Source organism: Euprymna scolopes, chromosome 44 (assembly GCF_053919585.1).
Source record: "Euprymna scolopes isolate OS-2025 chromosome 44, ASM5391958v1, whole genome shotgun sequence".
In the NCBI taxonomy this organism is placed as follows: domain Eukaryota; kingdom Metazoa; phylum Mollusca; class Cephalopoda; order Sepiida; family Sepiolidae; genus Euprymna; species Euprymna scolopes.
Window position 1 is genome coordinate 41602890 of NC_136525.1, and position 72089 is coordinate 41674978.

The window sequence follows — 72089 nt, forward strand, 5'->3', positions numbered from 1 at the left end:
AAGAAATTCGGTTGGGAAATTAGTTAAAAACAAATATTTCATTTTAGTTAATCACTTATGACTTATTTGTGGGAAAGGTTGGTTGGTTGTTTTACTGCATTTTCAGGTTATATAATGCTGAATCCAAAGATTTTGAAGAAAGATTTTTTAATAGAATATATTTGTTGTTTTCAAGTCGGTTTCTATTTAACCCATAGTTGGGACCCTAACAGGTACTACCACTCCGGGTCAGAATGAACCTGGGAGCAATGGCAATTAAAGGGTGGCTTCACACTCTCCAAAGCCTGCAAGCTGGGGCCTCACCACTGGATATAGTTTAAGGTCATATCCAGGACCATGCGAGAAAGGAGTTGGGCTTAGATTAATTTGATAACAGAAGTTAAATTCACAAATCTCAATACCAACACATAAACCTTCGTATCAATACATGATCAGGAATTAAGGCCAGAATTCTTACTGATTTGCTGGCTAGAGATGCTACAGTCAATATTGTTTCTTAAAATTAATTAATGCCTTTTTCTGTTGAGTGGAGGTTGTGGATTAGCACCTATCCTCAAGGCCACCCATGGAAAATATGGACAGACTGCATTGATAATAATATTAAGAGCACCAGCAAGCATCAAATCTGAACAAGCAATGGTGACGAATATCAGAACTAGTCGATATGGCGGTACTTCCAAACCTTGAACACAGGGCAAAAAAGGGAAATAAAATTGGTTAGTTAATCATTTATGACTTATTTGTGCAAAGTCAATATCGTTTCTTAACAAAATTGATTAATCTTTTTTCTTTGGAGTGGAAGTTTTGGATTAGCACCTATAATATTTCTATATGTTTCTGGCTCCTATTCTCGAGGCCGCCCACGGAAAAGATGGATTGACTGCATCGATAAGGATTTGAAGAGCATAGATCTCAAACCTGAACAAGCAATGGATCAAGAATGATGGTAAATGACCGTTGGATTTGGTCGACATGGCAGAACTTCCAACCCTTGGACACGAGAAAAAGGGGAAATAAAACTGGTTAGTGAATCATGTTTGATTTATTTGAACAAAGAAAAAATAAAATTTAAATTAATTTACTTTGCCGTAAATGTATGTTATCTAAAATAATCCAATTATGTAGGGAATATTTTTTTTCACTACATCAATGAGACATGACCTGTTAGAGCTGAGGACATAACCTTATTAGCCCGTAGTGACCTTGCCATGATCAACTGGATCTGTGTTTCAAAATTCTCTGACAGAGACCCTATATATTCATTGGGGTCTGAATTGGATTTAGCCAGTATTGAGGAGGTTCTTCTGTGGAACAGGGTGTGCTGGTCCAGTCACCTTCAATGTATGGATTATAGTGCATAGCCTGGGAAAATTAAGAGCATCATCATCCCTGGCTTGAAGCTGCCAACAGAAAAGATAGCCTGACTGCATAAATAAGGATTTGAAGAGCAGCAGCATCAAATCTAAACAAGTAACGAATCAGAATTATGACAAATGAACATCAGACCTGGTCGACATGGTGGACCTTCCAATCCTCAGAAACAGGAAAGAATGGCAAGTAAAACTAACGAGTATGTTTAAAGGGAAATAATTCCTTTGAATTTTAAAATTACCTCCCTTGATATTTTGAAGCAGGATTTATCAGGGTTTGGCGAGATACGGAGCCAGAATTATCTGCCCTTGCCAGATCATATGCGCACAACTTAAGGGGAAGATGGGAGAATTTTATTGACTTTAGTCTATCCACAGGCAATTAATTAAATCCATCATCATCATAGCTGAATTATTCGGTTGTAAATTTATTAAATAAATGATTTTAAATTGTTGATCTCCATCCAATCGTTTCAGCTATTTGTGTGTTGATAATCAAGCACTATCATTGTGACAATTTAATCATGAGGTGATTACTATCAAGGCTAACAAGCAAATGACTATGATTGATACACTTTCTTTCTAATGGGTAAGTACTTCATTCATGGACACGAATCATTTTTTTTTTTTAAATCATAAACACTGGGTTTGTATTACTATACACATAGATTCGAAAAAGTTGTCAAAAAACAAATACATAACAAATAAATGTTACCAAAGGCAAAGGTTTTCTACCTAACTGAATAATTTTTTTTTTTAGTGTTTTCATTTGATGTAACATGTTTATTCAGCTCGAAAAACAGTGTTTACCAATGTATTGGAAAATTTAAAATGGCACCAAACTCTCTGCTGAACACAGTAAGTTTGGGAAAATGAGTTTAAAATAAAAAACTAGACAAAATACTGTTAGAAACTCGCTCAATATATGTTACTGTGACATAGGCTGACATATATTCAGTGGGTTTTTAACAGTATTTTGTATATTTTTTTATTTTTAACTGATTTTTCCAAACTTACCATGTTCAACAGAGTCTGCGCTATTTTAAATTTTCCAGTACATCAGTAAACACTATGTTTTTCGAGCTGAATAAACATGTTACATCAAATAAAAACACTAAAAACTTATCCAATTAGGTAGAAAAGTAACTTATCTTGCCTTTGGTAACATTTGTTACATATTTGTTTTTTGACAACGTGGTCGAATCTAAACACTAATTTGCTAAAGCCACTAAATTTAGTACCGAGTTGGGGGAAACAATTCTGCATAGGTATTAAAAATGTTTTCTTTTTGTTTACTATTATTATACATGAAATCATTTTGAGTTAAAATTTAATATATTTTACGCATCTAAACTTGAGAAATACATGCTTTAATAAACATGTAAACATTGCTTGAATATTAACCAACATGGCAGTCTTGTAGACGCTTCATATCGAACCTAACGGCTTTGATCTTCTCCCGCCAAAACGGAAAACGAACTGAATAACAAACGAAGGAATTTCTAATTTCATTTTCTGTTTCGGCTGACATCGTTCTGTCTTTTTGTTCGGGAAGATCAAGGCCATTGGGTTCGATGCAAAGCGTCTACAAGACGGCCATGTTGGTTAGGAACTTAGGTTTAACTACTTTACAAAAAAGAATGAAATGGACTTCATTTGACTTTAAGAAATAACTAAATAGTAAAGCAAATAAGTTTGGGAAATCGTAAGACATTATTAACTTGATTATTACTCCATTTATTAACTTGATTATTAATTTGATTATTACCTCCATTTATTAACTTGATTATTACCTCCATTTATTAACTTGATTATTACCTCCATTTATTAACTTGATTATTAATTACCTCCATTTATTAACTTGATTATTACCTCCATTTATTAACTTGATTATTACCTCCATTTATTAACTTGATTATTAATTACCTCCATTTATTAACTCGATTATTACCTCCATTTATTAACTTGATTATTACCTCCATTTATTAACTTGATTATTACCTCCATTTATTAACTTGATTATTACCTCCATTTATTAACTTGATTATTAATTACCTCCATTTATTAACTTGATTATTACCTCCATTTATTAACTTGATTATTACCTCCATTTATTAACTTGATTATTACCTCCATTTATTAACTTGATTATTACTCCATTTATTAACTTGATTATTAATTACCTCCATTTATTAACTTGATTATTACCTCCATTTATTAACTTGATTATTACCTCCATTTATTAACTTGATTATTAATTACCTCCATTTATTAACTTGATTATTACCTCCATTTATTAACTTGATTATTACCTCCATTTATTAACTTGATTATTACCTCCATTTATTAACTTGATTATTACCTCCATTTATTAACTTGATTATTACTCCATTTATTAACTTGATTATTACTCCATTTATTAACTTGATTATTACCTCCATTTATTAACTTGATTATTAATTTGATTATTACCTCCATTTATTAACTTGATTATTACCTCCATTTATTAACTTGATTATTAATTTGATTATTACCTCCATTTATTAACTTGATTATTACCTCCATTTATTAACTTGATTATTACCTCCATTTATTAACTTGATTATTACTCCATTTATTAACTTGATTATTACCTCCATTTATTAACTTGATTATTACCTCCATTTATTAACTTGATTATTACCTCCATTTATTAACTTGATTATTACCTCCATTTATTAACTTGATTATTAATTACCTCCATTTATTAACTTGATTATTACCTCCATTTATTAACTTGATTATTACTCCATTTATTAACTTGATTATTAATTACCTCCATTTATTAACTTGATTATTACCTCCATTTATTAACTTGATTATTACCTCCATTTATTAACTTGATTATTACCTCCATTTATTAACTTGATTATTACCTCCATTTATTAACTTGATTATTACCTCCATTTATTAACTTGATTATTACCTCCATTTATTAACTTGATTATTACTCCATTTATTAACTTGATTATTACTCCATTTATTAACTTGATTATTACCTCCATTTATTAACTTGATTATTACTCCATTTATTAACTTGATTATTACTCCATTTATTAACTTGATTATTACTCCATTTATTAACTTGATTATTACTCCATTTATTAACTTGATTATTACCTCCATTTATTAACTTGATTATTACTCCATTTATTAACTTGATTATTACCTCCATTTATTAACTTGATTATTACCTCCATTTATTAACTTGATTATTACCTCCATTTATTAACTTGATTATTACTCCATTTATTAACTTGATTATTACTCCATTTATTAACTTGATTATTAATTTGATTATTACCTCCATTTATTAACTTGATTATTACCTTCATTTATTAACTTGATTATTACTCCATTTATTAACTTGATTATTACCTCCATTTATTAACTCGATTATTACCTCCATTTATTAACTCGATTATTACCTTCATTTATTAACTCGATTATTACCTCCATTTATTAACTTGATTATTACCTCCATTTATTAACTTGATTATTACCTCCATTTATTAACTTGATTATTACCTCCATTTATTAACTTGATTATTACCTCCATTTATTAACTTGATTATTAATTTGATTATTACCTCCATTTATTAACTTGATTATTATCTCCATTTATTAACTTGATTATTACCTCCATTTATTAACTTGATTATTACCTCCATTTATTAACTTGATTATTACTCCATTTATTAACTTGATTATTAATTACCTCCATTTATTAACTTGATTATTACCTCCATTTATTAACTTGATTATTACCTCCATTTATTAACTTGATTATTACTCCATTTATTAACTTGATTATTAATTACCTCCATTTATTAACTTGATTATTACTCCATTTATTAACTTGATTATTACTTCCATTTATTAACTTGATTATTACCTCCATTTATTAACTTGATTATTACCTCCATTTATTAACTTGATTATTACCTCCATTTATTAACTTGATTATTACCTCCATTTATTAACTTGATTATTACCTCCATTTATTAACTTGATTAGTACCTCCATTTATTAACTTGATTAGTACCTCCATTTATTAACTTGATTATTACCTCCATTTATTAACTTGATTATTAATTACCTCCATTTATTAACTTGATTATTACTCCATTTATTAACTTGATTATTACTCCATTTATTAACTTGATTATTAATTTGATTATTACCTCCATTTATTAACTTTATTATTTCCTCCATTTATTAACTTGATTATTAATTACCTCCATTTATTAACTTGATTATTACTCCATTTATTAACTTGATTATTACTCCATTTATTAACTCGATTATTACTCCATTTATTAACTTGATTATTAATTTGATTATTACCTCCATTTATTAACTTGATTATTACCTCCATTTATTAACTTGATTATTACCTCCATTTATTAACTTGATTATTACTCCATTTATTAACTTGATTATTAATTTGATTATTACCTCCATTTATTAACTTGATTATTATCTCCATTTATTAACTTGATTATTACCTCCATTTATTAACTTGATTATTACCTTCAATTATTAACTTGATTATTACCTCCATTTATTAACTTGATTATTACCTTCAATTATTAACTTGATTATTACCTTCAATTATTAACTTGATTATTACCTCCATTTATTAACTTGATTACCTCCATTTATTAACTTGATTATTACCTCTATTCATTAACTTGATTATTACCTCCATTTATTAACTTGATTATAACCTCCATTTATTAACTCGATTATTACCTCCATTTATTAACTCGATTATTACCTCCATTTATTAACTCGATTATTACCTCCATTTATTAACTCGATTATTACCTCCATTTATTAACTCGATTATTACCTCCATTTATTAACTCGATTATTACCTCCATTTATTAACTCGATTATTACCTCCATTTATTAACTTGATTATTACCTCCATTTATTAACTCGATTATTACCTCCATTTATTAACTCGATTATTACCTCCATTTATTAACTTGATAGCTCTAAAATCTATTTATCAAATTTTTTAAAAAACTATCAGAAGCAGTGCTTTGCTTACTGTGTGGATGTTCATACTTAATTCAGAGAGTGACAAAAACGTGGTATTTCTTCTCCACATTTATCTGGCGAGGTACTTGAAGACGTTTATGTAAATATATAGAAAGTTAAAAGAAAAAAGATAAATTGAAATAAGCTAACATTTTATCCTTTGTTAAAGATAAAGTTTTCTACACGTAGAAAATACATTCTTATGCACGGCTCTTCAGCCGTTATTGTTTAATCAACAATGTCAAGGCGTTTTGCTTCAAATTGAAGCAATTAAAAGACAGCCATGTTGGTTAATTTTTAGCTGATGTCTACATATTTAAATCGTGTGCATGTTTCGTGTTTAGATGCTTACAATAAAATAAATTGTAACTCGAAATGACTCATGTAATCGTATTTAACAACAAAAAGTTCTGATTTCTTTAAATGATTTTTTGAATTACTTGAATTGATCGGACTTCAGTGTTATTTGTTAGCAGACTAACACGCAACAATAATCCGACCAAAACAAACAATACACAAAAAAAAAAAAAAAAGTTTAATGTCTGCACAGAATATTTTCTCGTTATGCTCATTAGTGACATAACCCACTATTTATGACAAATTAAATTGCTTTAAAAGTCTAGATATTAAATATGAATTAGTTACAAATCAGTTGGTAAAGTAAAATCAAATTGATTTTTGAATAATTTCCTATTAAAATAATTTGCAGAAATTACTTACAAACCCACATTCTGAAGACTTCAAAATTACTTTAAAATTTCAAATTGCCACAATAGATAAGTCAGCCATTTTTTTTTAAGTGATTAAAAATAGGTTATAATGGCTACCTGGTATTTAAAATAGTAACATTAAAAAAGATAAAAGCAAGTTTAAACCTTTTAAACTGCCAAATAGAAAGAAATTTCTGGCTTGAATTAAAATTTTAAAAAGGAGAATTTCTTTTATGCTTATAAAATCCACTTCTATAAAAAAAAAAGAAAAATTCATTATCTAAAATGAATGATTTTCAATATTTAATTACTTCATTAAAATTAACTAAATTTGTAAAAATTAATTAAAATGGAAAAATTTTGTAAAATTACTCTATTAAAATTACCAAAATTTGTAAAGATTACCAAGTTAAAATTAACAATGTATACATAAAATGTTAAATTAAAATTGTAATATTACCAAGTTAAAATTAACAAAAATTAATCAATAAATTATTATCATCTAAACTAATTACAATCAAAATAAGAACTTTTCTTAGTCATGTTTTTATTTATTAATTTTTTTAATTACATTTTAATTTCACTTTTTAGTTTTGTTTGTTTTGTTCTTTTTGATAAATTAAAATGAAAAGGTGTAAAAATTACCAAATTAAAATTAACAAAATTTCTAAACATTAATTAAAATTAACAAAAATAATAAACTAATCAACATAGAAATCAAAACTTAAATATCTACTTTTCCCCAGTCATATTTTTTTTTTATTCATTTTTTTTGTTTTATATTACACGTAAATTTTACTTTCTAGTTCTTTCTTTTTCCTTTTTAAGTTTTGGTCGTTGGTTAATCTAGAGTTCAAGCCGTTCGCAAGATGATATGCACACCGGAATCTGTAGACACGATATCACTCAACTCTCCGACCTCCAGCGCGAATGAAGCATCCTCGAACGGTTTCTGCATCTGACTGCGTCCAAACACGCCAAGGTCACCTCCCCTTTTGGCCGAACTGCAGTCGCTGTACTTTGAGGCCAAATCAGAGAAATCTGCATCACCACTCTTTATTTTTTCCCTGTAACCTGAAAAAAAAAAAAAAAAAAAAAAAAATTGGAGATTTGATTTTTTTTTTTTTAAGCATTGTTTAATCTGTTAAAAAATTTTAGCTATTGTCCAAATTTTATAAAAATTAAGACCATCTATTTTTTTTTTTTTTTAACTAAAAAAGCAAAAACATTGAGGAGCTATGAAGACGGGAGTGGTACCAATAAAACAATTTATGCTCCAGAATTTATTTTTCAACATAATCACCAGCATTCTCGGTGCAGTTTTATTAGCCTCTTTGTCACTCACATCTCTGTCGTCACTTTGAAATCAACAAACCCATTTAACTGCGCTGACAGCAACTGCAATGGATTCGTAAACGTTCAACAGGAGCTGGTAAATGTTGATCGGTTCAAATTTTTTTTTTACATGGATGAATTCTAGGACTCTTTTTTTTTCTGATGCACGTGCATGGCAGGAGTTACTTTCTCAGAGTCTTATACCATCAATATCAATATCTTTCTTTTTTTTATATACATCATAAAGTCATTGTTCATCAAGGCCGACAGCCACTTAAGGATAAGGGTTCATGGGTATTGTAATGGAAGTGTGATCATTTTTTAATTTTTTTTTGGAGGGGGGGGGCCAGAGTTGCCCGGATGTGTGGAGGTGTGTGTTCGAGCAAAGATAAACAAAAAAGTGGTAGTAGGTAGGCAGGCTCAAACCTGCACTACGAAGGGCGAAAAGAATATGAAAAAAAAAAAAAAAAAAGTTATTTTTTTGCCATTGCGTCCATTACCAAACTGGAAGTGACGAATGTTTAAATCAGGGCTAGTCAATCGAAAAGAGGGGATGACTTTCGAAAATATTGGAAAAACGACCCCTCCCTGAAGAAAAGTGCCCAGTTGAGGGTGAAGGAATTAATGTTTTTAGCCAATTTTTCAATATTTGTAGTCCGAAGGATTGAGCTTCAAAACGATACTGATCTCATAAAAATCCGTCACCCCTGTCGAAAGTTTTAGACAGACATACAAACATACATACATACATTTAAACAGACAGGTGAGATTTATATTATAGAGGACAGCTCTTCAAGAACCTATTCACACTGGACTTTAAAGTGGCCATGTCACAGTCAGCAAGGGAAGTAGCTCTGTGGTACTGTGTTCCACAGACGAATAGTTCTAGGAAAGAAACTCTGATCATGAAATTTTTGCTTAGATTTAGGCATAGGTAGAGAGTAAGAGAAATTGCTAATAGTTTTATAGTTTTGTTTGCTGTGGCACCGAAGTCAGAAGTTTCTTTTTTTGTTTTTAAAATCACTACAATATAGTGTGCAACAGAAAATTGACTGATAATAACTTTGAAATTTAAAATATATTTAAGCATACGTTACGACTAGTCTACGCAAGGACATGAAGCTAGAAAGAGCTCATAATATACAGTAAATCGGACAAATACAGGGTTGAACGATATAATTGTCGCCCTAAAAGAAAACACTACAGCTGTATTTTAAAACTTCTATTGAAAAAAAAATCAATTCAGGTAACTTAATAATGTAATAGAGCTGACATTTATTGAATGTAGCCGCCTTCAGCTTCAATAACCGCTTTGATACGAGTCCGAAATTCACAGCATACCCCTTTTCCACAAACGGCGGCGGCGGAAGCTCGGCAGATGGCTGCAATCAGGCTGGCTTTGGTGTTGTGGGAGGTCATGTTGGTGATGTTCTCAACATATGACTAAATGAAGTAGCCCAGCGCGTTCAGGTCGGAAGAGAAGGGGGACCAGTGAGAGATGGGTACAATGTCGTAGCACTCCTTCTGAAGCCATGCCTGGGTCTCTTTGGAAATATGAGCCAGCGCAGAGTCCTGCTGCCACACCCAAGATCTGTCAGCAGCCACCAGATTGCACCAGGGGATCACCACACTCTTCATCACATCCAGGTACACTTTGGTGTTGACTTTCATGCCGACTTCGAACATGTATTTTAGCATCGACATCGACCAACGTAATAGATGCATTGAGACTAAAGCTGCTTTTAGGACTGCCAGCAACACTACTAAAAGAGTAATAAAAAATGCATGAGAACTATATGCTCAGTTCGTTAAATCCAAAGTAGCTGAGCAGCAACTTGGTTCCCACCAGTTTTGGCAAATAGCAAACAGGATCCTGAACAGAAGCGTGCGTTCTATCCCAACCATCATCAATGGACCCGAGGTCATCTCATCAGCATCAGACAAGGCCAAACTATTTGCCAAGAACTTTGCAGCTAATTCTACTATGCGACGAAGGCCATCAACTCCCCGTATTTCCTCCTATAACAGACAACACGCTATGCAACATACAAATATCTGTACGTGAGGTCGCCAAGCTAATCAAGAACCTTGATTCCAGTAAAGCAACTGGCCCCCGACGGCATTCCAATTATAGTGTTGAAAAAGCTTCAACCAGAACTTGCCCCCATACTTACAAAACTGTTTAAGCGTTGCCTTAAGGAAAAGTGCTTTCCAACACCCTGGAAAAACCTCATCAGTATGCCCTGTATTTAAGAACTCAGGTGATAAGTCATCTCCCTCTCAATACAGACCAATAAGTCTCCTGTGTGTCATGAGTAAGCTGCTGGAATCCATATTAAATAGAGAAGTAGTCAACCACCTCAGCAGAAATAACCTTCTTAGTAGCATGCAATATGGTTTCCGTTCTGCTAGATCTACAGCAGATGTGCTAACGGTTATATCCCATAGGATTAGCCACCTGATTGCACCAGGAGATCACTACACTCTTCAGCACATCCAGGTATACTTTGGTGTTGACTTTCAAGCTGAATTCAAACGTGTATTTTAGCATATTTTACGACCAGGCATCGTCAGGTAACCTGCTAATATATATATTTAGAAAAAAAATCAGTTTGCTTTACAATCAATAATCATCAAAAATAAAATTCAAAGCAACTTCATATTTAACTCATCAAGCTACAACCACTATCAACAAGTTCTCCTACTCTCTATCAGTGCCTAAATCTAAACACAAATTCCATGAACAAAGTTTCTTTCCTAGAGCTGCTCATCTGTTTAAACAATCTATACCTCATTTGGTTCGCTTTTTATTCCTCTATAATTTTACCTGTTCATATTTGACTTTTAATTGAAGTATCCTAGTGTTCACGTCTTAACTTTAAATCGAGAAGACGAAAAGAAACTCCACAGCAACAAAACAGCTTAAAATACTCAGCTTTTATGCAACAAAGGATCTCTAATCATAATTGTTGTTGTTCCAGGTTATACAATGTAACATTTAGTCCATATGCCTCGACTTTCTCTTAGTATAATATATGTTACGGATTTGCTCGTAGAGTCCAGGGGTAATCTGCAAATCATACATTATAAAAAATAAAAGAGTCAAAAAAAAAAAAGGTTAAATGGAAAAAAGTTTTATTGAAAAAAAAAAAAAAGAACAAAAGAAAGTAAACAAAAACCGAAAAGTTCACAAGGTAAAAGGGAGACAACTATTTCTCAGATTAATTCCCTTAGATTAATATTTCGTATTTCGAACGTGCATAGACATTTTGTAAACATTGTTTTTAAAAAATAAAAAATAATACTTCTATTATGTTTTAAACGACTGTAATAGTTTATTTTGGAAGTATATTTCATAAAGAAAATTGACAACCCACTTTAAAAACAGAAATTACGAGTTTTATATATTTTATTCGCAGTTTTTTGTTGATTCTTCTGGCGGCCATGTTGTAAGCCCTAACGGTATTTTTGGAGATTACCCAATTCAAAGAAATCAATTTATATTTACCAGATATAGGTTTCCGAAGGCTGGTCTTTCTATATTTATAAGTTGTCAGCTTTTCTTGAGACTTTAACGACTTTTAAGTCGGAGTCTTGAATGGTCACCTCTTCATTCGTGTCCCAGATGTCACGTACTGATTTAAGCTAACGACCAGTGTTCTATTTATACCTTTGCTAAAAGATCTTTCTAGAATCTCAAAAAAAAAAAAAAAAAGAATAAATGTTCGTTCTATATTTTTGAAAATCTCCAGAGATGCCAAAAAATGTTTTACATTCAAATTGAAGTAAAACCGTTTTTATATAATTTTATATAATCTTTTATTGCTATTTTTTTATTTTAAGTAGTTTTATTATATTTTATATTTCATATTATTATACAATATTTTAAGTATTTTTATTTTATTATAGTTATTATATTAATAATTATTTTTTTTATATACATTTTATATTATTATATAATATTTTAAGTATTTTTTTCTGTTATAATTATTACATTAATAATTATATTTTTATTATATTTAATTGATAATTAATATTATCATTTGTGTTTCGAAAATAAAATTTATTCAGATCATAAGAGGAAATATGTCCTCCTATCACACATAGTGATCATCAGGATCTCATTAATCTCCACCTTTCTGATTTATCCAATTGAGAAATCGACCGCAGATTGAAATGTGAGAAAAAAACAGTGTGAATGACTGTGCAAAAGTACCAAAATACTGGCAGCGTTCAAGTATCCTTAGGATGTAAAAATGGCATTGGTAACAATGCCATTCACGGTTCCTCCTACAAGACAACATGCTTTGGTGTCAAGATCAGACTAAAAGACAATCAAAACTTTACTTGCAGAAGGTGTTTGGAATCGCTGCCCATTCCAAAATATAGAGCAAGTAGAGTTACAGAATCTTGAGGTAGTCAAGATTTGGTGATGTGTTTGGTGAGAGAAGTGGTTGTTGGGATGCTATAATTGCTAGAATCCGTTTAAGTATTTAAGCATAGAGATTGGAACGAAGAGGGAGGAAAAAAAAAAAAAAAAATTGACGCATGACGAATAGGAAGTTATTTATGCTTAACAAGCATGCAACAGCTCTTCCTCTTACTCCTTAGATTGGGAGCCAGCCATGTCTGGTGCCGCTTGCTGACCGCCAGCTGTGTCTGGTGCCGCTTGCTGACCGCCAGCCGTGTCTGGTGCCGCTTGCTGACCGCCAGCCGTGTCTGGTGCCGCTTGCTGACCGCCAGCCGTGTCTGGTGACGCTTGCTGACCGCCAGCCGTGTCTGGTGACGCTTGCTGACCGCCAGCCGTGTCTGGTGACGCTTGCTGACCGCCAGCCGTGTCTGGTGACGCTTGCTGACCGCCAGCCGTGTCTGGTGACGCTTGCTGACCGCTAGCCGACTTGACAATCAGAAAGAAAGAACATACTGGTGCTGAATGCGCGAATTAAGAAATTAAGTGTATGTAACATTTATGCCTCCCAAGCATTACTAAAAACCAAGCTCCCTTCCCTATAGAAAAGAAAATTTAAAAAAAAAAAATTTTTTTGTATGTAATTTCACTTTTGGGTTACTACCTGCTCTATGTAGGACATGGCATTGAGCACTTATATATTATGGCTCTCAGACAACACCAACAAAATGACAGAAGATTTTTATCCCGGGAGGCACTGTGTTCAAACATACCTGCTGTATCTAGGATCCAGACAATAACTAAACCAAGTTAACTAATTTTGGGATTACAGCCTGCTCTATCAAGATTACTGAGCACTTATTAATGGGGCTATGACAACAGCATATTCTTTTCATCGTTTTGACTCTCGAGTATATATCCGACGCAGTTAATCAACCGAGAACCACATCACTCTAGCTAAAAGCATATGATATCAACGGATACACACTCGAAAGTCAAAAGAAAGAAAAGAAGATGCTGTTGTTCTAGCCCTACTTATAAAATTGAAAAGGCCTCCAGAGCAATTTTTTTCCTTAATTTTAGAGATTATTCATCTGAGATAATACTCATAGAAAATACTTTGTGGGTTTTTGTTTTGTCAGTTTCGACTTCTAGCAAGACTCACACAAACATATATTGATGTTTTACGTATAGATTTAACAGTCATAGATACTGGAATTTCTCCTCTTTTGAACAGCCCTAGCAATGTTGTTTGTCGGACTCTTGAGCAATATAAGTTCAACCAGAACTTAAAGGACTATATCCGACCACATTGGAAATTGCAGAACAAGTCAGGCACCCACTCTCCTGCTTATCTTCTAAAATTTTTTCTAGCTTGTTACACACTTTATTAATCCAAAGACTAAATGCAATCTATATATAAGCGAAAATGTGTGTATGTATGTATGTTCGCTTTTTGTGTATGTCTGCAAAAAGCTTTTTTCCGGCAGGTTCTCAAGGCTGTCGCTCATTCTTAAAACTTTTTATATCACGTTGAAATTATAATATCTACGACTTAACAGGGATCGTGTGTGTATTTAATTTGCCCAACTTTTACCAGCTCGCCGCGTCTTTAAAAAACGAATGATGGAGCGGGGAAAACAGTAAAAACGCAAAACTAGGTCAAATATCACGCCACTTCCTCGCACCTGTATATTTCAGTTTATAAACCTTAACTGAACACCCTTATCAATTCCTCTCCTTCGTGGCCAAGATGGTTAGGTGGCTGGCTTTTTTTCCCCCTTCGCGTCAAGGCTTCAGGGTTCAATCCTACCTTCCGACCAAAACATTTTTTTTTCTTTTACACCTCCAAACACCCGGCCAATGTTTTTTTTTTTTTTTAACACACACACACACACACCTTCAAACACTCGGGCAACGCCGGGTAACCCCCCCCCCCGCTAGTTGCTAATGAAGGAGCCTTTGGGTTGCCTTAAACTACAGTTGTTAACATGTATTGTTAATGCTAACACTTACCTTTAAGAATATCAATGGCTTCGTCCTTGGTCCGAGTGATAGTCTCTTCTCTCCAGGATGAGGGTCGACGAGACTCCTTATGCTTGACCAGCAAATGAGAACACTGGACAGTGTCCTGTTCCCCGGAAGCTGGTTCGGTCGGGCGGTCCCACTGGCTCTCCTTTGTATATTGATTCAAATAGTACTCTTTCCCTGAAACAAAGAATTAAAAACAGATTTTTCTTTTAATAAAAATCGCTCCAGACAAGGCATAAAGCCATTTTATGCACGAAGATTCAAAAAGAATAAAAATACTACTTCAATGTTAAGAACTAGCCAACAATAAGTGCTAGATTTATAGTCCTTTGTCAAAAATACTGCTTATGGAATGTGAGGACTAAAGGACAAAATAAGAGAAGTGAGAGTTACAAGGCTGCTGAACGTAAACCCAAGATCCACAGAATTTTTTTCTTTTGTTTTAGAAAAGCTAAGAAATGTGTTTACGAAAAGCGTAAATTGTGAAGTAAGAAAGGAAATAAATGTTTGTTGTTATGTCTTCGAAGAGAGAGAGAGAGTTGGGATGAATATATACAGCGAGAGAATACAGTAGATCACAGAGGTGTAAATAAAGTATGTATAAATGAATGACCTAAATAAAAAAGAAAAAAAAAAAGTGAAGCATGCATGGTCCCCAATAAGTGCACAATGAACAAGGCATAAAACAAAAATGACTTAAGTTCAGCATTTGCACCTCCCTCCCCCCATTTAGCCTCAAAAGTCCCCGGGGGACGTCAAATTCTGATGAAAAGGAACAAATGGTGCAGTTTTATGCCTTAGCATATGTAAATCCGAATTCAGCACCATGCAAAAAAAAAAAAAAAAAAAAAAAATGACTAAATCCATCATTTGTCACCCCCCCCCTCTCTCCCATTTAACACCAAAAGTCCCCAAGGCCTTAACATATTTAAATTTGAGTTCAGCACCATGCAAAACTACTAAATAGACATATACAGAAAATTTTGGACAAATATGGTAAAATAGTCCCAAAAATGGAGTGTTTTTATTAGCCCTAAAAGAGCCCCTGGGCCACATCCAAGGGTTATCGCAAAGTATAGACAAACAAAATTATATAGAAATCATGTTTGAATGGTACATTAGCGTTTGTTTAGTATACTAATACCATTATTCCGGAATATAGGAATGGCCAGAGATCATCCTCACCTTATTCACTGTTATCATCCAATATTGACAAATTTTTATTTTAATAATATGTTCAATTTGCAATTTTAAATTTAAAATGACTTTGTTTAAAACTAGTAGATGTATCTGGCATTGCCCGGTATTAAATGCAAGGTTATATTCCTTTAAAAAAATAATAAAATCAATAATAAATAAATAAATATAAACAAGCTGAGCATGCGGCATCCCCCTCCATAGCTGAAAAGTTTACTTTCACCATGACTAATGTTTGTGCAAAATTAAAAAAAAACAAAAACAAATCCAAGGTGCTGTTATTGAGAAAAGTGCAAACAAATGAACGATTTGGGGTCGGGGGTGGGGGGAATTTTACTCCTATATTGGCCTCCAGGAGGACAACCAGAGTTATCCCGGAATATCCGTTTTGGCAAAAATTTACTTTTACCATGACTCATGTTTGTGCAAAATTTAAAAAAAAAAAAAAGAAAAGAAAACTCAAGACGTGGTTATTGCAAACAATGTAACAGAAGTGAATTATTAGGTATATAATCCCTTTTGTCAGGGGACAAAAAAATAAAAATAAAGTAAAGAAAACGAAAAGAAACTGAGACATGTACATGCAATTATTGTGTTTTTTTTTCATCTCTTCAAACGGAACATGAATATCCATCAGAACAACCACGTTGAACAAACCACTTCTGCAGATTCTGGTGCTTTTTTGTTTTTTTTTACATAGGCATCACCACTTATCAAGGCCAAGAGGCCACTCAAGGATAAGGGTTAAAGAGTGTACAGTAGACAGTGGACAATATAGTAATCATTAGTAATGAAAATTTGGTAAATTTGATAACTCATATAGAGCGGCTCATCAAGAACTTATTTACGTTAGACTTGAACACAACCATATTGTAGTCAGCCGGAAAGCTGGTTTTGTTTTTAAGGCATATCAAAAGTTTTGGATCATTTAATTTTTAATCTGGTGATTTTTAATAAAAGTTTTTAGGAATCAAGTTCTTCAAATCTTCAAATAACCTGTAGGGAAACGTACGACTTACCTAACTAGCACGTGTGCATAATTCAACGGGTCAGTCGTGGAATGAAATGAATGAAGAAGAAAGAAACAAAAATGGCTGCCTTATCTCTTTATATGCCTGCAATGTGACCACCCGATATGCAAATGAGATGCTCCCGGTTGGAGATAAAAGAGGGTTGATTTTTTAGAGGGACGTTCATTTTGAAGTTGGATTTCGAAGAAATAAGTTGAATTAGCAGAAGTTCGTGTGGAGTTGAGAGAAGGTGCATTACGTATACAGAAGTTTGGAAGTTGGAAGTTTGGACAACAGTATCAACCTTATCCAGGAAATTATTGGTGTGACGGACGGAAGAAATAACACTCAAGTTATTGAATTATATAACTAATTAACACTCAGCTACAACTTTCCACCATATTTAGAACAAAATCGGTAATCGCATCGGAATCAGGAATTTACAACAGAATCGGTAATCGTATCGGAATCAGGAATTTACAACAGAATCGGTAATCGCATCGGAATCAGGAATTTACAACAGAATCGGTAATCGCATCGGAATCAGGAATTTACAACAGAATCGGTAATCGCATCGGAATCAGGAATTTACAACAGAATCGGTAATCGCATCGGAATCAGGAACAATTTTGAAATCCTCACAATACTACATTATGTCAGATATTTACTGATTAACCTGCCAAGCTCAGTGAGGCCTATGCCTCTTATCGATAAAAATAAAACAAGAATCAGTTTAAACCACAAATTAAATACGTCTGTCTATGCACAAACACACGTCAAAGTAAATTCCTTGCATCTGAGATCATTTAAACTATTTTAACTTGCAAAATCAGTCACACCAAATTTTTTTTTCTTTCATTATTCAACATTTTAAGAAAATGCCTGTCTTAAATAGTAGCTTTGTCAGTCGCACATGTTTAGATTTTTAATGGCGGCCAGCCCCATCTCTCTAAAACATGAAATAGGATTTTTTTTTTGCACCTGTCTATTGTACAAATGTATGAAATAGCATTTTCGTCGTTCTGTATCATCATCATCATATACAGCTTAACATCTGTTATAGTGGGGAGGGGGAGCCGAGATATGGTCGATTCAAGTTTTTGTAAAAGTTTAATTTTTGATGCCAGGTTGAAAGCTTAAGGTCTATGTAACAATTTTAGTTCGAGTGGACAACGATTACATGGAGTCTTCATACTTTCTGTCATTTTACAAAATGGCTGCCAACCAAATCTAATAACATTAAAAATCTTGGAAGCTATTAAACCTAGAAACATGAATTTGGTGTCTGTATGTAGGTTTTCATAGTCAAGGAATCCAATAAAACTATTTCTGATTTCAATTTTAGTTTAAGTGGGCAACGATCACATGGAGTCTTCATACTTTCCGCCATTTTACAAAATGGCTGCCAACCAAATCTAACATTAAAAATCTTGGAAACTATTAGACCTAGAAACATGAATTTGGTGTCTATATGTAGGTTTTCATAGTCAAGGAATCCAATAAAACTATTTCTGATAACAGAGTATTTATTTGCTTCAAAATGGTAAATTAAATGACAAAAATTATAGTACAGTGTATCAGAATCATACATGTTAACAATTGAACACACATGAATGCAATTTCTGTAAAATAACATGAATATAAGCTGAACATTCTATTTCCATTGTTCTTAGTGATATTTTATTAATCAGGTAAGTGCAAAAAAATCAGTATTTATTCGCACTACAATCATAGCCGTTTCTGTGTGCCACAATAAGATATTCCATTCAAATTTTGAAAACAGAGAATGGACTTGCCAAAATAAGCAGAATCAAGAATAACTTTTCTGCCCTCTCCACAACCCAGTTCATGTACATGGGACGGAAGCATACAATTATACATGCCTGTACACACGACCTTGATTATTTAACGGTACTCTTCCTTGGTCAACAGATTTAATCATCTTATCATCATCCTACCGTGTGAATCCGAAGATTCTATTGCCGGCATTGGTTTCCTCGATTATTGAATTAAAAAACGTGGCACTCCATTTATGAGTGTACCTGGCTCTTAGGATTGCACGGGCAGTGATATGCCTACTGGAGCAGTAGAGTGATCCAACCATTTTTCAAGCCATCTTGGCAACAGATTTGACGTATGTGTTCTAATTCAGATCAGGAGTGAAGGTCAGTCCCAGCCAGAAGCTTTTCAAGACATGGAGCTTTCTCAAGATGAGAGCCATTCATTTGAATTGGGGTGTGATGGGGGTGAGGGGGGGGGGTCAGAGCGATTATGATGAAAGAAGTGAAGCTTGGTTTTCGATTCATTAAAATTAACCAGCCACCTTTTTCCCCCCATTGCAGGTTATTTATAATTAAAAGTGAATTATACAGAGAATTGGGCGAAATTTCATTTTAATCAGAATTTTTTCTAGAAGGACATCACATACTTACGAGAGGGACCATGTGAAAGTTTTTATTTTTGCTACTTGGAAGTCACCACTTACCAAGGCCAAAAGGCCACTCGAGGATAAGAGTTAACGAATGTAAAGTGGTAGTGTAGTAATCATTAATGGTGTAAATTGGGTAGAATTTGATTATTTATGGGAACGACTCAACAAGAATTTGTTTACATTGGATCTGAAGGTTACTATGCTGTATTTAACAGGGAATCAGGACAGTGGAACTGTGTTCCACAGGCAGGCAGTTCTGGGAAAGAAGCTTTGTTTGTGTAATCTGTGGTTAGATTTAGGAACAGATAGAGAGTTCATAGTGGTTTTTGCTAATCGCGTGTTTTTTGTGAAAGTTTGGCAATGGGGACCATAGTCAGTCGAGCACTTGCCATGAAAATAACGATGGAGCAGAGACAGACTCGCAGCATCTCTTCTGTGGGATAGAGGTTGCAGGGAACAGAAAAGAGCGTCACCTACTAGGTTTCAAAACCAATTTTAATCTATCAAGGCTGGATAGGATGCGCCAAGCACCTCCTGCCCAGATGTGGCAATAGTACTCCATTTTAGGACATATTTGGCTCTTATACAGATAGAGGATTGTATCGGTAATTGCCAACATAATATAAAGGGTAAAAATCTGTTTGTATGTATGTATGTATGTATGTTTGTATGTCTTGCAAAAACTTTTGACAGAGGCGACGAATTTCACAAGATCAGTATCATTTTGAAGCTGAACCCTTCAGACGACAAATATCGAAAAATTAGCCAAAAACATTAATTCCTTCACCCTCAACTGGGCACTTTTCTACAAGGAGGGTCGTTTTTTTTTTGCCAAATATTTTCGAGAGTCATCACCTCTTTTTGATTGTCTAGCTTTAATTTAAACCTACGTGACTACTGGTTTGGCGATGGGCACAACAGCTAACGCGTCACTTTTTTTTGTTCACTTTTTCCTCATTCGTGGTACGGGTTTGAGCCTGCATGCTTACAACTTTTTTTTTTTTTGTGCTCGCAACCCCCCCCCCCTTTTTTTTGCTCAACACACACCTCCAAACACCCGAGCAATGCAAAGTACCCAGGCTAGTCCTAAATGAAAATGATTTTTGTGGAATGAACTGGATTTGAGCTTGGGACAAGTAGGTTGTCATTCATGTTGTTAATCACAAAACCACCGTCATATCGCAATCTTCCTCTGAAGTCATCAGATCTAAGCTGGTGTTAAAAACACATTTTACATTTATTAACCTAATCATCCATTCATTCAATGTGGCCATACCATCAAAGTCTCCTGTTCTGCACACATCTACCTATATTATCCAGATTTAACCTTCCTCCGAAGTCGTCAGAACTAAGATGGTCCTTAGAACTTACATTACAAATTAATCGTATCCTTCTCTCCATGCAACACATGTCCTCAACTCTCATTGGATTATGAATGCACAAAAATAGAAAAGTCATCATCATCATATTCAGCTCAACATCTATTATACATGCTGGTATTATAATATAATCGCATTGACACACGGTTCTTGTTAGATCATCGAAGTTAAGCAACATTGAACTTGGTCAGTACCAAATGGGTGACCAATGCGAAAATTCCAGGCGCTGTATGTAGGAGGACATACACACCACCCTGCAAGAGTTGCAAAAACCCCCTTAACAGGGATATACATACAACTGGGGGACCGCTTGTGAATTTCATACTCCCATGGAACTTCCTCCTTTGGAGGAAGCCGGTTAAACTCTCCTATGGAAAGTGTTGTCTTTTCAATTTTTCATTTCATACATGCTGGTATGCATTGGATGGTTTTAAGAAATTAACATGTCTCGCTCGGCTCTTTCTACTCTATCGTAATTTCGTTGTAAGGCATTCACAGCAAGAACTCGTTTTCTACTAAAAAAAAAAAAACGTTCGTTCAAAAATCAAAATCATGTCATAGATTTTGATCAAAACTGGAATAAGGATTCAAGATGTAAGGTCTAGTCATATTATATCTTGATTTTAATCTCCATAAAGTAAGGTTTAGTCGTATTATATCTTGATTTTAAACTCCATAAAGGCACATAAAAAGTATTTGAGACTGTTCTATATGAGGAATTTACCTGACAATACTCCTAATTAATCCTTATTTTCAAGTAGAAAACTGCTTCTGTGGTACCAGTATTCAAGAATTCTGGCGAAAGAACTGACCCATCAAATTATCGCCCCATTAGCCTCCTCCCACTTTTCGCCAAAATATTCGACCATAATTAACCATACTCTAATTCGGCACCTTACACATGCTAAACTTCTGACTGACAACCAATATGGATTTAGACAAGCCCGTTCCACAGCTGACATCCTCACTGTAATCTCTGAACGTATATACCATTCATTGGACAAAGCGGGGGAGAGCAGAGCGGTAGCTCTAGATATATCTAAGGCTTTTGACAGGGTATGGCATGAGGGTCTCCTCAGGAAAATTAAATCATATGGTATCACTGGTAGAATACTTAACATAATTAAATCCTTCTTAGATAAGAGAAAAATCCAGGTTGTCCTCGACGGTCGTACATCTAAACAGTGTAATATAAATGCGGGCATGCCTCAGGGGTCTGTCCTTGGACCTCTATTGTTCCTAATATTTATTAATGACCTCCCCGACAAAACTGCCTCTGAGATAGGTATATATGCTGATGACACCACACTCTATAACAGACATGACAGGAAAACAAATGAACACATATCTAAAGAAATGGCAAAAACAGAGGATGACCTCCAATCTGTAGTGGAATGGGGACATAAATGGATGGTCACATTCAATGCTGCCAAGACCAAACTGGTTTCCTTCAATAATTACAAGAAACCTTCTCTTCCAATAATAGCAATGGCCAGTGACTCCCTGTCTGGGAGTAGATCTTTCAAACTGCTTGGCCTAATGTTCACAGGAAACATGAGTTGAAACAATTATATTGAAAACATTGCCAGGGCCGCTGCGAAAAAGGTAGGCTCTCTCTACCGTGCTAGAAAACTACTGACACCTGAAAGTATCCTGTACCTCTATAAGGCCACCATTCGCCCATGTATGGAGTATTGTTGTCACATTTGGGCTGGTGCATCTGCTGCTAGTCTCTCGCTCCTAGACAAGGTTCAAAAGAGAGTCGCCAATCTGATAGGCCCTGAACTGGCATCTAAGCTTCTGCCTCTGTCCAATCGACGAAACGTTGCATCCCTCTGCCTGTTCTACAAATATTTTAATGGTGAGTTCTCTGGCGAACTGCAGACACTTGTGCCCCCACGACGTGGACACCCTCGACAAACCCGACAGGCAGCTAAATCCCACCCCCACACAGTAGAGATCCCTAGATGTAAAAGATCTTTCTACTCCTGTAGTTTCTTCCCCAGAACCGCTAGACTCTGGAATTTCATTCCAGGTCCCTGCTTCCCTAACTGTACTGGCATGCAGAAGTTCAGGTGTAACGTGAACCGACACCTTGCTGCCCAAATCCCAACATAGTGCCCCAGTAGTTGCTGCCCCTGATAGTAGCCCCTTACACCAAAGTGGCAATGTGCCTTGTTTGGGGTGAAAATGTAATAAATAAATAAAAAAAAAAAGGTACCTTATTACAGTAGATAGTTACGCTTCGATTGCAATATGGTCATTTTAGGAGGAGAATAAAAGTAAATTTAAAAATGTGGTAACAGTACTTCATTTTAGGGTGTACCTGGCTCTTAGGATTGCACCAGCAGGGAGATATCTACTGGAACAGTATCGTGATCCAACCATTTTTCCAGCAATCTTAGCAACAGATTTGATGTAGGTGTTCTAATTCAGATCTGAAGCCAGAAGCTTGTCAAGACATCCAGTTTCCTCAAGATGAGAGATATTCATTTGAATTGGGGTGTAATGGAGGGTGAGGTGGGGGGGGACAAATTACCCCCTCCCATTTAGCCCTCAGGGGGCGCAAAATCGTAGTGAAAATTAAAAAAACGGCGCAGTTTTAGGCCTTAACATATTTCAATTTGAGTTCTTCAGCACCATGCAAAACTGCTAAATAGACATATACAGAAAATTTTGAACAAATAGGGTAAAATAGTCCCAAAAACGGAGTGTTTTTATTAGTCCTAAAGAGCCCCTGAGGCACACCTAAGCATTATCGCGAATTATAGACAAACAAAATTATAGAAATCAGTTAGTTACAACTTTTCAGAAAGTTTTATAAAAATCCAAGGTATTAAAAAAAAAAAAAAAAAATTGATAAGCACAAAAATGTCAATTTTAGCCATTTTAACCCGAAAGGGACACCTAAGGGGGCAACCGAAGTTTTCCCGGAAAATCCGTTTAGTTTCTTTTTTAATCATCATGTTTAATGTTTGTGCAAAATTTCCAAAAATTCCAAGGGTAGTTATTGAGAAAAGTGCGGACGAACGGACAAGGGTGAATTTCCAGGTCACCCTTCCTTTCGTCCGGTGGATGGGTGGGTGGGGGGGGGGGAGACAAAAAAAATCAATCTATCGACTATCTTCTATCTTAACGAGCACCCTATTTTCGACAGGACAATTAAGTATGTAATATCGTTTCTACTTAAAAACAATTTTTTTTTTAAATCGATGGTACTTATGCACTTTTGTTACCGCGCTATTTTTAAATAATTTTTTTCAAGTTAAACTCAAGTTTCACGATATCCTTTTTTTTTGTTGTTGTTGTTGTTAAATTGTTACGTGGAAGCATAGAATAGTTACAAAACACCCTCCATGGTAAGAATGGCTTTCAAAATAATAACGTTATTATTTCGGCACGGTAGCAAAAGTGCATAAGCACCAAATCGATGTCGACTTTATCCTAACAAACACAAAAAATGAATAAAAATATTTTATCAATTTATGTGATTTTTGGAATATGACATTTTCGTTCCGTAACGCGTACGTACACCATACAGGTTTTTCTGTATTTTTTTGTTTCTTTTTTTCATTAGGTCAAATACTGAACTCCGCCCCCCCCCCCCGCCTTTTTTTTTTTTTATTGTTCATAACGAACAACGCGAACACGTGCGCGCGAATTTTTAAACGGACATTTTGTTTTTATTTTTTGGTGCGCGAATTTTAGGACTTTTTCGGCGCATTTTTATAATATTTCAGTTATTTTTACGATTATTGTTTCCACTTCATTTCCGGCTATCACTACCCATGTTAATTTTTTTTTTTTTTACTAAATGATAACTTAAACATTATTAACCTTCCTTTATTCAGTACTTACTACACCTAACAAATTAAACATGGAAACAGTATTTGTAAAAATAACAAATATTTCTTATTTATGCTTAATAAAACTTCGTTATATCGAAGTTTTCAGCTTTAAAGTGGCTGCCGTTGAAGCGATATTATTTTTACTTTTCTAAATGTTTTCTTTCTACCATAACAATTATCCCCTTTAAAATGACGATACGTCAAAAATATGCGCATACAAAAATGCCAACCCCTTATAAAGTAACGAATTACATCCCTTAATATCTGGAAAGGTACATCGGAAAATTTAAATGCGATATTCGTTTTCAGCATCCCGAAAACCCTCAAATGTCATTATTTTAAAAGGCGATTGTTAAGGCGGAAATCAAGCAAAAGTTCACCAATTGATTCGTTATATATTGGGGGTGAGAACTTTTTCTTACCGAAACAACCCCAACTACTAGAAATTATTACAAAACAAGAATTGTTTCCATGCCAGCCATCTCAAAGCAGCAAAGTTCAAGATAATTTGTAATTACATTAAAAGTTGGTTAACAAATTAGCATAATAAAAAATTTGAAATCCTTTTTTTACGCATTTCTATCAAATTTTGTACTTGTGCAATTCATACACGTGAATCCTATTTTATACTTTCACCTAACAGTATCAACAAAATACACCGTAAAAAAAAATTAAATTTGAAAATTCCATCTAAAAAATATTGGCACGGTCCGTAAACTGCAGAAGAAGCACCTAATATTTATTTAAAAAAAAAAAAAAAAAAAAAAAGAAGACATATTTACCGTTATTATGTTTAAGCCGTCAATCTCAATATTTACTCTACGCAATGCAGAACGATAAATCGCTTTCTTTGAGAGAACATCTTGACCCAAAGTCAAAATCGGTACTTACTTACGCAGAGAAGGTACCGTGCTGAAATAATAACGTTGGTTACTTAGAAAGCCATTCTTAATATGGGGAGGGGAGATATTTTCAAACGCCATATTCTGTACTTTCACCTAACTTTTTTTTTGTGCTAATGCACTTACTGGTCCGCGCTATTTTTTAAATCGTATTTCCAAGTTTAATTAAAGTTTTATGATATGTTTTTTTTTTAATTCAATTGTAAGGTTGAAGTATAGAATAGGTACAAATCACCTTCCCCTCCCCATGTTAAGAATGGCTTTTTTAAAATAATAACGTTATTATTACAGCACAAATCAATAAGTGCACTCCACTGCACTAGTACCCAATTTTTAATAAATAAACAAAAGATACCGTAAAAATTGAAAATACTAATATATATATATATATATATATATATATATATTATATATATATAATTTAGCACGGTACCTTCTTCGCATAAGCACTTCAAAATCAATATGTAAACAAGAATTTATTGCGAATCTGAAAATCACTCAAACCAAAGGAAAAATTGTGGCATGGCTCAAAGATTAAGTAAAAAAAAAAAAAAAAAAAAAATTTTTTTCTTCGTTTACAAAACACTAATTTGAAAAATTCTGATTCGCTCTAATAAACAATTAAAAAAAAAAAACATTAAACAAAGGCTTTTTATTTTCTTCTGCCATCTCCGGATGGTGGGGGTTCATGATTAACCGCAAAATCTTAATCAAATTAATAAAACTTAACTACCTAATGTACCTTAATTAAGTGGGGTGATTAAGGACTTACCAGAACTACGGCTGACCCTTTTTTCCCATCCTTCGGGTAGTTCGTCTCCCATGATGTATAGATTCTGTTATGATTTTAAAACGGACAAGACTTTCTCGGTTGAAATATTTTGTCTTTTTCACACATGCGTAGGAGAATATACTGCTTTTCCGGTGAATAACGGATTATTCCCCTATGATACAAAGATCGAGATGCCTATGCAAAGGGAGATAACTACTGAGTGAACTTGTAAGCTACACAGAATATTCCGTGTTTCATCCACGCTAGGATTCATCAGGCTTATAATATATGCAATATATATCTTATAACTTACTACCTAGCTCTACCTACGTATTGAGCACTGTTGAAGTAAATACTTCAAGTTTACGAATAAATTTATACTTTCGTATATTAATTTATGTGATTAAATGAAGTAGTCACATATATATATATATATATATATATATAGGTAAATGTGTAGTTTAGCGGCGTAAATTATTTGCCAGTCCAAAAATTATAAAAACTATTTCTGTTTATATAAAACACATCAGATTTAAAGGCTGAGATAAAAAAAATCATTCTTATTTTTTTCTAAATGTAAATCTAAATCGAAATCGAAATTTTGGACTAAATGTACGACATTCGAGGCCGTCATATTGCTTTTAAAATTTTGCCAGTCTAAGGTTTGACAGCTTGGCCTTCTTAATAATAATATTTTTTTGTAATAAAAGAGTGGGGGGAAAAAAAACAGCCAAATTTGGCCTTAAAAAAAGGCTAATCTGTCAAACCTTAGAAAGGTCGAATTTTAAAAGCAATATGTCGGCCTCGAATGTCGTACATTTTGTCTAATAAAAAAATGTTGGAAAATGAAAAAAATGAAAAAAATTTTCTGGTTTTATTTCAATCTTTTGTCTAATAATGTGTTTTATATCAAAATAAATAGTTTTTATAAATTTTTATCTGTTGAATAATTTATGGGACAGTACTTATAGAATATTATTGCCAATAATATTTTGTAAGACTTATAATCATAGGTTTCCATACCAGTTGATTGTTAGATAATTTTATTCTGGAGTATATATATATATATGTGTGTGTGTGTGTGTGTGTGTGCGTGTGTGTGTGCGCGCGCATGTGTGTATTTATACATACATACATATATATACATACATATATATAGATATAGATATAGATATATATATAGATATATATATATATATATATACATACATACATACATACATATATGATGATTGCTACTTCTTGACAGAACTTTGCGATCTCCTCAGTTAAGTGTTGTGCGTCTGTGTGCACGTAGGTGACTTTTTAATCCAGCTTTTTAGTCCTACATAAAAGTATGCATATGTGACATAAGAACTTTCTTTTTTGTAAAAGTGATCGCATGATAATATTGTGAATCCTCGAATGCTGTGTCAGGCCACGTTTAGATTTGCAGATTCGACCACAAACATGACAACTTAGCATTGCCAGATGTGCCGTAAAACCCTCCTCATAAGACTGTTGTTCTTATCTGATTGTGTGATTTCTAATGATTTACAAAATCAGCTTTTGGCAAAAAGTATCTGTCACATGTAGTGCACTTCAGTTCCTGTCGTAATTTCTCTGACATTATATTTTCATCCTTTTTCTTAAAACACGTTTTAAGGCAGCAAGATCTACATGCCGCTCTTCAAAATTCTTACAGCTTCCTCTGATGATCTTTCTCCACTGTGATCAATATTTTGCTTGGGCTTCTCAGTTATGTACATCCATTTCAAGTGTTTTCAAGATTTTTTTCAGAGAATCCTTAAACCTTTTTCTTGATTTATGTTGTGGTCTTTTACCCCTATCTATCTCGCCATAAAACAGTTGTTTAGGAAGTCTTTTGTCCTCCATCCTGACCAAGTGTCCAATCCAGAGCATCTGATTTTGTATGATTTTCATTTCAATACTATTACTATTTGATTGTTCAAGAACTACAGTGTCAGGCGTCGGAGTCCTCCAGTTAATACTTAGTATTCTCCGAATACAATTTTAGTGAAACCTTTTCAATAACTTGAGATGCCTTCTATATGTTGTCCAAGTCTCTGACCGATATAGCAGTGTAGTGATAACGCATGCTTCGTAAACACTTAGATTTGTTTTTGATGTGATTCCCCAATCTGACCGCACACGTTTCTCCAGTTTGCCAAAAGCAGAACTGGCTTTGGCTATTCTGTGATTTATCTCAACATCAAGCATACGGTTCTTACTCGGCGTACTACCCAGATAAACAAAATTATCCATGACATTTAACTTTTTACCATTAATCAAAATGTTTGGTTCAACATATGGCATTCCTATAGTAGGGGAATACATAACATGTTTTTTTTAAGCTGATGGTAAGTCCATAAGCTTTACAAACCTCTGATAACTTGTCCATAATCATCTGTGTGTCTGCTTCTGAATGTGACACAAGGTCTGCATCATCTGCATATAAAAGTTCAAGAAGAAGGTTCTGAAAAGTTTTTGACTTTGCGTTGAGATATCTAAGGTTAAAAATTTACCTGATGTACGAAACCGAAACTTCATCCCAATATCGCAATTGTTAAAAGCATGCACCAGCATCACAGCAAAATATATGAAAAATAATGTAGAAGCAAGTATTCTCTATATAAGAGCCAAGTTCATCTAAGGATGGAGTACTGTTGCCACATATGGGCAGGAGCTGCTAGAAAGAACTTGTCCTACCTTGATAGAGTTCAAAATAGACTTTGTAGCTTCGTAGGAGATGTCCTTTTCTCTTCCCTGCAACCTCTATTTCACAGAAGAGATGTAGCGAGTTTGTCTTTGCTTTATCGTTATTTTCATGGCAAGTGCTCGATTGAGCTTCAATCTATAGTCCCCTCTTGCTAAACTTTCACAAGAAACACTCATCTAGTTGAAAACACTATCAATAATTCCCCCCACTCTTTATCTGTGCCTAAACCTAAATGTAGATTCCATGAACAAAGCTTCTTTCTTAGAACTGCACGCCTGTGGAATTGTCTTCTGCCCTCCTGCTTTCCAGCTGATTACAATATGCTTGTCTACAAGTCCAATGTAAACAAGTTCTTGATAAGCCGTTCTGCGTAAGTTAACAAATTTACCGAAATTCCATAACTAACGATTACTATATTGTCCAGTTGACTACTGTACACTCTTAACCCTTATCCTCAAGTGGTCTTTGAGCCTTGATAAGTGGTGATTCCTATGTAAAAAAAAAACAAAAACAACATATGGCATTCCTATAGTAGGGGAATACATAACATATTTTCTTGAAGCTGATGATGAATCCATAAGCTTTACAAACCTCTGATAACTTGTCCATAATCATCTGTGTTTCTGCTTCTGAATGTGACACAAGGTCTGCATCATCTGCATATAAAAGTTCAAGAACAAGGTTCTGAAAAGTTTTTGATTTTGCGTTGAGACTTCTAAGGTTAAAAAATTTACCTGATGTACGAAACCGAAACTTCATCCCAATATCGCAATTGTTAACAGCATACACCAGCATCACAGTGAAATGTATGGAAAATAATGAAGGAGCAAGTATATCACCTTGTTTCACACCGTTTTCAACTGAAATTGGATCAGACAGAGATCCGTTAAAGTTTTTCATATTATTGTGTAACCACTGAAGCAAGTCCTCAAGACTAGTAGGACAGCTTAGTTTCCTAAGAATCTTCCAGAATGCATTGCAATTAATGGTATCAAAAGCTTTTGACAGATCGACAAAAACTTGATACAAAGGCATTTGCCGCTCCAAACATTCTTCCTTTAGCTGTCATGCAGAGAATATCATGCCCAGATCTAAAACCACGATGAAAATTTTCACAAAAGATTCTCTGGGATGATAGAAGGACAAATCTATTTCAGCAATCGATTTAACAAAATTTTTGCTAAAACTTTTCCCACCGCTTCAAAAAAGCTAATACCTCTAGAATTTTGATCCCTTTCCTTTATAAATTGTGATCAATATTGCATCAAGCCAACCTTCAGGGATAGCATTATCATGCCAAACAGCAAAGATCAGTGTACGGGCTGTGTTGAGAACGCTATCACCTCCAAATAGCAATAATTCAACAGGTATCAACCTTGCTAGAAAGCTATTTACGCCTGAAAGTATCCTGTACCTCTATAAGGCCACCATTCGCCCATGTATGGAGTATTGTTGTCATATTTGGGCTGGTGCATCTGCTACTAGTCTCTCACTCCTAGACAGGGTTCAAAAGAGAGTCACCAACCTGATAGGTCCTGAACCCATCGACGAAATGTTACATCCCTCTTCCTGTTCCACAAGTACTTTAATGGTGAATGCTCCGACGAACTTCAAGCCCTTGTACCCCCTCGACATAAATTCTCGCAACAAACCTGACAAGCAGCAAAGTCCCACCCCTACACAGTAGAAATCCCTAGATGTAAGAAAGCCTTCTATTCTATTCTAATAGTTCTTCCCCAGAACTGCTAGACTTTGGAATTCCCTTCCAGCTTCCTGCTTCCCCAACTGTACTGACATGCAGAAGTTCAAGTGTAATGTAAACAGACATCTTTCTGCTCAACTCCTTACAGTAGAGATCCCTAGATACTGGAAATATGTTCTTCCCTCGGATTACTAGACTGGAATTCTCTTCCGGGTCCCTTTTTCCCTTACTGTACTGACATGCAGAAGTTCACGTGTAATGTGAACAGACATTTTGCTGCTCGATTCCCTACACAGTACCCCTGCAACTTATGTCCCTGATAGTAGCCCCCTACATCAAAGTGTCATTATGTCTTGTTTGGGGTGAAAATGTAATAAAAAAAAGGTATCCCATCAAGTCCGCGTGCTTTTCCCTTATTAATCTCTGTTAATGTAGTTTTGGTCTCATTAATGCTGGGATCAATCATCATCTCATTAACGACTTCCTTTTGAGGGAGACCATCAATGGCTATATCATTTACTTCAGACAGATTATCAAAAAGATCTCGAAAATTTTGGTGCTTGTCTATAAATGGGCCGAAAAAAAATTTTTACAAGAAAAATCTGAAAAAAAATCTTTATAGTGTACGTACTTGTCACTGCATGAAGATGTCATATTCCAAAAATCACGTAAATCGACCAAGTAGTTTGTTTTTATTTAAGAAAATCAAATATTAGCACAGGTTCTAGTGAAGATTTGCTACACGCCATCTTGTTTGAGAACTTACAACACTAACGACACCTGGCGTAAATATGGGATCCACAAGGGCAGACAATCAACTTTTTTCTTTTTTTTTTTCTTAAATGTCGAAAACACTCGTAAAATTTGATTTTCTTTTAAAAAAAAATATACTTGATTGATTTATCTTTTATATTTTCATCTAAGTTTTTCATGTTCGCTTGTTAAAGTCTGTTTTCAAACAACAACAAAAAAACTGTTTTCGACATTCTCTTTATTAAAAGAAGTCAATTTATTTATTAAATAAGTTAATTTTTTATTTTGTATTTGTTTTATAAAAAAAAGTGTTTTCGACATTTAAGAACAAAAAAAAGTAATAAAAAATGTCGATTGTCTGCCGACCACCGTCAACCGCCGCCCTCTCTGTTCCACGTCGTCGCTAAGTTTCTCGTTGCTACATGCGAACAATTGATTTTAGTAGTCACAGCATTTTGGAAAAGAAATAAAGACATTTATTTTTCTACAAGTTGTTTCGCGTCTGTTTTTGACCAGAGAGTGCTGGGAACACATCAAGTGGTGATTCCCTTGTAAAAAAAAAAAAATGCCTCCTGCCTTGAAAAGGGCTCCAAGAGCACTGAAAACATTGATGGAGCATAACAAAAAAGGGCTGAAGGAGACCTATACCTCAACGAAAGGAAGAGATGTAAAGTAATTCTACAAAACTTTATTGTTTTTTTTTAATTTTCTTCTTTTGAAGATTGTAACGCTGGGTATGGGGTAGCCAAACCAGCTGCCAACATTGCCCTGTTTTTTATTGAAACCAACCGAGAGCTCTTTTTAGTATCCTCACTGTTCCCTTAAGTGCACAGATAAACGGCCTTTTATATATAAGTAGATATATATAATTATAAATATTAATATTTTTATACGTACAGACACTAGTCTTTCATGATTTCACAATAATCAGTGCAGAAAATAATAATTTCTACTGATCGAAATATTCGAAACCGATGACAAAATCACCTTTGACTTTTTTTTTTAATTTTCTTCCTTTGAAGATTATAATGCTGGATATGGAGTAGCTAAACCAGCTGCCAACATTCCTCTGCTTTTTATTGAAACCAACCGAGAGTTCTTTTTAGTATCCTCATTGTTCCCTTAAGTGCAATTGCCACGTGTCTGTTTTCTCTCCTTCTCCCTCTGATAAGCTACTCTCTTTGTTTATATCAGTCTCGAATTCCCCGATGCACGTGCGATGTCAACAGCTTTAACCTGAGACCCCCATCAGCGTGTACATCCGGCCTCCGCTACCATTGACAATCCAACACATCCAGATGTTTCCGCACAATGCACTGTGTGACACACTTAGCAAGGACCAGAGGCCACTCGAGGATAAAGGTTAGAGACTTTACAGTCGTCAAAGGGGCTATATCATAGCAATCGTTAGCAGAGTAAATTTGATAAATTGGATTACTTAATGGGGAACGGCTCATCAAGAACTTGTTTACATTGGACTTGAAGACGGCCATATTGTAGGCAGCTGGAAAGCAGGTAAACGGAAGAGAGCTCCACAAGTGTGCAGTTCTAAGAAAGAAGCTTTGCTTATGGAATCTATGTTTAGATTTAGGCACAGATAAAGAGTGGGGGAAATTATTGATAGTGTTTTCAGCCAAACGAGCATTTCTCGTGAATGTTGAAATTTAAAAAAAACAGGTTTGCCACAAATTAAATCATTTAATCTTATATACGATGGAGTCAATCCAGTGAGAAAAGCATCCTACGTTACATGATAGAGAAACACTTATTCCCATGCTGAGCATAAACCCCGGCGTTGGCGGAATATATCTGTCCTATTAATGATAGGGATACCACCCAGTGGGTGAGTTTATGAACATTTGTATCGACTTGTATTTGTTCTGTTATGTAATGTTACTTTCTTCATTTCCATTTGCCGACATGGTATTTTCCTTTTATTCTGCGCCCCCCTGACGCTGAATGACATACCTGTTTTTCCTTTACAGAGAAAAATAAGTAGGGAAATTAGATCATGAACACTGGTGATCCCCGACTTACAATACCAGAAAAGAATTTAAATCCTTGCACCAACCAGCGCCGAGCATAGAAATTAAGCACATATTAAAAATTGTAATAATGGCTTGTTGTAGTTTTGTTGTTGTGTGTAGCAGCAGCAGCAGCAGCAACAACAACAGCAGCAGCAGCAACAACAACAGCAGCAGCAGCAGCAGCATATACTCGCAGCTTAAGATTTTTAATATGTTTTATTTTATAATATCATTGCTGATTGGTTGTAGCGGCCAACTTCCTTTCTGGCTTGTCCAATCAAAGACCATCACTTGGGTGAGTTGATCACGTGACGTAGTTAATGAAAAGTTAAACACACGGCAATTCTCTCTCTTTCTTCCCGGCTCTTGTTTGCCTACACAGTTTGCTGTTGGGGCAAAACTTCACCTGGGCCTTTAGCCCTGAGTCAACGAGAATACAAACAAACTAACATGGCTACCTCTACAAACAAACTTCCATGCGATACACACATGAACCTCTCCTGCTCTCGTAGGACTCTCTAATCTTTTGCCCCTGTCCATCATAAACTAGTTATGACCAAAGTTTCATTTCATTCGGACAAAACACTAAGAAACGGGGCCTAATTAGAGTTTGGACCCTTTTTTGGAGGGGTCTGTATTTGTTCTGTTATCTCCACAAACAAACTTCAATGCGATACACACATGAACTGAACTCTCCTGCTCTCATAGGACTCTCTAATCTTTTGTCCCTGTCTGCTGCTACTAACTTTTCTTTTCTTTTCTTTTTTTTTTTTTTACATAGTAGTCACCACTTATCAAGGCCCGGAAGCAACTCGGGGATAAGGGTTATTGCATGTACAGTAATCAATGGGATAATATTGTAGTAATCGTTAGTACTGTGCATCCATTAACTCTCTCTTTCAACTGTCTAATCTTTAATCATATCTGTCTTATTAATGAGTGGGTGAGTTTATGAACATTTTTATCGTCTTGTATTTGTTCTGTTATGTGATGTTACTGTTTTCATTTACGTTTGTCGATATGGCAATAAAACATGTATAATGTATTTGGGCGTATTTTCCTTTTCATTGTATGCAGTTTCAGTCTCAAAGGAGACCAAAAAAAAAAAAAAAGACAGAAAAAGAGGAAAAAAAGACAGAAAAAGAGAAAAAAGACAGAAAGAATACAGGAAAAGCGAGTTGAAGTTACAAAAAGAATAGAAAATTCTAGTATCAATTGAAATGAATGGCTCTCGTCTTGGGGAGGCCTCATGTTTTGACGAGCTTCTGGGCTTTGATCTTTACTCCTGATCTGAAATGGAACACGTACATCAAATCTGTTGCCAAGGCCGCTGGAAAAATCATGGGAACCGTCTATCGATCAAGTAGATATCTCATTGCTGATGTAATTCTCTATCTATATAAGAGCCAGGTACATCCAAGGATGGAGTACTGTTGCCACATCTGGGCATGAGCTGCTAGAAAGGACTTGTCCTGCCTTGATAGAGTTCAAAATAGACTTCAAAGCCTTGTAGGAGATGTCCTCTTCTCTTCCCTGCAACCTTTATCTCACAGAAGAGATGTTGCGAGTTTGTCTCTGCTTTATCGTTATTTTCATGGCAAGTGCTCGATTGAGCTTCAATCTATGGTTCCCCCTCGCCAAACTTTCACAAGAAACACCTGTTTAGGTCAAAACACTATCAAAAATTCCCCCACTCTTTATCTGTGCCTAAACCTAAACATAGAGGCCATGAACAAAGCTTCTTTCTTAGAAGTGCATGCCTGTGGAACTGTCTTCCGTTTTCCTGCTTTCCAGCGAACTACAAACTGATTGTCTTCAAGTCCAATGTAAACAAGTTCATGATGAGCCGTTTGATTTAATTTAACAAATTTACAGAATTTCCATTACTAACAATTACTATATTGTCCAATTGACTACTGTATACTCTTAACCATTATCCTCGAGTGGTATCTAGGCCTTGATAAGTGGCGATGCCCATGTAAAAAAAAAATAAAAAATAAAAAAATAACTTTGGCTCGCTTTTTCTTTGTAACAACAGTATTTATTTCCTCATTGTTACGGCCGTGACGTCACCCATGTGATCTTGAACGTTCTTTTGTTCTGTGCTCCACGTTTCCTCCGTGATCATTCTCTTTCTCCTCTTCGTAGTCTTTTTTCTTTACCAGTGACGTTATTTCGTACACATTTGCATATCGTTGTCCGCACTATGTTACATACTCTCTCCTAACCCTAACCCCTCCCCCTGATGCCGAGTGACATGTTTTTCCTTTGCAGAGAAAGATAAGTAGGAAAATAATTAAACCCTCAAGAGGGTCATGTGTGTGTGTGTGTGTGTGTGTGTGTGTGTGTGTGTGTGCGCATGCATATGTGTGTGTGTTACAATAAGTCCATGCATGTACGGTTATAGTAGCCATGTTGAGTACATGGTGCTTTTTGTCAGACCCAGGGGCAGGAGAGCCTGGAAGGTTCAAGTTACATCCCAAGAGAAAAAATTGCCTTTGGAAGAAGTGCCATGGAAAAGGGTCAGCTCACGTTAGTCTCCTAGTATAGTTGGAAAAGAGAGAGAGAGAGAGTAAACCCCGTGTTAACCCATTTATCAACTTTTCTAAGGGGAGGTAACTTGTTACGTGCTTAGCTTGACTGAGGGCTTGTCTGTGATTGGGCAAGCCAGAAGAAAAGTCGAATGCTAGCATCGCATCAATGAGTTTATAAACCAGATTTAAAATCGTTAACCATTCATAGTGATAAATAGTGATGGGGGGGGGGGTAAAGGTGTATGTAGATAATTTTTACAATAATGATTATGAAATTGTCACCCTAGAAAAGACGACATGATTCGATTTCTGTTTGATGAAAACCGGGGTTTTTTTTCTTTTTTTTTTTTTTTTTGTTACTGACCATCTACTAGTTGGCCAGTTGTATACAAATCCCAAGAGTAATAGGAGCCTTCTATCATGTCTGAAAGTGACACAATGTTCAACAAGCAACTCATGCTCGCTACCGATCCAAGTTATGATAAGACGATAGCTAGCACCCAGAAAATGCATCGCTGGATTGCCACGAATAACATGGACGTGCCCAGGTTGATGAAAACAAAGTTTCCGGCTACAGTTATTGTTCTTTGGTGTGGTTTCAAATGTGGACCACATCGTGCCACTTTTTACATCTTTGAAGTCAGCTTGAAAGTCAACACCAAAGTGAAAAGTGTGGTGATCCCCTGCGGCAATCAGGTGGTCGCTGGCAGACTCTGGGTGTGGCAGCAGGACTCGGTACCGGTCCACAAGTCCAAAGAGACCCAGACTTGGCTTCAAAACAAATGCTACGACTGTACCCTTCTCTCACTGGCCCACCCTCCTCCTCTTCCTCCGACCTGAACCCACTGAACTACTTTGTTTGGTCATACATCGAGAACATTACCAACATGACCTCCCACAACACCAAAACCAGCCGTCATCTGCCGAGTATTTGCCAAGAATTTGCTGAGCTCCCACTGGCGCTTGTAGAAAAGGCATATTCCCAGTTCAGAACCCATATCTAGGCGGTGATTGAGGCTGAAGGCAGTTATATTGAATAGATATCAGCTCTATTAAATAATCAAGTTATCTGAATTATTTTTTCAATATAAATTTTAAAATAAAGCTGTAGTGTTGTTTTCTCTAGGGCGACACTTTTATCATTACACCCTGTACATTGAAAATAAAGCACATGTTTATTTGGGTAAAGTGGGAAAATGATGGGATCCTTCTATCGATCCAGTAGATATCTACCTGCTGATGCAATTCTCTACCTATATAAGAGCCAGGTACATCCAAGGATGGAGTATTGCTGTCACATCTGGACAGGAGCTGCTAGGAAGACCTTATCCTACCTTGACAGAATTCAGAATAGACTTCGTAGCCTAGTGGGGGATGCCCTTTTCTCTTCCCTTCAACCTCTTTCTCACAGAAGAGACATTGCGATTCTGTCTCTGTTTTATCATTATTTTCATGGCCAGTGCTCGTCTGAGCTCCAATCTATGGTCCCCCCTCGCCAAACATTCACGAGAAACACTTATTTGGCTGTAAATGCTATCAATAATTTCCTCCCACTCTTTATCTGTGCCTAAACCTAAACGTAGATTCCATGAACAAAGCTTCTTTTTAAGAACTGCACACCTGTAGAACTCTCTTCCATTTACCTGCTTTCTAGCTGACTACAATATGACCTTCTTCAAGTCCAACGTAAACAAGTTCTTGATGAGCCGTTCCCCTTAAGTAATCCAATTTTACCAAATTTACACTTCTAACGATTACTATAATGTCCTTTTGACGACTGTAAACTCTTTAACTATTATCTTCGAGTGGCGTCTGGGCCTTGATAAGTAGTGATTCCTTTGAAAAAAAAAGAAAAAAAAGCGAAGCGTTTTCTGATTGCTGCTGTTGTTCGAAAGAGAATCCATCGGGAAGAAGTTGGTCGAGATCAAAGATGATTATTGATTATTGATCCCAAATGACTGGCAATTTGCTCGCCCCCACCCCCCAAAAAAAACATGGCAGATAAGATTATTGGCTTCTAATCAAGCGCCAAAATTTGTAGAATTGTTCGCTGCCAATATAATTTTTTTTAGATAACATCGATCACGACCGAGGCTCATTTTCACAGGCACCTAACAAATATTCCCCATTATAAGCCTGTACCTACATGGCGTTGCCAGGGATTAAAATAAATAATTTTCTGATTCCAATGCTGATTCCAATACTGATTCTGATGCACTAAAAGTTCCAATTTTTCTGATTCCCGATTCCAGTTAATCATCCCAACACTAAAATCTATCTATTATATTCTATATATAAAAGTCGATGTTTGTTTGTGTGTTGGAGAAATATTTATTTATTTATTTATTTTCAGATAATCGTGAAACACACATAATATATGAATACATTTCTGTACACATGTAATGTTGTGACCCTTTGGCTGTGATCATAGCGTAGTATCTGTGTTAACTGTGGCAAGCAGGGCCAAGGGTTAAAACATTATTATTATTGGCTCACATGGAGCTTTCACACAAGTCAACAAACGATCTGATTGGAGACCTGTGGTGTTCTCTAGAAACTGAGTGACAACAAGTCTCCCCAGACGTTCAGCTCTCTCCTCCTCCTTCGATAGCATTTGCAAATAAATTTGCATCATCGCAACAGCCTCTTACCATTGATTTCTCGCTGATTATCATTATTAATTGATTCGAGTGACAGCGGGTCACTGGATCAATTATTATTAGAAAAATAAACAATTAGATTGGGAAAAAGTGATTGACAGTAAATAATAATATCACTACAAAAGGAATGTGAGAATAGAAAATAGATGTAAACATGATTTTGGTTTGCATAAACAAATAACTAGATTGAGGTTACATCAGCTGTTGGTCTGAGACACGTAATGAGATGTAGATTTGGGGAGATTCTAGTCAGTCGTTAGCTGGACATCATCAGAGAGAACGGACGCCTCAAGGAGGAGTTAGTCTCTCCATGACACGGGGAACTGTGTTTCCTCAGGCAGCCAAGATGTAAAGACATTGTAATCTTTGAAGATGTCAGCTGAAATCATGAAAATAAATGTTTGTATATAATTCAGGTATATGCCGTGTTATTTACAGCTGTTAAAAAGAACTGTTTGTCTACAACTGTTTCGATACGTCCACGTCAATCGTTTCCTGTTAGAACTGTTGCATAAATGTTAAAATATACACACTAGACGATCAACTAAATGATACGATGTATATACATACACACATTTACACGTACACGAATATACAGATAAAATATAAAACCCACTATTCAACATGTACATCATTATAGAACCTATTCATATACACACACAACGTAACACACATACCAATTATATTTGTAGAGTGGGAGATATATCGATTTTAGTCTTATGTGCCAGACGAAATTGCAACAAATATAAGCAGTAGTGAATTCTCGTGGCTGGAGATTTTGAAATACACTTCCTTCCTGGCATGTCCAATCAGAAGCCAGTTCTCAGTCGTGTGACTGAGTTTATAAAACGTTAAACCGGCAACACACACGCACACACACACACACACATACTCTCTCTCTCTCTCTCTCTCTCTCTCTCTCTCTCTCTCTCTCTCTCTCTTTCTTGGCTTTTGCTGGTGGAACGCGACTCTGCCCTTTGGCTCTGCGCTAGCATGGATACAAACAAGCTTATTCATTTCGTCGATTTGCACAGACGACATTTCAAGCACCTGTGAGTGTATTATAATATTAGTCTTTGAAAAAAACTTTATAAAACTTAATCTTTGTAAGAATAAATTACCATTTGATAAATTTCACGCTTTTCTGGCAATCATCCTGTATTACAATCAAAACACGATTCGAGATGCAAATAAGAACTACGAATCTGTCTTCAGCAATACGCATGACCATAAAGAATTGAAGTTGTAAGTATTTACAGCATCCATTGATTCAGAAATGTCGGCATGGATGCTTTTCAAATGGAACTCCAGAGAAGAGTCATCCATACAATTTGGCAAATGAACTTCTACAGCAATATTTTCACAACGTTTCACTCTATATAACTTCCTAACTTATCTCCCTTTGGTTCCGGGCTAGCATGAATACAAACAAGCAAACATGGTTGTCTCCACATGCAGTATACACACATACCCTCTTTTTATCACAGGACTCTCTACTCTTTTGCCCCCGGCCATACATGGACGCATGCTCCAGCTACCAACTTCAACATGTATACACTGAACACTTTTCTCTTTCAACAGGCCTGTATAATCATCAAAGTCTCAATACATAAACTCTTACCAACTAACCCTTTTTCTTAAACTAACCCAAAGATAACCAATAAAGTTGTTTTAAATACTAGCAGTTCAGCTCGGCGTAGCCCGGGTGTTTGGAGGTGTATGTTGAGCAAAAAAATAAATAAGTGGTCAATTTTTTAAAATTTAACCCCTATTATGACTCCTTAACATTTATTGTTTTAGGCTCAAATCAAGTTATTAAGTTATATCCATGTCCAAGGAACCTATATCTAAAATGTCAATTGTTTAGACCCAAAATTGCCGGAGGAGTTTGGTAGAGTTCTCAAAGGTCAAATCGTTGAACTTTGACCCCTTAACAGCCAAATTTCTGGCCGAAAACGTATCGCAAAGATTTTCCCAAATCTCAGTACCCTGTATACCAAATTTCGAGTCTGTAGACTTAAAATTGACAGAGTTGTTGCGTAGGGAAATGTACGCACACACACACACACACACACACACACACACACACACACACACACACACACACAGATACACAGACAGACAGATACGTTCACTTTTATAGATATATAGATAGATTAGAATGAGACTTTTTTTCATGTCTTCATTTATACAGTCACCATTTTGAGATATTTTAGATATTCTTTTTGAGATGCTAAGTATAATTTTTTTTCATACTAATCAGATGGTTGGACTTATGTTTACTTGATACTATTATGTTTACTGCATATAATCTATGTAGAATAAATACTATTATATTTATTGCATATAATCTATGTAGAATAAATACTATTATGTTTACTGCATATAATCTATGTAGAATAAATACTATTATGTTTACTGCATATAATCTATGTAGAATAAATACTATTATGTTTACTGCATATAATCTATGTAGAATAAAATTTCCAATGTTTTAACTCAAAATTGGCTGAATAATTTGCTAGAGATCGCAAAGGTAAAATCTTTTGAACTTTGACCCTTTGACAGCCAAATCTTCATCCAAACACCGATTAAAAAAGCTTGCCCTTTGTCTTAATACGCTCTATGTAAAAGTTCAAATGTTTGGACCAAAAATTGGCTGAGTAATTTGATAGAGATCGCAGGTGGTCAATTCTTTTTAACTTTGACCCCAATTATGACCCCTTAACATTTATTGGTATTAAATAAAAAAGACTGATCCATGTTCAAGTAACCTACATCTAAAATTTCAAGTGTTTAGACCCAAAATTGGCAAAGGAGTTTGGTAGAGTTTTTAAAGGTCAAATCGTTGAACCTTGACCACTTGACAGCCAAATTTCTGAGCGAAAATCGATTTAAAAGATTTTTCCAAATCTCAATACCACTTATTTCAAATTTCGATTTGGTTAGGCTTAAGAGTTCTGTTTTGGCCTTTTTATTTTGGTGGTTGTAAGTTCTTAATAAATGAAAATTGGGTCCGAGTGCAAGAAATTCTTTTCAATGCTCAGTTAATTCTTGGTTGGAAAGATTAATATAACTTTGCGTTTGTCGTTATATATATATATATATATATATATATATATATATATATATATATATATATATATATATATATATATATATATATATATATAAATAATTTAATTTTATTTTTTTAATTTTTTTAATTTTTTTATTCTTATTTTATTTTATTTTATATTATATATTATATTTTATCTTTTGTTTTTATTATTTTTTATTTATTTATTTATTCTTTATTTTCTATTTATTTATTATATATTTATTTATTTATCTTTATTTTCCTTTTTTATTTTCCTTTTAGTGTCGTTTAACAACTTTTGCTGACATTTTTTTAAGTGATGACCTGTACATTTCAGTTGACCTATATTATTTTGCCCTATATATATTTTCGCGCCTTTAATATTTCCTGTCTGGGTCATTTTGACTTTTGTTTCCCTTTATTTTATATTTTATTTTTAACTTGATCATTTTTTTTTCTCTCCTTTCCCTTCCCAGATCTTTTTTATTTATGGTTATGTCTCGGAAGTGGAGTGAAAAGCACATCTTATTTTTCTTTTATTAATATTATTTTTTTCCTTGTACACATGTTTGTGAATTATTCCATGGATTTCTGCCTTTGGATTATTATGGAACATCTTCTTCCAATTACGGGATTTCCTTCGATTTTACTTGTACAAATGGAAATTCTTTTAACTTTCTTGAAGTTTTACATTTGGATTTTACCGTCACTGGATTTTTTATCTTCCACCAGACTATCCATTCATGTGTAATCACCTTTTTCTTTACCATATTCCCTCTGCTTAACTTATTTTGTTTTCAAGTAAGATCTTTGACTTACTTGTTGTTTCATCAAATACTTCTGCATGCAAAATCCGATCCCGCATTTTGCTAATTCCTACCCTCTGATGAGAAGGAGAGTATTTCTTCGAAACTCCGTGGATTAAGAACTATCCATTTATCTAGTGTTTCCTTTTCAGATTAAATATGTTTTTTAACATAATTTATTAACTGTTTGCTCATATATATATATATATATATATATATATATATATATATATATATATATATATATATATATATAAGCACATATATATATGCATATATATATACATATATATACATATACACATATATATACACATATATATACATATATACATATATATATACACATATATATACACATATATATATACACATATATATACGTATATATACACATATATATATATACATATATATATACATATATATACACATATATATACATATATATACACATATATATACATATATATACACATATATATATACATATACATATATATACATATACATATATATATACATATATATACATATACATTTATTTATGTTGGTAGTGTAGAAGAAAATGTATGAATGTTTTTTTTTTAAGAAAAGCGTATTAAAAGATGGAGAATAAATTATTAAAAAAATGAAAGCAGTGGCTAAATCGCCGTTGTAAAATGCTCTTATGGTTGTCAACGGGTTAAAGTAGATTTATTTGTAAGAAAATTGTGTTAAAATAACTTTGACGTGATACGGAAATTAACGGTGTAAAAAAATGCAGAAAGTATTAACAATTGTTTATTTCGATAATTTAAATGTGAGAAAAACAATTGGGACGCTGAAAATGTACAGAGTAAAACAATACGTTGATTATTTGTTTATGTACGCATTATTTGTTTATGTACGCATGTGCAGCCGGAAGTTGTAAACCAGATGTTGGATTACAACAGTACAACACCCATTAGAAGGTCATTTGAGTTTTATAATTATATATATATATATATATATATATATATATATATATATATATATATATATATATATATATATATGTGTGTGTGTGTGTGTGTGTATGTGTGTGTGTGTGTGTGTGTGTGTGTGTGGAATTTGAAAATAAAATCAGTAAATTAAAAAATGGCGATAAATTTATTATTCGACAAAGAATACAAAACTTTTTTTTTAACACCAAATACATCTTTAATCAAGACTTTCTGTTGTAGACATTATAAACATTTTTTTATTTTATTAACCAGAAACGGATGTCCAAGCCTTTCTTACTTGGTAAACAGCTACGAAAGGCCTGTATAATCATCAACGTCTCTACACAGAAACTCTTTTAACAACTAACCTGTTTCTCTCTACACCTTAATAACGAAGAAAACCAATAAAGTTTTTAAATATTAAAATGAGATTTCTCGTCTTCTTCATTTCTACATTTTGGCGATCCCAATGAGACGGTAGACATGCAACATTGTTCGACCTAATATTCTACACTTGATAATTTGAAACCAGTTAATATTTATAACTAGCAAAACTATATTCCTCAAATATTTTCAGAAGCAACTCCCGTTCTCAAGAGGTAGAAAATGTATATCCACTCTTCATGCTGCCACTTTCGGTTTGATTTAAATTAAACCAAATTGGCAGCAGACCTCTTGAAAATGGGAGTTGCTCCTGAAAATATTTGAGGAATATGCCATCTACAGTCGAGAATCTACTATCTATAATCAGGTAAATAAATATTTATTGAAAACTATTGAATTATTACTATCTTTTATTTATTTATTACAACAAATTAAAACCAAGCCAATTATTAATAAACAAGACAAGACAAGAGCTTTGAAGCAATTGAGAAAAGAATCTCCAATACCTTAAAAACCCTAGCCTCCTACTATAAGAAATGGTTCCTCAATCCCAATCCTGGGAAAACAAAAGTTTGTAGTTTCCACCTTAACAACCACATAGCCAACAGGAAGCTGAAGATCCAATGGGAAGGTAAGGAGCTAGTAAATGAACCATATCCAGTCTACCTTGGCATCACACTGGACCGAACTCTCTCCTTCAAGACACACATAGACAAGCTCCGAAAGAAGATCGCGCCTCGAATTAACTTAGTCAACATACTGGCTAGCTCGAGTTGGGGAGCAGACCCACACACGCTAAGGACAACATCATTAGCCCTATGTTACTCCACGGCTGAATATGGCGCTGCAGTATGGTCTCACTCAGCCCATGCTCACCGCGTTGACGCAGATCTCCACAAAGCTTGCTGGATCATAACCGGAAACTTAAAAAGCACACCTCTACAAGCCCTATACCGATTAAGTGGCATACCACCACCTAAAGTCCGCCGGGATATAATTGCGAGAGTTGAGCGTACTAAACAACTCGAAGACCCCAGACATCCTCTCTATGGCTACTCGGAGGTGGCTAGACGACTTGTGTCCCGGCAAAGCTTTGCCACAGTGGAGGAACTACCGGACACTCCTACATCCTCTTACCGGCTGCAGATGTGGAAAGAGGTAGACCCTCAGTCTACAAATATAGCACTGCCAGAGCCCAGTGAAACCTTACTACCTGGCACACACCTGTCCCGTTCGGAGTGAGTCACTTTGAATAGGGCAAGGGCAAAAGTTGCAAAAACTGGCGACAACCTCCTCATGTGAGGTTACTCTACAACTGCTGAATGCCCCTGTGGTGCCCAAGTTCAGACCATCGAGCACATTTTAACATCTTGCCCACTGGGGCCCAAATGCACGGACGAAGACCTCAGTGCTGGTAATGAAACCGCACGCCGCTGGTTGAAGAGATGGAGCGACAAGATATGAATGATTTATTTATTTATTACATTTTCACCCCAAACAAGGCACATTGCCACTTTGGTGTAGGGGGCTACTATCGGGGAGACATGAGCTACTGGGATACTATGTAGGGAGTTAGGCAGCAAGATGTCGGTTCAAGTTACACTTGAACTTCTGCATGTCAGCACAGTTGGGGAAGCAGGGACCCGGAAGGGAATTCCAAAGTCTAGCGGTTCTGGGAAAGAAACTACTGGAGTACAAAGCTCTCTTACATCTAGGGATCTCTACTGTATAGGCGTGGGATTTGGCTACTTGTCATGTTTGTCGAGGGTATTTATGTTGTATATAATTTATTTATTTATCTGTTTACAACGACTGAATAAGTCTTGCATTGATAAGCCTTCAAACACACATTTTAACTGATAAACAATGCTTCAAGTGAACTACAAAGTACTTCTTTTATATCATTGAAACACGGTAGTGTTTGAATATATGGTTATTATTATTATTATTATTCCAACATCGCTTCCATTGCCGCAATATCACCCATGCACAGAGGCTGGTGCATCTACCACTAGTCTTGCACGCTTAAACAGGACCCCAAAATAGTCTGATGAACTTATTGCACTTGTGCACCCCTTGACATAAATAGCCCTGAGTAACCTGACAAACAGCAAAATCCCACCCCTGCTTCCCTGACTGTACTGATATGCAGAACTTTAAATGTAATGTGAACAGACATCTTGTCGCTCAATTCTCTACATAGTGTTCCTATAGATATGGTCCCAAACAGCAGTCGGTTACATGGCAATATGCTTTGCTTGGGAAGAATCTATCTATCCATATATGTGGTGTCAACCTTCTGTCTAATAAGATAATGGCATTTTGCATCTAGTCTGGTACATTGCAGCATCTGCTGTGGCTATGCAGTTCAAAGTTGGAATTGGCTCTCCGGATGCAGGCCTAGGCAGGTGAGAATGAGACCTAGGTGTGTCCAGTTACCATGGTCCTCCTTTCAGTGTTGCAGACAAAGTCTGATGGAAAGGCAAGCTAATATAGTCTGAGCCAACGCAGCTGCAGGAGGTGTCCGAAAGATATTACCATGTTTCACCACCAGCATATACGTACATATATCAAATAGAACACATATATAAAAAAAATACGTTTTGAAGCCATCCAATTCAAAGAATAAACAGTTTAAAATAATGTTTATCCAGATATTTTGGTGAAGAAACTCGCCCTTATAAAGATTTTTTTTACGCCTCATGGTAGTACTGTTAGGTGGGTTGAGTCCGTTTTGTTGTTGTTCAACAGTGTTTTTTTTATAGTCCAGGAATGCACTTGGCATGTGCTATATTTTTTATATATGTGTTCTGCTTGATTTCCCATTTACCAATGCCTTAAACAGGAAACCAACCAATTATTCCTTTAGCACACGCCAAGTGCATTCCTGGACTATAAAAAAAAAAATACTGTTGAACAACAACAAAATGGACTTGTCACGCCTAACAATACCACCAGGAGGTATAAAAAGAAAACCTTGATAAGGGCGAGTTTCTTCACCGAAATGTATCGACATTGTTTTAAGTTGTTTATTCTTTGCATTGGATGGCTTGAAAACATATTTCTATATACGTGTCTGTTGTTTTGTTGATCAACTCGTGAGAAGTCGTAACAGCGGCCCTCCAAACACGCGGCTAGAAATCCAGCAATCATCAAAGGTCACAAAACGGAGAAAACAAGAAACAAAGGCCAAAGACCCTAGTGTTTTGATGTGATGTTGTAAATATAATAAACTAGTTATGACTAAAGTGTCATTTTATTCGAACAAAACACTAAGAAACGGGACCTAATTAGAGTTGGGACACGTTTTTTTTGGGGGGGGGTCACCCTGTATATAAATACTCGTTCACATAAACTTCTCATGATAAAGCTAGAACCCAGAATTAGATGGAATCGAGCAATTGCATCGACAACGGACAACGCCAGACCCAAATGCATCTCATCAGTGACGTGCTCCAGGTCGTCGCACTATGGGCTTCTCAACTCAGGCTGCTTTTATACAGCCTATCTACTCTATTTGCATGTGTGTGGCAAGATTTTGGGAGACCATTTAAAGACGTACACAACATTCCTAGTTTTGAGCATACTGTCATCCGATGTTATTGTTTATTAATAAGTGGCTTGGTTTTAATTTGTTGCAATAAATAATAAATCCACGGTTGAAATATGTTTGCGTATTCCTTGTTTATTGGGATCAGTTCAGGATCATTGAGTATTGTCCGTCTTATATATATATATTATTCCTTAATTGGAAATTTATTTTGAGATGAGCATTATATGCTAATTTTATTTTTATTTCGGACTACTAGTCTCATCTTTATTAGTTGTTGTTTTTTTAATCTTTTATTGGTTCACAACGTTTCGGCCAACTTCCTCTGGCCTTCGTCAGGTGGTAACCGCGACGGATAGGAACTTCGAATCTCCTAACTGCATTCTCAGCCATCACTTTTTTAGTAGTTGTTGTCGTCTCACCACATTTTTGACCAATTACCTCTGGCACGCTTTGGGTGGGATTGAAACCGCTATCTTCAGACAATGTTCATCTGGAACCGTAGAGATTCAACGTCTCTATCAACTGCGCCACGGGGTGCATTCATACTTTTTCATATAAGTGTGTCTGTGTGCGTGTGTTCGTGTGTGGGGGAAGCTATGTGTGAGTGTGTGTGTTTTCTTGTATTGGCCCGTGAAATGTGTTCTATCTTATACCTTGAATAAGCTCTGTTTAGTGTTTGTTTTTGGTAGGGGAATTGTTATGTCATTTTGATTTTTAGATTTTAATTTCTTTCTTTTGTGATTTTCGTTTTAATCTGTTGGGATATCGGTAATAATTGGCGATCAATGAAGGAAAGATTAAGTTTATGGAGTCTGCTGTTATAGGACAGATCTGATAGACTCTGCATCATTCGAATAGCCAGTCTTTAAACTTTCTACATATGCCGGGTATCATGCATTAGATATGGAAAAGAGACATGGAAACCAGTATTCTGACGAGGGAGAACATAAAAATAGAAACTAAAAACTCAGTTCATTGAGTAGAAACGTAAAAAAAATAATTTCGTAGAAACTAAAAAGAAATGGTTTAATGGGTTAATGTTCTTTTGTTGATCAAGTTGTGAGAAGTCGTGACAGCGGTCCTCCAAACACGTGGCTAGAAATCCAACAATCGTCAAAGGTCATAATCCTACTTCTCAACTCAGGCTGCTTTTGTACAGCCTATTGCCCCCATTTGCACGTGTGTAGCAAGATTTCGCAAGACCACAGCTTATAAAATCACAGCCGCCATCTTTAATCTCTCTCTCTATCGCCCGACCTTGCCTGATACACACACATGGTAAGACTTTTGTTTCCTTAACTTAAGACAACATGCCCCCCCCCCTGATCTCTAGATCCCGTTTCATACTCCCTCATCCATTGTGGCAGTCGTATTTCCCATACTTGGCCTCCAAGGTGTCTCACTAACCTTTTGCTGATATCCAGGATATGTCTTGGTACCCCATCTACCGCAATGCTGTTGCTCGTATTACTCCCAGTTACGCATCCTCTGCTCCACTGTGTGGTACATCGTGCCCCTAGGGGCTTCACCCATACTTCATCCCCGAGTTTGATGGTCCCTGTTGCCTCTGTCTCCCTGCTTGCAGGAAGAATCTTGGGATACCTCCAGGAGTATGTGAATATCAACAGATGTGGAACTGTCTCTTGCACTTGTTACGATAACATATTGTATCAGTAGATAGGTTGCTCGGGCAAAATTCTCCCTCTCTCTGCCATTGCCTTTATTGTCCGGTGGTTTCTTTCCACAATCCCATTGCCACTGGCAGCTCTGAAGAGTTGATGGATATTCCATTTCTTCAGTACATCCGCCACTATTACCGATCTAAATGCGGTACCATTGTCGGTTAGCAGCTCTTCTACCGAACCTCACTCCAGAAACACCATGTCAAGGGCTGCCACTAATTCGCTGGCCATTTCACCTCGCAGCCTTCTCCATAGGGCAAAGCGTCCAGTTTCTAGTCACACTTAGTCTTCCAGCTTCATGTATGCTTGGAGCAGGGTCAATTAACTGACATCTGTCGCAGTCCTGACCACTTTCTTTACTTGTTCCTTGGTGACACTCAGGTCGAATTTTCTCATCAGGTACAACGTCCTTTCTATCGCATATGATGAAGATCGTACAACCTTTGCATCCCAGAATTATCCAGATCAGACACTGCACCAACATCCTCATATTTGGACACGAGCCAGCACTTTTTCACTCGCATGAGAACATCTGCTCTGTTCTTCTCAGAGGCCACCTTGATTACACACAGCTTCAGAGAAAACTCCTGCATCAGCTCAGCCAGCATCCCAAGCCTGTGCTTCACCAGTATCACTGCTGCCTCTTTCGTCTGTACCCTCTTACCATTTGAAATCATTGATTTTAACCAGGCAAACACAATGGCAGAGTCTGTTTTGACACAGACGTCGTGTAGTCCCCATTTCAAGGCCAGATTCACTTCTTTGGTAACAGCATCCAATTCTGCCACATTAATGTGGTTAGCATTAACCTTCTTCCTCAGCCAGGCTGCATCCTCTGCAACCACTCCACCCACTTCCAAGGCGACACCTGTTGCAATGCTGCTTGCATCACGCCACACGACTCCATCCAGTGTTCGCGGCATGTTCCATGTTCCCCAAACTGGTTCTTACCTTTTCACTGCTTTCTTTTTCTTCTAAATTAAAAGCTATATCAAAATTTGAATTTAACTTTAAGTATTATGGTATCTGTTCAGTGCACATTTACCTATAAGTATGGCAAACCACTTATAATTCAATGGCTGTAAGTTTTTTTTAAAAAAATAAACAATTATAAACAGAATGACTCATAGAATGCAACCATCTATCTATCTATCTATATATATATATATATATATATATATATATATATATATATAACGACAAATGCAATGTGATATTAATCTTCGATTAAGGTGGTCATTCTTCCTTCTACTTTATCGTCCCATCCTCTTCCTTTGGCATGCCTCTTGATGTAGCTGCATGCTGGTCTAAGCCAGCCGGAAACAGGATAATGCCCGATCAGCCTGCTGCGTATGGAAAAAAGCTCCTGCTTGTTGAGCTCTTCTTTCATTTGCGGGATCTCATTCTCCCTTTGAAATTTCAGGCCACTCGACGCACTTCATTTCAGCTTTAGCCCCAAGGCCACTTCCCTGTCCAATTCTTCGGGTGGCTTGAAACTTCTTCAAGTGACCCACCACTTCCTTTGCAGTCACTAAAGTTTTATTTACAAGAATGTTATCGATGTACAAGCTCACGGCACCATCTCCCTTCCCCATTTTCTCCAGAACCTTCCTCAGACTGGTTGACATGATCTTGGGTGTCGAGTTCAACCCGAATCCTACTCTTGTAAGGGAGTAGGTTCTGCCTTTATATCTGACTAACTGATACTTCCAGAATTTCTTGGCGACGCGGAGTTGCAAGTAGGCAGATTTTAGATCAACCAACACAGTCGCACCATTCATTTGCCTCCATTCTGTAATGGTCTCACTGCATACATCTATAGTGTTACCCCCAGTATGGCACTGAACCTGTTGATTCAACTCTCAGAAATCTAGAACTGGTCTGACCTTCCCTTTTGTTGGTTGCAGAACGGCCATAAATGACAAAATGTCCAATTCGACATCATCCGTCCACAGCAACGGTATACCCTCCTCAATCCATTTGTCCATTTCGCATTCAAAATCTGCTTTTGCTTAACCTTTGAGCGAATTATTGTAGCATACAACCCTGTTTGTTGGTGGTTTATTCTTTCATGCCCATTTCACTGATTCCTGTAGAATTCCGCTTGAAAATCCGGATCATTGATCGATATCCATCTCTTTTCTCCGGCCTCTTTGAGCCCTTCGTTGACCTGCTTTGTCCCTGCGCACCCTGCTGGTCCGAACCTCATTCCATTGGTACTAAATATGACACCTCCAAGTCGGCATATTACATCCATTCCAACAATCGCTTGGATGTCAGGCACCAGTTAGTCGGCGATAACCGCATAGAACCTGATCCGGTGATCCTCAATTTCAATCATGACGCTCCTCTTCCTTCGGCGCTTCACTCATGACTACTTCGCCTTTCTCTTTCCATCCTCCGACCAGCCATGCGTGCACCATAGTAATGGTACAGCCAGTGTTGATCAGGGCCACAACTTTTTGTCCTTCCACAACAATCTCTCATTTGGGCATCTGCTGCAAGCACACCATTATTCCCGAGACAGAGCAACCGTTGGCACTTTGGCTCCCCTTTGCCAGTTTCCCGGACTCGTGCAGTTCACTGTCATGTGACCACTTCAATTACACATGTGGCACACTATCTTTTCGTGGAACCTCCTGCAGTCTCTCTGCAAGTACAGGCCCCCACATTCGAAACAGGCACGTTGCAGTCTTGGCCAACTTCGCTCACATCCTTCCACACTATTGCCACTGTTCCTATGCACTCAGAGGGTTGGGTGCTCACTAATATTTTCTCAATTGGGAGCAGCTCGCTCACCCTCAAGGTCTTGACACTCGGGACCTGCTCAACTTCTTGGAAATCTTCTCCAGTAACCCGGTGACAAATGCCATCTTGGCCACGTGACTTACTGCCTGCCTCCTAATTCCTGATAGCTCCACCAATCATTAGTGAAGAGTCATACTCTGCACCTCTTTCAACAACGTTTACAAATGAATTCGCATTATCGCCATAGTCGTCATCAAAAGTTTTTAGCCTCATAGGGGATGTCCTTTTCTCTTTCCTGCAACCCCTTTCTCACAGAAGAGATGTTGCAAGTTTGTCTCTGCTTTATCGTTATTTTCATGGAAGGTGCTCGACTGAGCTCCAATCTATAGCCAAACTTTCACAAGAAACACCTGTCTAGCAGAAAACACTATCAATAATTAACCTCACTCTTTATCTGTGCCTAAACCTAAACGTAGATTCCATGAACAAAGCTTCTTTCTTAGAACTGCACGCCTGTGGAATTGTCTTCCGTTTTCCTGCTTTCCAGCTGACTACAATATGGTTGTCTTCAAGTCTAACGTAAACAAGTTTTTGATGAGCCGTTCCATATAAGTTTACAAATTTACCGAAATTCCATTACTAACGATTACTATATTGTCCAATTTTCTACTGTACCCTCTTTAACCCTTATCCTCGAGTAGCCTCTTGGCCTTGATAATTGGTGATGCCTATGTAAAAAACAAAACAAAAAAAGAACGTCAATTTAATGAGATATTTCAGCCTTTTTTAGATCATATAATATTAAATTATTTCGATAAAAAAAAAGAACGTTAATGGGATATTTCAGCCTCTTTTCGATCATATAATATTAAATTGAGTTATTTCGATAAAAAAAGAACGTTAATGGGATATTTCAGCCTCTTTTCGATTATATAATATTAAATTGAGTTATTTCGATAAAAAAAAAAGGTTTTATACTTCATCTTCACGTTATAATCATCATTATTTTCAGTTTAACTTCTCTTTTACGTGTTGGACGGCAGTGTCACCACATGCTAAACCTGCTCAATAATAATCGTTGAACCCAACACTGTTTTCATGACCTTCTTTGCGTTTATCTTTTCCTCTGGTCGTGTCATTCTATCGTACATTGCTGCAGTTTTACAACTATAAAAAAATACTAGCATTTCAGCCCGGCGTTGCCCGGTTGTTTGGAGGTGTACGTTGAGCAAAAAAAAAAAAAGAAAAAAAAGCAGTCAATTTTTTAAACTTTGATCCCTATTATGACCCCTTAACATTTATTGTTTTGGGCTCAAATCAAGTTATTAAGTTAGATCCATGTCCAAGGAACCTATACCTAAAATTTCAAGTGTTTAGACCGAAAATTGTCGGAGGAGTTTGGTAGAGTTCTCAAAGGTCAAATCGTTGAACTTTGACCCCTTAACAGCCAAACTTCTGGCCGAAAACCGATCACAAAGATTTTCCCAAATCTCAGTACCCTTTATATCAAATTTCGAGTCTGTAGACTTAAAATTGACAGAAAAAATTGTTTAGGCCTAAAATTGTCGGAGGAGTTTGGTAGAGTTCTCAAAGGTCAAGGTTGAACTTTTACCCCTTAACAGCCAAACTTCTGGCCGAAAACCAATCACAAAGATTTTCCCAAATCTCAGTACCCTGTATATCAAATTTCGAGTCTGTAGACTTAAAATTGACAGAGTTATTGCTTAGGGAAACGTACAAAGACAGACAGACAGCAGACAAACAGACACGTTCACTTTTATAGATAGATAGATAGATAGATAGATAGATAGATAGATAGATAGATAGATAGATAAAGCAGCTCAAAATACAAACTCAAGAAAAACAAAAGATTCCAATGCACAATGTAGAAGAACAGAGGCTTAGATTCCATGAGATTCTGACGAATAACAAACAAGTTCCTTTTAGTAATTGAAAATTTACCACTTTTTCTAATTTCTAACTTCAAAATATTGGGGTCTCATACAAAATAAATAAATGTTTATCATGTTTTTATATTTGATGTTGTTGGAAGAAATATGGATTTCTTTTCCTCTTTAGCATTTATTGATCTTTCTTGTTTAACTTTGGGAGAGGGGCCAAGTAAATAATAATAAACAAATCTGCCCCCCCTTTTTTTTTCTTTCGAATACAGAGTGCTCACCTTTTTAGAAGAGTTGGACGTTTCTTCACATTAAAATAATTAATTAAAACAAAAAAAAAAAAAGAGGGAAAAACCAAACAAACTGTGTTTGACTTTGTCACCGTGACGTGTTAAGTAGTTTGAGTGAGAGGCGAAGAAGCGAATCCAGAACATTTTCAAAGTAGAGACGGTATAATAATTGACACCGGATTTCGGAAGAAATTAATTGAAGGGAAAAAGAAAAAAGAAAATCATCCCAGGCATTACATCTTTCTTTCGGAGAATAAAAATCATAAAGACAAATGACTTTGTGTGTAACTTTGTGGGCGGGGCCAAATAAATAATGATAATAAAAAAAAATCGGGAACTTTTAAAATAATGAACAAAATAATAGTTGACACCGTACTGGTCAAGTACAGCGTGTTGCCCTTTTTAGAAGGGTTGGATTTCCTTTACATTTAGAAAAAAAAAGATAAAAAGAAAGTGTTTAACCTTTGTCCTCGCGGAAGATGGGAGTGGGTGTGGAGAATTAAATAAATTAAAAATCCGGAACATTTTAAAAGATGGGACGAAGTAATAATAAACACCGGATCACGGAAGAAACTAATTTACGGGAGAAAAAAAAAAAGGAATTACACCGCTTCTTTTGTATTATTATTTATTTATTTTTATTTTGCTATCAACAAGCTAAACGTCTTATTTCTGTGCGGTTCCCACCTACGTAGACGTGTTTCTATGTATGTATGTATATATATGTACACATCTATTTAATCATATTCGTCATTTTAAAATAGATTAAAAAAAAAAAAAAGTAGCCAATCCAGTCACCGTTTATAAATAGCTTTTATTATTTATTCCATTTCTAAAATCAGTAAAATAAATAGAAATATATCTAAAAAGTTTTTAAAAAGAAACACGTATGTGTTATGGCGATCTGAGAATCTCTGGAATTATTGATAATATAAATGTCAAAATCTATTTATTTAATTAACTGACATTGGATTTTAAAACAAACATAGGGAGACCTAACCTAAAAAGGTAAGTTATTATTGTATATTAATAATAATATATTTGTTTCTTCAGGTTATATATATATATATATATATATATATATATATATATATATATATATATATATATATATATTGGAAAAAAAAGAAGCGCTTTTCAAACACCTGATTTGTTTGTTCCATTGTACTATAGAGACTGTTGTAATATCTCACTACATTTTATATATGATTTTTATCCCAGATCTTTGTATTAACAAAACGGCACTTATGCAGAATACGGACCGTGCTGAAATAACGTTTTTTTTTTTCTTTTTTTTTTTTTTTTTAGAAACATATTCTTAGCATAGATATTCTGGGGGGGGGGGCATTTTTAACTATTTTGTACGCTCACCTAACAAACGATACCGTAAAAAAATTGACTTTAACTTGAAAATCTTATTTAAAAAAAAAAAATATCGCGGTCCGTACACTGCACAAGTACCTTCAATATTTATTGTTATATATTATTAATATAAACAAATTTACATGGTCTTGCTGGACATGCTAATGTTTCGGACAAATGGTCGGTTAAAACCAGAAGTCCTCGTCAGGCGACTTGATAAATGGCTTGTGCAGTTTACGGATCGTGCTGAAATAATTATTTAGAAAGCCAGAAAGGGGACTTTGTAAAAATTGGACGTGTCAAAAAATGGGCGTTTTGTCGGTACTCGTGTAGTTTACGGACCGTGCTGAAATAATGTTATTTAGAAACGGCTTTCAGAATAAACACTCCCCCAACCTCGAAAACCGTTCTTAACATGGGGAGGTTGGAGTAATGTCGTTCTTAACATGAGGTGGTGGTGGGGGGTGTTAATACTATGCTGGGGCTGGTCGTAAAAAATACCTTATTATTTAGCCATTCTTGACATGGAAAAAAGGTGGGGGTTGTTTGTTTTTTAGATACTCTGTACTTTCACCTAACAATTTAATAATTGTGCTTCTTGTCAAGAATTCTCTATATTTAAAAAAACAAAACAAAACAAAATAAATAAATAAAAGAAAAATCTCTATGATGTACGTTCCCGTGTACACCAAAAATCAATGAAGTGAAGTTGATTAGTTTTATTTTATTTTTATTTTTGGTAACCGTGCTGAAATAATGTTATTTAGAAAGCCATTCTTAACATGAGGAGGGGAGGGTATTTTGTACAACCTACTTTGATTAAATTTAAAAATACTATTTTAAAATAACACGGGTCAATAAGTGCACTAGCACTAACCATTCTTAACATGGAGAGAGACGGGTGTTTTGTAACTATTCTGTAATTTCACCTAATAAATTAATAATACGAAAAGATATCGTGAAACTTTAATTTAACTTGAAAATACTATTTAAAAATAGCACGGTTCAATAAGTGCATAAGCAGCTTATTTTATTTATTTTATTATTTATTTATTTTTTTTTACGGGAAATTCTGGACAAAGCACTAACAAAAGATACTATGAACATGGAATTCAACTTGACAATCCTATCTTAAAAAAATCACGGTTCGTAAACTGCACAAGTACCTTGAATTATATAAAATAAAGGGAGGTGCTTGTTAAGACGACAAACAGGGGTGTTTGTTAAAACAACAGTACTTACGTGTCATGTCGAAAATATTAATATATCCAAAAATTACGAAAGTTCATAGAGTAAAATAATTGCTATTTTGCTTTTATTAAAAAAAAAAAAAATGACTATCGCTATGGTCTAAAACAGTACCTCTACCTCAGCCATTACAATGGTAAAAAGGCAGATAAGTATGTCCCCTGTATTCGCAATCTTCAAGCTGTTTAGTAAACAGCCTGTTTACATCTAGGGAAAATGCAATTTCCGCTAATTTTCCGTAAAAATGACTTTTAATAAATAATTTTCTGCTTGATGAATTTTCGTAATTTTTTTAATGTATTACTATTTTCGACATGACAAGTAAGTACTGTTTTTGCTTAAAACCATATTAAAAAACAAACAAAAACGATCTGTCGCTGTCGACTCTATCTTAAGTTCTTAACTAACTAGCATCTAAAGGAAAACGAATTTTAAAAAGTCCGGTACTTATGCAGAATACGGATCGTGCTGAATCAATAACGTTATTACTTAGAAAGTCATTCTTAACATGGAATTTTTTTTCAGTACTTTCATCTGACAATTTGATAAACAAAAGATACCGTAGAAATTGAATTTAATTTGAAAATTTTATCTAAGAACGGTTCGTATTATGCAAAAATCCAATTAATTAAATGAATACTTCTACGGGATTTGAACTGACCAGTTTTGTTTGTGTCCCCCCTCCTCAAATAAAAACAAAAATACGGTGATTTTCTAAAATACCCCCCCCCCCAAAAAAGAAGAAATTGTGAAATAAATATACAATAAATAACTGTTATCAAAGGCAAGAAGGTTACTCTTCTACCTACCCGGATAAGTTTTTTTGTGTGTGTGTGTTTTAACTTAGTTTAAAGTGTTTTTGTTTTTTAACTTAATAAAATAAAGTTAGTCTAAAGTCTGTCCAGTTAGAACGAAAACAAAATGGCGGTTTTGCCATAGTAAAGCATTGATGATCGTTCAAAAATCGAAAATTAAACAATACTGATAAAAACACATCCAATATAAATGTCACCAATCGTGTGGAAATCCATGCTTCCGTTCAGTCTTGAAAGACAAAGGATATCCCTGTAGGGGCAGTAGCGCGTGTAATTGTGAGGCAAGAGTTGCGCAATCACAACCACATCTCCTGAATCAGCACTGTTTAAGTCCAGTGGCAAGGAGAAGACCAGGACGACTGGAAACAATGCCGAGATAAGCGGAGAGCACATACAGCACCTGGAAGTCCCAAATGGTCACCCATTTAGTACTGACCAGGTTCAACGTTACTTAACTTCGATGATTCAGCGGGAACCGGTGTGTCAACGTGATTATGCCGTATAAATCGTGCGGAAATGTAATGTTCTGCCAGTATATTGTTTAATTTTCGAGTGATTATCGATGCTCATTGCTCAACTATAGCTTTAATGAGACATTTTGTTTTTCGTTCTAACTCGACAGGCTTTACAGTACACAGTACACTAGTTTCATTTTTAACTAAAAAAAACAAAAACTTTAAAATGTTATTTTTTTTCAACCCAAACAAACACAGTGCCACTTGGATGTAAAGGACAAAATTTTCAGGGATACTATATAGGGAGTTGAGCAACAAAATGCCTGTTTACATTACACTTGATTTTCTGCATGTCGGTACAGTCGAGGAAGCAGGGACCTGGAAGGGAATTCCAAAGTCTAGCAGTTCGAAGAAAGAAACTATTTGAGTAAAATGCTTTCCGATATCTAGAGACCTCTACAATGTAGGGGTGGGATTTTGCTGCTTGCCGGGTTAGTTGGAGGTATTTACATCGAGGTGGGGTATAAAGACTTGGAGTTCATCGGAGCACCTTCCATTAAAATACTTGTAAAATAGACACGGGGATACAATATTTCGTCGATGGGACAGAGGTTGGAGTTTGATTGACAGTGTGGGGGCTATTAGGTTGGCCACTCATTTTTGGATCCTATCTAAGAGCGAGAGACTAGTGGCAAAAGCACCAGACCGAATGTGGCAACAATACACCATGTATGAGCGAATGATGTACAAGATACTATACTCTCAGATATAATGTGAGAATTCTGTTCTCATATAGTTTAGAGCTCTGACAGAGCGAAAATAGACACAACATTGAAAAGCGCACTTACCTGCTTAAGGCAGGCCGTCTCATCTCGATTGCAAAATTATGTTGCGTCATTTTGCTGCTCAGCCGAGCCTGGTAGTTAAGACTTCGTAAGAAGTGGTAGGGGGAAAAATCTTCTGATAAACACGTCTATTTCTCTGTGAAGTAGACTTGACTATCGAGCGCATGCGCATAAAAATATGGCCGATAGAGAATTACAGTGCATAATACAGGTCTTTATATCTCAATAACTACTTTTGTCTGCAAAATTTAAATGTCATTTTCGTATCCAGCATAGTCGAAAACCTTTAATAGTCGTCATTTTAAAGAAAATTGTGGAGGTGGACCTAATCTAAAAAAAAAAAAAAAAAGCTACTTAATCAATTTACGTGACTTTTGGAATATGACATTTTCGGTCCGTGGCATGATTTTAAAGAAAATTGTGGAGGTGGAGCTAATGTAAAAATTTACCATTAAGAAATTCAAATTTTACGATTTTTTTTTTTTTTATTTATAAAATACTAATAAAATAGCGTGATCTGTAAATTTCGGTAGTCGAATTGAGTTGTTGACCTTTTGAATATTAACACATTTGGTACTTGTGCATTTTTCAACCCACGATTTCCACGAAGTTAGTCGGGTGTGCCCGGCAGATGTTGAGTAGAACCGGAAACGGTCGGCAAGTAGTTTCCTGGATATGAAGACATTTTTTTTCCAATGAATTTCAGTGGCCGTCGCCATTCCTAACATGGGAAAGTGAGGAGGTGTAACAATTTGTGTTTATTGTTATAAGGCTGACTCGGTCGTTTCCAGTTATTCCTGTCATTTGCCGAGTACACCTGGATAACTTCGTGAAAATCACAGGTCAATAAATGCAGAAGCAACGCACATTAAAAAAAAAAAAAAAATAATAATAATAAAACGTGGCTGACATTAGATGATCAACTGGAGAGTTTCGATAATCGCTCAAAAATCGAACATTAAACAAAATACTGGTAGAACATTACGTTTTTGCATGATTGGTGACATTTACAGGTCGCGTTTTGTATCACCTTTTCATTTTAGTGTTTTAACATATTATGCAAATCGCGTGCCCACTCTATTCCGTTCAAACGAAAAATAATCATGGCTGCCATAACCCCCTGCACGAAGACCCTTGCTAATCGCTCAAAAATCGAAAATTAGATAAAATACTTGTTGAAATCTACATAACACATTTTGTTTTTTTATGGAAGTTGTTCCAGAAAAGGCATGCGGCCACAACTACAAAAAAAAAAAAAAAAAAAAAAATGATTAATGTAAAGACAAGAGATTCCTATTGACTTTAGTCTTGAGAACTTTAGGAGGAAAACAGTCAACAGGAAGAGAGTCCCAGTCCCACAAGCCTGCAATTCTTAGAAAGATGCTAGAAAAAAAAAAAAAAAAAAAAGAAAAGGTATATTTACAACGACGAGGTATTCAAAGATTCTATTGTTGGCATTGGTTTCCCTGATATTTTTGGTCTCCCGACAAAAGGAGTAGACCTGTAAATTCACCCTTGTCCGCACTTTTCTCAATAACTACGCCTTGGTATTTTTTGAAATTTTGCACAAATGTTAAACATGATATGAGAAAAAGCTAACAGAATGGATTTTCCGGGAAAACTCCGGTTGCCTTTCGGGTAAAATGGCTAAAATTGATACTTACTAAAAAAAAATTGATGCCTTGGATTTTTATAAAACTTTCTGAAAAGTTGTAACTGATTTTGTTTACTTCGCGATAGCTTTTGGATGTGCCCCAGGGGCTCTTTTAGGGCTAATAAAAAACTTCATTTTGGGGACTATTTTACCATATTTGTCCAAAATGTTTGTGTATGTCTATTTAGTAGTTTTACATGGTGCTGAACTGGAAGTTAAATATGTTAAGGCCCTGGGGACTTTTAGGGCTAAATGGGAGGGAGGAGGGGGGGCGCAATGATGAACTTACATATGTTAAGGCCTAAAACTGCAGCGTTTTTTTTTTTTAATTTTCACTGGGATTTAACGTCCCCTGAGTACTTTTGGGGCTAAATGGGGCGAAGGCAAATGATGGACATAGTCATTTTTTTTTTTTTTTTATGCCTCGCTCACTGTGCTCTCACGAGGGGGGGCATGCTTCGTTTGTTCTAGTTAGAATTCTTTATAGAAACTAAACACATCTAGTACTTACGAGAAGGGGCCACAAGAAGGTTTTCTAACATCCGAGGATGATTTTTGTGGAACGAACTGGATTCGAACTTGGAACGCCGAGCTCGTCAGTTCGTGCCGTTAAACACTAGAGCACCGTCACTTTCCACTTGAACAGTGAATTAATTGATGGATACGTGACCTACAAATCAAATGAGTTGGAGGAACAAAAGAAGCATGGAATAAATTGGACAATTCTGAAAAACACGTGTCATAATCTATTATATCAAACTAGCAGGACCCGTTAACCGGCGTTGCCTGGTGGTAGCACTCCCCCCCCCCCCCCAGCGTAAAAAGTTAAAGTACGGTTGGCATTGTTGTTGTAGTCTAACCAAAAAACGGCAATTGGAATGAACACCACCAACCTACCTATGTTAAAAACGGCTTTTGCAACAGCCACCCCATTTTGTGGGTGCGGTTGTGGTTGGCAAGAAATTAGCCCTAAATCTAAGGTATGTAATAATATAAAAAAAAAACAATATGTTAAGCTTTGTGACCTAATGGGGTCAAAAATTAATAACAAAACATTCAATAATAGTTATAATAGATTAAAGTACGCACAAATAGTTTTAAACTTCAATGGTATTGGCATTATGACATATCTGTGTGTGTAAAAAAAATAAATAAATAAAAAAAATAATCCTTTAATAATAGTTCATTTCAGTGCAAGGTCTCGAAAGAAAGATCTATAAAAATGTAAAACGTAGAGCTTACCGGTTAGAGCCCCCCCCCCCCACCAAATATAAACTAACAGGCGATTTTGACTAAAGTTAACGTCTTATACAGCCTAACATCACAATTTCATTACATCGTCCCTCCTCCCGTTTCTGCGCGCTGCATAAACAAATATGGCCGGCACTTTACATTGCGACATGAAACATGCGGAAAAGTATGTTTGCAATATCTTGAAAACTAGTTGCCAGCTTCAATTTTAAATGCGATATAAGTTTTTAAAGATAGGTCTACCAAGCCACTTTTACCAAAAATTAATTAAAAAAAAAAAAAAATTTAATGAAATTTTGCGTTATTTTATGTAATCTCCGTTGAATTTGTCATTTTGGGGTTCGTTTTGTTCATGAAATTAAGGGAAAGTACAGAATGGTCTCATGAAAAAATTTACCCCCCCCTCCCGCCAAAACAAAAAAATTAAATTTAACGTTATTTTATGTTTCAAATGTAATTCTCCGCGCCCTATCCCCGCAAAAAAAAAAAAAAAAAAAAATTGCTATTTTTTTTTACCGCCTACCCTCCCCACTCAATCGCCATAGTTGAAAAAATGCTAGGGGTTACATGTCTCGCAGGACGCTTGGTGGCCAAAAAGTGGGTGCTCATTTTACGTTAAATTTATATATGAAAGTGATCCCGCCACTCTGAAATGTTAATTTTTTTTTTTTTTTTTCAAAATCATTCATATTATTTATAAAAGCCGTTTAAACGTATTAGGCAAAAAAAAAAAAAAAAAAAAAAAAAAATTATTTTATTTTATTTTTTTTTTTAGCGGGTTAAACGACGCTGGGTCACGTCGTAAAAATTTACCTTTTTTTATTTTGAATCATATTTATTTCTTTTTAAATAATTTCCTTAATTATGGGGGGAAAATTCAAAGATTTTTAACGAAAAAAAAACAAAAAAAAACAGCAGTTTGTCGTGCCTAAATATCACGAATGGAGAAGCAGTTTGTCGTGCTTTGTGGTACATTTGGCGTGCCTTAATTTGTCATACATATGTAGTAAAACCGGCATGTCAGACGAAGTATTATTCTTTTGTCTGTTAGAAAAGAAAAAAACTCTTTTATTGATTAAAAATAAAATAATTCTCATCTTAATTCATGTTCGTTTTGACTGCTGCTGCTGAAAATGTGGGAGAAAAAAAAAATCTCAAATCGTGTCTTGACTCAACAGGTAAAGATTTTCTCTCGACGTCGATTATACGGTGGAAATGTCTGAACATAGTATTTATATGCCAGACAATCCTGGAGTATTTTTATTTAAATCTGACTTTGTCTGCTGCAACATTCTCGCCACCGACACACAAAAAAGAAAGTACTTGTACAGTTTAATCAAGACATTAAAAAATGAACATATCGAAAAAAAGTTTATATTGTACGTATCTGTTATGGAATGAAGTTCTCTGAAAAAAAAAATTCGGGTTTGTATTACTGTACAGTACACATAGATTCGAAAAAGTTGTCAAAAACAAATATAGAACAAATAAATGTTATCAAAAGCAAGATAAGTTACTTTTCTACCAAACTAGATATATTTTTCGTGTTTTTATTCAATGTAACATGTTTATACAGCTCGAAAAACATAGTGTTTACCGATGTATTGGAAAATTCAAGATGGCGTCTGATTCTCTCTTTAACACGGTAAGTTTGGGAAACGGTGTTATAAATAAAAACCCAGATAAAATACTGTTAAAAACACGCTCAATATATGTTACCGTGACATAGGTTGACATATATTCGGCGGGTTTTTAATAGTATTTTGTATAGTTTTTTATTTATAACACCTTTTCCCAAACTTACGGTGTTAAAGAGAGTGTGAGACACCATCTTGAATTTTCGAATACATCGGTAAACACTGTATGTTTTTCGAGCTGAATAAACATGTTACATTGAATAAAAACACGAAAAATATATCCAGTTTGGTAGAAAAGTAACTTATCTTGCTTTTGATAACATTTATTTGTTCTATATTTGTTTTTTGACAACTTTTTCGAATCTATGTGTACAGTGTAAAAACCCAATTCCTATCATTGAGACGGGAGGGTGTTGTGTACCTATTCTGTATTTTCACCTAACAATTTAATAAAAACATATCGTAAAACTTTGAACTTGAAAATACTCTTTAAAAAATAGCGCGGATCAAGACGTGCACTAGCACCAAATAAAAATTTCACTGTTCTTCCTCATATCGATGAGGAAAAACACCGGTGATATTCGGTGACAGGTAGGTACACAATGAATATTCTTGTTTATCACCACAAGGGCTAATCTGGGCTTGCACCAATTTCCCTGTTAATAATTACCTATAGCTATAATCTTCGGCAAAAAGAGAAATATCCATAAAAAAAAAAAAAAAAAATACATAAAATGCGCAAAGTTCAAGCCAAAATAATAATAATAATAATAATAATAATAATAATAATAATAATAAAAAACAAGGCCGCACACGCCCTTCTCAGAACAATAAACGCTCCCTAGGTTCCTATTTACAATGCCTCCCCACGGGACAGAGTTAGACACCAGGGTCGTTTTTTAATGTGGAGAAAAGGAACAAAAATAAAAATTGTCTCAGTCGTGAAGGATTTCTCCTCCACTGACAGAGAACAAGAAATTGAAGTGCAGCTGCAGCACTGCAGCATCTGAAGAACAGATACTACACTTTGATCTTGTTCCGAAAAACGCTCCCTTGGTTGAGCTGCATACAACATCGGAGCCGATGCGTATTTCGCTATGGGGGCCCCCGGCCTCACTCGTGTATGTCAGCCAAGAAAAAAAAAATTAGAAACCAATAAACAAACAAAAATTCGGTGCTTATTCAGAATTGCACTTATGGCGGAAACGGTAAAGAAAATACAGAAAAATCGGCGCTTCTACACTATTGGGACTAGGTTTTGGAAATCATAAATACTGAATTCCACACGAAAACAATGGCATTTAAAAATTACGAAAAATCGATAAGGTAGAAAATTATTTATTAAAGAAAATAAAAATAGAATTTGAAGAAAACAATCGTAAAACACACTTCAAAAAGGAGGTAATTTTCCGTTTTTATTCAAACAAGATGGCGGCAATTTTTCACCGGCTAACACGATTTAAAGTTTTATTTTGTTAATAATTCAGTAATATTCAGATAATTCCGACTGCATAATTTGGAAGCTACCATATAACTTATTAGAATTGAAAAAAAATCAGAAACCATTGTTTTTTATCAGAAAACTCTATTTATCGACTACAAAATCTTGTCCGAATAGTGTAGAAGTGCTGAAAAGTCTGTATGATGTACGTACCAGTCACTGAACAAAGGCGGGTAATGGTGCTAAATAGGCTTTGCGTGTGATATGAGAAAAATAAGGCATTCAAAATTTGGCACTTCTGCAGTATGCGGATAGCGGCCATCATTTTTGGTGTGTTCCACTAAACTGTTGCCAGGTGGCGCTTCTCGGTCAAAGAACTTATGCAGGTTTTTCGTTGACATTTCAACAAGTGCTACAATTTTACTTCAATTCAAAAAAAGTTTTTGAAAAAAAAAAAAAAAAGCCACGAAGTGTCGGTGCTGTTGTTACAGATCTTCTAGAGTTAAAGTAGAGTAAATAGGTGATAAACGGATAATACGAGGTACCTTCAATAAGTTTCCGGACTTTTTTTTTGTATAGGCATTTAAAATTGTCATAGACTTTTGAAAGTTCAGTTTGTTGTTGCTATACATCTTATTAGATGACTGACCAATTTTGATGATTTCAGGTTTAAATAGACAACTACAGCAGGAATTGGAATACACCCTACTAAAGCTTGATTCTCACAGCTGGTGAATTTTAGAAATGCAATCTGGACGTGAGGACACTTCAGAAGAACGATATGCAATAAAATTATGTTTTAAACTTTGAAAATGAAAAATGCCCATAAATGTATTAAATGCTTCAGGCTGCTTTTGGACGATCTTGCATAAATTGAGCATCAGTCTTTGAATGGCATAAGAGATTCAAGGAAGGCAGAAGATCTGTGAGGGATGAGAAGTGTGGTAGAAATAAAGAAGTCAGAACACTAGAGTTGATTGGCCAAATAAAGAATTCCATGGATAAAGATCGTCGTGTGTCTATAGAGACAATAAGTGCACAGTTTGATGTCAGTGTGGGAACTAGACACAATTATTTTTGCAAGGAACTGAAGACGCAAGAAATTTTTGCAAAGTTTGTCCCAAGGATTCTCCATCCTTGTCAGATACTATTTGACCAAGATGGGCATCCAGACAGTTCCTCACCCTCCCTATAGTCCAGACCTTGCTCCTTGTGACTTTTGGTTATTCCCTAAGCTCAAGGAAAACCTTAAAGGCTGTCGTTATGAAACAATTGAGATGAAAGAGACTGTGATGAGGTTATTTACACACTCACACAAGATGACTTCTAAATGGGCCTTCTAAAAGTTGTTGGAATGGTACAACAAGTGCATTGCAGCCAAAGGAGATTACTTTGAAGGGAAGAAGAGTTTCATATGTGTACTATCAATAAAAGTGCCCATACGAAAAAAAAGTCTGTAAATTTATTGAAGGCACCTCATATGGTGTTATGCGCACAGTGAAAAAGTATATAGTGAGCCTCGTTCAATCCGAGGATTACAATAGAAAAATGCGAGCATGAAAAGTAATATGGTTAAGCTTGGAAAAAGAAAAGGGCAAGATATCCTAGTAAAAAAAAAAAAAAAATTTATAACTTAAGATATTGCAGCATTAAGAATTGATTATATAATGTTATAAATTGAATTTAAAAAAATTCTTAATGCTGCAATATTTTAAGTTAGAAATTTATTACATCTTTTACTAGAATATCTTGTCCTTTCCTTTTCCAGTTTTAGCAACTAGTCCTTTACTTTTCCATGTTTAAGCTTAACCATATTACTTTTCGTGCCCGCATTTTTCTATTGTAATCCATGATTTTTTTTCCAGGTTTCCAATAAATTCACTTGGTCTTTGTTTAATTTCAGTCTTCTTTTTTTGTCCGCATAAACACATTTTAAATAAAATCCCACCAATTATCTCCCTTTCATTCTCTCTGTGTCACTTGTTACTTCTCTTTTCACGAGAGCGGTTAATTGGTAGCAGCAGTAGTCACTGAAGCGACGTGGTTGCTATGGAAACCAATAATAAAAAAACGTCAGTCACCTCCATACGGATTTTTACGATTTTGAACACCAGTAAATTCATAACTTTTGTTTTACTGAACAAAAATTACCAAAAAAAATTTCGTTTTTTTTTTTTTTTTTTTTTTTTCACAATATAGCTGAGATGATCTATAAACTGTAATAATTGTTTGAAATTTGGTCGGAAAACGAGTGAGCGGTGAAGCTTTAAAGCAGTTCTAAATGACTAAAACTGCCACTTAACCATATAGTTAAACACTACCGTGTTTGAATTATATATATATATATATATATATATATATGATTACTTAATTTAATCATATAGATTAATATACGAAAGTATAAATTTATGTGTAAACTTTAAGTATTTACTTCAACAGTGCTCAAGCCTGATGAATCTTAGCGTGGATGAAACACGGAATATTCTGTGTAGCTTAATTGCCATATATATTTTCATATTCGTTTTTCTTATCTATAGAGCAATGGATTAAATAGTAGTCCTAGAGCAGTTTTCCTTATTTATTTGTTACATAACCCAGTATTTTTAATAGCAGGTTTAGCTTAATAAGGATTTGTTATCGTAACATTTAAGCCGTGTGAATGCTGACGAAAGCGTCTTCAGTTATTATTGGCTCATTTACAAAACATTTTGCTCCAAGGCAAAACATATAACGAAGCAATTATTTGTGTATATATATATATATATATATATATATATATATATATATATATATATATATATATATATATATATATATATATATTACTAATTTAAATTTTTAAACTGTCGTGCTCAAATATTTGGAGAGAAACGAGACCTCCCTCTCCCCGTTAATTTATTGTTTGCACTGCATTTGCTGGTGATAGTTTCCTCTTATTGTGTGATTATATCTTATTTTAGTAAAACTGCGGTTTAGTGGCCTGAACAGAATGCGATGAAAAATTGTGTATAGGGGACAAATATTGCTTTATCTTGTTTTTGTTAAATATTAGTAAACTAGCGGGGGTACCCGGCGTTTCCCGGGTGTTTGGAGGTGTGTGTGTGTGCCTGAGGGGGGGGTAGATCAAAACAACCTTGTTAAAAAAAAAAAAAAAAAAAAAAAATGTTGGCCGGGTGTTTTTTTAGTAGGAAGGTAGGCTTGACACCCCGAATGCGAAGGTGGAAATGAAATGAAAAAAAAAACCTGAGACCTAAGCATCTCGGCCACTAGGGGAGAGGAAGTGATAACTGTTATAAGTTAACGTTTATAAAGTGAAATTGACAGGTGCGAGAAAGTTAAGTCGCGTGATGTTTGACCTAGTTTTGCGCTGCAAGCCAGTTTGTTTTTCCCCCGCCCCGTCATTTGCTTTTCGAAGACGCAGCAATCAAAAAATATCTCGAAAATAGCTGGTAAAATTCGGGCAAATTAAAGATAGCCATGACCCCGTTCTTAAGTCGTAGATATTATGATTTAGACAGCATATAAAAAGTTTTAAGGAGTGAGCCGACTGAGAAGCTCGCCGAAAAAAGCCTTTTGCGGACATGCACAAAAATGCACACACACAAACGCACATTTTCGCTTTTATATATATAGACTAGCTGGCTGCCTGGCATTGCCCGGTTGTAAAATACGTTTATATGATATTTTTATAAATGGAGATTTTGTACTTATTGTATTATATCAGACCCAATACGGTTTGTATTACTATACATATAGATTCGAAAAAGTTGTTAAAAAAAACGAATATGTAACAAATAAATGTTATCAAAGGCAAGATAAGTTACTTTTCTGCCTAACTGGATAATTTTTTAGTGTTTTTATGTAATGTAACATGTTTATTCAATTCGAAAAACAGTGTTTACCAGTGTATTGGAAAATTTAAAATGGTGCCAGACTTTCTGTTGAACACAGTAAGTTTGAGAAAATGAGTAAAAAATAAAAAATATACATTACTCAGACAATTTCTGGTCTAAATATTTGAAATTTTACATAAAGGGTATTCAGAGATAGGGCAAGCTTTTTCATCAGTTTGGGTCGAAAATTATTAGTTACCAATATATAAATGTATGTATGTATGTCTGTTTGCATGTCTGCCTTAAACTTTCAATAGAGGCGACGGATTTTACCAAGATCAGTATCGTTTTAAAGTTCGACCTTTCATACGACAAATATCGAAAAATTGGCTAAAAACATAAATATCTTCCCCTTCAACTAGGCACTTTTCTACAGGGGGGGGGGTAACTTTTTTCGCCGATATTTTTTTAAAGTTATCCTCTTCTTTAGATTGTCTAGCCTTAATTTTAAAAAATGTCGCTTCCAGTTTGGCGGTGGTCGTAACAGCATAAACGTTAGGTTTTACCCCGTTCTTTGTGGTACGGATTCGAGCCTGCCTTCCTACTACCACTTTTTTTTTTTTGCTCAACATACCCATCCAAACACCCGGGCAAGGCCGGGCTGAAATGCTAGTATATATATATAAGATTTGTTGTGGCGTTTCTTAGCGATATTAACAACATCGGAACACTGTTATTTTTATTTTTTCACTACCTTAGCGTTTTTTTTTCTTTTTTTCAAGAGCGATAAGCTATCGTTATTTATATATGAATATGAATGAGTCGCCCCTTATTTTTTTATGGGACGTATTTATTTATTTTTTATTATTGAATACTAGCGTGGGTACCCGGCGTTACCCGGGTGCTTAGAGGTGTGTGTGTTGGGGGGGGGGTAAAGCAAAACAAAAGAATAAGCGAAGTAATAACCCTGTTTAAATATTATAAAAAAAATAAACGAACGTGATTCAAACGAACGATGTTAAAATTTCTTAAAATCGGAAAAACAAAAACTAAGAAAGAAAACGCGAACGTGATGAAAAAAAAAAACAAAAAAAACAAACAAACACTTCCGGTTGCGCCATGGAGACATCTACTAAGACGTCAGGTTTTTTTTTGTTGTTGTTGTTGTTTTTTCCTCCTTCGCATTGCGGGTTCGAGCTTGCCTGTCTACTATCACTTTTTTTTTTTTTTTTTTTTTACGTCTCTGCCTACTGTTGTTTTAATCTCCCCTCCCCCGCCCTGCTATTACCACTTTCTTTTACACCTCCCTCCCCACCCCCGGGGTTCCTTACTACATCACCTACACACACCCGGGCACCCCCGCTACTTTTTTTTAACCCCTCCCCTCTTAGAGCTCCTTACTACAACACATAAACACCCGGGCAACGCCGGGCACTCCCACTAATATAATAAATAGGAAATCTGCATTAATCCAAATATCATATTTAAATATATTTTACGACCGGGCAATTATATATCCTGTATATAATAATTTGATTCTCCTATGAACCAGATTACCGTAAGTTTGCACCAACACACGTCACATGCACATTTATTACATCTAACCTATTAGCCATTATCTTATGTAACTTTAGAACAACATTAAATACACATTTAGTTTTTACATTAAAATCTTGCGTTATTTCCGAGGAGCGACACTATCACTATCTCACCATCTTTAGAGGAAGTAGTTCCGATTTTTCTCTCTACCTATTCTGTGTTCCCATCGCTCCCACTAGACACCAGCACCATCTCTACATATTCCTATGCTGGATTTTCGCCGTTCTTACTTGGTTATTCGACGCAAACACATACCACAACCTTTTACATTTTTCTTATTTCTAGATAATAATTTTTCCCATATCGAAATCCGGCACTGCTGATTGGCTGCGACATAGACATTCTCATAATCTGCTATTCGCATCCTCCACCATTAAACGAACAGTCTGACACTTATAAACATTTATTTACATATCCATTCCTTTCTATCTTTTTTTTTCCTTAATTATCTAGATTGCCTTTACATTTTAAGACTTTACTGATATTATATTAAGTCATTGCTTCTGCTATTATAATTTATTCAGCCGCGGAAATTCAAGACTAAACGCATACAAAGCTTCGTAAAACTGCTTCTTTCTTCATTCACTCCCACCTCTCTCCCACTCCCTCCCTTTTCATTTCTCACTTCTAGCAGTTTACTTGGTTGTTTGTATCATGTGACATTTTCTTGTCAGTTGTGTGCGTTAATATAATCGCATCCTGTCTGCTATCCCCAGCTATTCAATAAGTCTGTTTTCATTTTTTTTTTAAATTCTGTCATGAATGAGATGCTTTATTTATTATTTTTATTTTTAGCATTATTTATTCATTTATTTATTTTTTTTTTTACAAGGAGGTCACCACTTATCAAGGCCCGGAAGCTACTCAGGGATAAGGGTTATTGCATGTACAGTACATTGTACGTTAGTGTTGAGATTTCATAAAGTGTCTACTTAAGGGGGCAGTTCATCAGGAATTTGTTTACGTTGGATTTGAAGACATCCAAGTTGTAGTCAGGTGGAAAACAGGCAGATGGAACAGAGTTCCACTGACGTGCTGTTCTAAGAAAGAAGCTGTGTTCATGGAATTTACGTTTTTGATTTAGGCACAGATAGAGAGTGGGGAAAATTTTTGACAGTGGCTTCAACTAGACGGGTGTTTTTCGTAAAAGATTGGCGAGGGGGGACCAGAGATTGGAGCTCAGACGAGCACTTGCCATGGAAATAACGGTAAAACAAAGACAGGCTCGCAACGTCTCTTCTGTGGGAGAGAGGTTGCAGGGAAGAGAAAAGGGCATCCCCCACTACGCCACTAAGTCTATTTTGTACTCTGTCAAGGCAGGATAGGCTATTTTTAGCAGCTCCTGCCCAGATATGGCAGCAGTATTCCATCCTTGGACGTACTTATTTTGTTGTTCATTTATAATTAGGACCATTGTCCTCTTCTTTTATTGTGGTTGTTTCACAAAATTATGGCCAACTATTCCCTCAACCATCATTCCAATGCCAGAGGATTAGTGGATCGAAATGTCGTGAAACAATAACTATAAGCGTTCATGATAACGGTCCGCATTTATACGAATAATTAAACTGTTTTCTTTATTTATTCACTCATGAGTTTTCCCATGATTTTTGGCTATTAATTCCTTATGAAAAACATACCGTTTGTCTTCGTTGTTGTCTTTTC

At 35.3% G+C, this 72089-nt stretch overlaps 2 protein-coding genes across 3 annotated transcripts in view; one reads left to right on the forward strand and one right to left on the reverse strand.

The window, feature by feature from the left end:
* Positions 1–7904: 7904 nt before the first annotated feature.
* Positions 7905–26677, reverse strand: LOC145268808 (peptidyl-prolyl cis-trans isomerase NIMA-interacting 1-like). The gene is made up of 3 exons (XM_080124430.1): positions 26482–26677; positions 14928–15119; positions 7905–8242 (listed from the first exon to the last, which is right to left on the reverse strand). The coding sequence occupies exons 1-3, from the start codon at positions 26531–26533 to the stop codon at positions 8022–8024; spliced, it is 465 nt and encodes a 154-aa protein (XP_079980556.1). The 5' UTR covers positions 26534–26677; the 3' UTR covers positions 7905–8021.
* Positions 26678–54866: 28189 nt separating this feature from the next.
* LOC145268811 (EVI5-like protein) overlaps positions 54867–72089 on the forward strand; it is a 663419-nt gene continuing 646196 nt past the window's right edge. Inside the window, exon 1 of one of the 2 annotated variants that reach the window (XM_080124436.1) lies at positions 54867–55292. The gene's annotated coding sequence lies outside the window, so the exon portion shown is untranslated. The remainder of the gene's footprint in view (positions 55293–72089) is intronic. The other variant, XM_080124431.1, reaches the window with a different exon arrangement.

What these genes read in the sequence shown, in the direction of transcription:
- LOC145268808 (XM_080124430.1), bottom strand. Translation starts at nt 26,533, where the DNA reads ATGGGAGACGAACTACCCGAAGGATGGGAAAAAAGGGTCAGCCGTAGT. An exon ending in AAGGGTCAGCCGTAGTTCTG is followed by an intron (nt 15,120 to 26,481) that starts GTAAGTCCTTAA and finishes TCTTTGTTTCAG; the next exon opens with GGAAAGAGTACTATTTGAAT. An exon ending in AGCCATTGATATTCTTAAAG is followed by an intron (nt 8,243 to 14,927) that starts GTAAGTGTTAGC and finishes TTTTTTTTTCAG; the next exon opens with GTTACAGGGAAAAAATAAAG.